The sequence below is a fragment of the Pinus tabuliformis genome, chromosome 5_1, assembly GCF_031772625.1.
Source record: "Pinus tabuliformis cultivar Carrire ecotype Pingquan chromosome 5_1, CPIR1, whole genome shotgun sequence".
In the NCBI taxonomy this organism is placed as follows: domain Eukaryota; kingdom Viridiplantae; phylum Streptophyta; class Pinopsida; order Pinales; family Pinaceae; genus Pinus; species Pinus tabuliformis.
This window is the reverse complement of record NC_142305.1, coordinates 83,840,129-83,912,217: the sequence shown is the minus strand read 5'-3', so window position 1 is coordinate 83,912,217 and position 72,089 is coordinate 83,840,129. Positions and strand designations below refer to the sequence as shown.

The 72,089-nt window shown below is 40.3% G+C and overlaps 2 pseudogenes; one reads left to right on the top strand and one right to left on the bottom strand.

The window, feature by feature from the left end:
- Nucleotides 1-16,115: 16,115 nt before the first annotated feature.
- Nucleotides 16,116-16,775, bottom strand: LOC149163561 (polypyrimidine tract-binding protein homolog 3 pseudogene; annotated as a pseudogene).
- An 11,987-nt stretch (nucleotides 16,776-28,762) lies between these two features.
- LOC149163560 (uncharacterized) lies at nucleotides 28,763-69,823 on the top strand (annotated as a pseudogene).
- The last annotated feature ends 2,266 nt before the right edge of the window (nucleotides 69,824-72,089 follow it).

The window sequence follows — 72,089 nt, the reverse complement described above, 5'->3', positions numbered from 1 at the left end:
GGATGGGGTAGGTGCCTTATAGAGGTAGTGCAGTATCACATGTAAATCCTCCGAACATAATGTTCTAAAATGAAATTTAGCTTGTCTTGTTAGGCCTTAGAGACAATGTTAGTCATAATGATGATTCTTACAATTGGCTTATCAATCTGACTCTTCTTATGATACCTATTTAGTTTGAGAATGATGTTGTACTAGTTGTACAATTATGAATACCTCCCTAGTTAAGAGGGAGTGTTGGAAATGTAACTAGTTTCGGTATTCATAATTATTGTTGTGGTCATTTCAATATGTATCTTATCTAACAAACAAAAGAAGAAAAAGAAAAAGTTATTATTTTAAAGCATGGGTTTCATGCTCGTTATTTATGGTCTTCTAGGTAAAGGCATCTTCTTCGCGCGTCTAGGGTATTTTAGGTCATAGGATTTATTGTCATGAGTCATGAAAGTCAGCATCATGAATATAAGACCCTTCCGCGAAAAATGTATCTTGAAAATTAATTTATTTTGAGTTTAGAAGGTCCTGGAAATCTCAAAAGCACAAGTCAACCCTCGCAAAGACAAATCAATGTAGAAAGGGGTTATTTGACCTCTTAGAAAGGCTATGTAGAGACATATTCGACCTCATTTTACATACATCACGAACAAGTTCGATCTACAATAGAAGGAAAAAGAAAGAAGAGTGAAGTACAAGGATTCAAGAAGGAAACCCTAGTGAAAGAGAGAGGATGAGTTTTTTGGCATTTTCTCTCTCACGTGCCAATTTCTGGAGCAGTTGCATGGGCCAAAAATTTTGCAGTGATTGTAGGTCCAAAATTTTGTTATGGGGGGTGTCGAAATTCTAAGATTAGTGCATTTCTGGAAGGGCTTGTCATTGACTTTGTTTGACTTTGACCTAATTGGAAGGTCTCTTTGGAGGGTTAGCTTGGTTCTTGAAGGAGGAATTGGTCTAGGGTTTGGGGCTTTGTTTTCTCATTTGAAGTAGATTCTATAAAAAGACAAGAAATTTTATGAGTTTTCCCTTGGATGGTTTTTTTTTCTAACTTAAAACTTAATATGTCTCCACTCGTTCACAAACAAGTATTAAGGTTAATGACCATCATAATTAATAGCGGCCACATTGCATTTTCCAACCTTGCGATTACATTTTGACCAGAATATGGTCCATACGAAGGCCTTCCAATTTGAACATTTCCTTACAGCCATGAATATATTTCACATATTCAGAGCTACGCCAATATAATTTTTGTACATGCATAGTTATGCCAAAAATATGGATCAAGTTTAAAGTGTAGATGTTAAAAATAAAATGGGTGCACGACTTAACACAGAAAGATGTTTGAGAGAAATGGAACAACTGTAACAACACCACCAGTGAAAGCAGTGGATGTGCCTTCGCCTGCATCCATAGATCAAGCAGTTGCACCTATGAAAACCAGACTTAATTATGATGGCATACAACCGTCAGTTGGCGGACCAAAACGACCTCCCCTTCTGGAACCACAACTGCTCCCAACAGGAGCAGCTGGTCGTTGATTTGCATATGGACAATTCAATAGAGTAACAGTGAAACCAATTACCATGATTTATTACTGTGAAATTTATTTATGTTCTTCTTGTTGTGCATCAGCGTCAATCTATCAATAACACCATTTTATGTTATACATTTATATATATGCAAGGAATTTTGATATCGAAAGAAAAAAAACCCAACCGTTGTCCCGATTCCAAGAGTACTGTAAGGCACGTAGCTTGAAAATATAATGATAAAGCTAAAATTTAAATGGTTACATGTGTAGAGAATTTGGCGGAGTAATGGACCATGTGGATTAGACGTGTGTGAAAGTTGGTTGCTTGAATCCTCATTAGGTGAGGCTGCTCAGATTATCGGCTTCAAGCCATTCTCTGTCAATAATGATTCTCAGGCTAGAGCTACTTCTGCAAGTAGTTTCTACACTATGCTAATTAATTGTTATAAAGTTATAAGTTGTTTGGTTGTAGATTTATATTACGAATATCATTATTTGCATTTTGAAGTTATCGAGCAATTGAAAATTTGCATTCAGATATAGATTCTCACTGATTACGTTATCTTTTTTCCATAATAATGATTGAAGTTCTGACTTAATGCAACTTTCATGGAAAACCGATACACAATTAAATAGTTACAGTTGCCTTCAACTGTAACCGACGTAATTCAATGGTAAATTGATGCACTTTTATTGTTTCTCACATGTGATGGTTGATGCTTGTCTTAACCTCTATACACGAGGCATAAAACAATTAAGATGACTGTAGCATCCAATTTATTTGCCAACAATGAATCTTGGAAAATGTAAACACATTTTGATATTCATATAAAAGATGGGGTTATATATATCGATATAGATCCGCACATTAAGTTCTCTGGATTTTACATAAGAGTCTGAATGGGGGAACATTGATAAATATTGTTTTGCAAATTGAAAAAGTAGAAAATTCTAGGGAACCCAATTTATCGTAATTTATCACAAGCATGCCAAGCAGTCCAACTGAAAAATTCACCTCTGCACATATAACTATTGTTGTTTTTGGTTGGGACCGCTTTGAACGATCAATGTGTGGAGGCTTTCATTTTGTGGAGGTGTGGAGCACCTAGCTAATTCCAAGTAAAACAGAGGTGACACGTAGAAGTATAATGCACGGACATTTAGAGAAGATGATGTCATGGGATCTGTAAACAAATAAATATGTTGCAAAACCTTTGTGCAATCAAACATATAAGGATCTGGGAGAATTGAAACTGAGGACAACAAGTCTTGAGATCCCTTATGTCACGCCCCCAAGTCTACGGCAATTTTTTTGACCGTGCCCGGTGGGGTGCGGCACCACCGAACGCTCCCTTTTTAACAAGTTAACGTTTATGGACTACGCCTTAACCAATATAATCAGCTTTAAACCGATATAAACATGTCTTCACTTATAATCATAAGCATTAATCTTCATCAATCTTCATAAACCATTCTTAACATTATCATATGCAATTTAACCGAATAACAATTGCAAAACAACCGAGAAGAATGGGAGGGGCAACTCCCGAAAGTCTGCCCGAATATATTATGATCTTTTTCAATAATACAAATGTACAAGTGTGCCGGGAAAAGTCCACTTAGAATCAATACAACAAGGCATAAGAAGCCTTAACCATACACCATTCTGCACCTTTACATGTGAGCATGTACCCACCCGGGTTACCAAGACACTCACGTAAATCTACTCCAAACCGTGTACCAAAACTACCCTCAACCGTGATCACCTTCACATCAACCGAACCAAGATATGCGAAGTCCCCTTATTCCTTATGCGCATGAGAAGTGCGCATTTCCTCCAAGAACCTTCGCACTTTTCCTCTTGTCTTATGCGAAGATGAGAGAGCGAAGTTCAATGGCCTAAATGAAGTCTCATCATGTGTTATTTATATGCCTCCAACGTGGGATTATGAAAGGGTGTCTAGCCTTAAGGCCGACCCCTTTATCTCACCATACATGCCCACGAATGCATCCTTAACACGTCGGCTCCACTTTATCCATTCACCATCGATATACATGTTCTCTCCATATGTTTTATGGCCGTCCACGCCATTTTACATATAAGCCCATACATGTATATTTTATATCATATTTTAATGCATAATGGCTTCCATAATATCATACATACGCCCCATGACATATATAAAGTTATGTCGGCCTCCATTCGTTCCATTTGTTAACACATACGCCCTTCATATGTCGTAAGGGGTGTATTACCCACGGCCAATCCCCATTATGCATATAAGGTCACGTATAAAAGGTTATATTATATTTTATTCCTTTTATTATTCGCTTATTTTTTTACATGTTACTTCATACATGCGTATAAGCCCTCACAACATGCATTTACGTGTTTTAATATGCTCGTTCAACACTTGGCCACATTCGGCCCAAGTGTTATTTCGTCATATCTTTCGTCGCACCACGTTTGCTGTTTTGTCGCACAGTTCGTCGCATGGCAACCGGCGTCCGCCCGCTGTAATGTCGCACTCAGCTCGTCACTTCGTCGCTCGTTGCCCGCCATTGTTCTGTCGTCCGTCGTATGCCGCGCTCGCCTATGCTGTAACGCACCCGCCCATCGAACCGAGCCCGCGTCCACACAACCGTGTTGTTCATCGCTCGGCTCGTCCGTCCACCGGGTGCGGGTCGCCCATGGGTCGCCCACTACGCGGGTCGCCCATGGGTCGCCCGCTACGTGGGTCACCCATGGGTCGCCCATTCGTCGGAGGTTCGCCCATCCGCTCGTCGTTGTGTCAAAACGCACCTGCTGTCGTGCACGAGGGCGCCCGCCCATCGTGCACGCCTGCCCGAGACTCGAGGGCGTCACACTCTCCTCCACCCGAAAACGTTGTCGTCCCGACAACACACCATCTTAGTGACTCTCCACCAAGACTAGTATCGACCATAATGTAGACCTCTCCATATAAGGCAACCATCACTGTCACATATACAAGGCCCGTCTCCATCAAGTCATCTTCATGTGCCAACTACCCAGGTATACCAAGTGTTACACATCCTAGCCATGTGTCAACACTTCATTTCCACGATCCCATGCTCAGGTCCATGGGAACCCCATCTTTCTGCAGCATGTTGTGATCACCATACCTGCTCAACCAAGTTTGAGGGCTCACTGCCATGAGCAGCTTAACAATGAGCCCCATCTTCTATGTCATCTAAGAAGATAGGAGAGCCAGGAAGCTCCCTCCCTGGCTTTCATCCACCCATGTGTCAGATTGATACTGCGTCCTTAAGTACTTGTGTACAGCTTCAACCTCTTCACATGTGCACCCAAGCTCACCTAGCTTGTCCTTTGTCAATTGGAAGTCGTATATGCCCATAGCATATCTGCAAAAATCCACTATTCCGGCGGGATCTCTACCCTCATAATCTTCACCAATCACTGCTTCTGAAGTAGCACTCGGGCTTACTTCATCTGCAACTTCCTCGTGAAGATCTTTAGTAAAATATGTCCCCAACAAGTGTTTCCAAGTTCGTGAGGTCCTCTCACTCCCTTTGTTCTTCTTCCCGGCCTTTGCAACGAAGTTAACAAGGTTCTTCTCCTTCGCTGTTTGGACCACACTCCCAAGTCCTCTTGGTTCCACATCCTCATGCTTCACATTTGGATCTTTGGGATACAAGGTCATAGAAGCCATCCTTGGTCTATACCCCAAGCAACTTCTTCTATTCATCGGCACCATCACGTTCTTTCCTTCAGCTGTGATCAAGAGAAGGTCCCGAGTCATCATCAGTATGGCTTGGGCAAGCCTCATAAAGTCCAACCCCAACACCATAGAATGATCATCCATATCCACGACTCTCAAATCCAACTTCCCGAACCATGATCCAACCCTTACCGGGGTGTCTTTCAACACACCATCAACAGCTCTAATGGAAGAGTTAACGGCCTTAAAGGCACTGCATTCCTCTTCCATCTTCGCTTTCCTTCCAAAAGACCTTGCTGCCTTCCTGCTTACGAAACTGTGAGTAGCTCCCGTATCAATCAAAGCTGCAAGCCTTTTACGGCGCAAGACGAAGCCAACAAAGGAAGATGGCTCCTTGAAGTTAAGTTTTGTGCAGGCAACCGTAAAGGGTAAAAGGCTTGCAGCTTTGATTGATACGGGAGCTACTCACAGTTTCGTAAGCAGGAAGGCAGCAAGGTCTTTTGGAAGGAAAGCGAAGATGGAAGGGGAATGCAGTGCCTTTAAGGCCGTTAACTCTTCCATTAGAGCTATTGATGGTGTGTTGAAAGACACCCCGGTAAAGGTTGGATCATGGTTCGGGAAGTTGGATTTGAGAGTCGTGGATATGGACGATCATTCTATGGTGTTGGGGTTGGACTTTATGAGGCTTGCCCAAGCCATACCAATGATGACTCGGGACCTTCTCTTGATCACAGCTGAAGGAAAGAACGTGATGGTGCCGATGAATAGAAGAAGTTGCTTGGGGTATAGACCAAGGATGGCTTCTATGACCTTGTATCCCAAAGATCCGAATGTGAAGCATGAGGATGTGGAACCAAGAGGACTTGGGAGTGTGGTCCAAACAGCGAAGGAGAGGAACCTTGTTAACTTCGTTGCAAAGGCCGGGAAGAAGAACAAAGGGAATGAGGAGAGGACCTCATGAACTTGGAAACACTTGTTGGGAACATCTTTTACTAAAGATCTTCACGAGGAAGTTGCAGATGAAGTAAGCCCGAGTGCTACTTCAAAAGCAGTGATTGGTGAAGATTATGAGGGTAGAGATCCCATCGGAATAGTGGATTTTTGCAGATATGCTATGGGCATATACGACTTCCAATTGACAAAGAACAAGCTAAGTGAGCTTGGGTGCACATGCGAAGAGGTTGAAGCTGTACACAAGTACTTAAGGACGCAGTATCAATCTGACACATGGGTGGATGAAAGCCAGGGAGGGAGCTTCCTGGCTCCCCTATCTTCTTGGATGACATGGAAGGTGGGGCTCATTGTTAAGCTGCTCATGGTAGTGAGCCCTCAAACTTGGTTGAGCATGTATGGTGATCACAACATGCTACAGAAGGATGGGGTTCCCATAGACCTGAGCATGGGATCGTGGGAATGAAGTGTTGACACATGGCTAGGATGTGTAACACTTGGTATACCTGGGCAGTTGGCACATGAAGATGACTTGATGGAGGCGGGCCTTATATATGTGGCAGTGATGTTTGCCTTATATGGAGAGGTCTACATTATGGTCGATACTAGTCTTGGTGGAGAGTCACTAAGATGGTGTGTTGTCGGGATGACAACGTTTTCGGGTGGAGGAGAGTGTGACGCCCTCGAGTCTCGGGCAGGCGTGCACGATGGGCGGGCGCCCTCGTGCATGACAGCAGGTGCGTTTTGACACAACGACGAGCGGATGGGCAAACCTCCGACGATGGGTGGACCCGACGAATGGGCGACTCGCCCTCGGTGGACGGACGAGCCGAGAGATGAACAACACGGTTGTATGGACGCGGGCTCGGTTCGATGGGCGGGTGCGTTACAGCATAGGCGAGCGCGGAATACGACGGACGGCAGAACAATGGCAGGCAGCGAGCGAAGAAGTGACGAGTTGAGTGCGACATTACAGCGGGCGGACGCCGGTTGCCATGCGACGAACTGTGCGACAAAACAACAAACGTGGTGCGACGAAAGATATGACGAAATAACACTAGGGCCGAATGTGGCCAAGTGTTGAACGAGCATATTAAAACACATAAACGCATGTTGTGAGGGCTTATACGCATGTATGAAGTAACATGTAAAAATAAGCGAATAATAAAAGGAATAAAATATAATATAACCTTTTATACGTGGCCTTATATGCATAATGGGGATTGGCCGTGGGTAATACACCCCTTACGACATATGAAGGGCGTATGTGTTAACAAATGGAACGAATGGAGGCCGACATAACTTTATATATGTCATGGGGCGTATGTATGATATTATGGAAGCCATTACGCATTAAAATATGATATAAAATATACATGTATGGGCTTATATGTAAAATGGCGTGGACGACCATAAAACATATGGAGAGAACATGTATATCGATGGTGAATGGATAAAGTGGAGCCGACGTGTTAAGGATGCATTCGTGGGCATGTATGGTGAGATAAAGGGGTCGGCCTTAAGGCTAGACACCCTTTCATAATCCCACGTTGGAGGCATATAAATAACACATGATGAGACTTCATTTAGGCCATTGAACTTCGCTCTCTCATCTTCGCATAAGACAAGAGGAAAAAGTGCGAAGGTTCTTGGAGGAAATGCGCACTTCTCATGCACATAAGGAATAAGGGGACTTCGCATATCTTGGTTCGGTTAATGTGAAGGTGATCACGGTTGAGGGTAGTTTTGGTACACGGTTTGGAGCAGATTTACGTGAGTGTCTTGGTAACCCGGGTGGGTACCCGCTCACATGTAAAGATGCAGATCGGTGTATGGTTAAGGCTTCTTATGCCTTGTTGTATTGATTCTAAGTGTTGGCCGTGGACTTTGCCCGGCACACTTGTACATTTGTATTATTGAAAAAGATCATAATATATTCGGGCAGACTTTACCGGGAGTTGCCCCTCCCATTCTTCTCGGTTGTTTTGCAATTGTTATTTGGTTAAATTGCATATGATAATGTTAAGAATGGTTTATGAAGATTCTTGAAGATTAAAGCTTATGATTATAAGTGAAGACATGTTTATATCGGTTTAAAGCTGATTATATTGGTTAAGGCGTAGTCCATAAACGTTAACTTGTTAAAAAGGGAGCGTTCGGTGGTGCCGCACCCCGCCGGGCACGGTCAAAAAAATTGCCGTAGACTTGGGGGCGTGACAGGTACCATCACTGCCACATATATAAGGCCCGTCTCCATCAAGTCATCTCCATGTGCAAACTGCCCATGTATAAGTGCTACACATCCTGGTCACGTGTCAACACTCATCTTCATGCTCAGGTCCATGAAAGCTCCATCCATCTCATCTGCAACATGCTGTCCACGAAGTGTTGGTGTCAGTGTGCTAAGTCTGCCACATCTATCCCAACATCATCATTTGTGAAAAGTAGTTGAGTCTCGGCTCAACCCATCATCATCATCGTGACCCCATCACCTCAAAGTGTCTCATCGATCCTCCACACCAAGTCACCCTCCCAAGCCATGCCCATACATGTATCTTGGAAGTATGCATCCCATATTACATCAAAGTCTTCCGACCTCGGCTCCTCAATGCTTCAAACCTCTAAGTCCACCATATATGATGTCCCAAAAGCCACAACGATCTCATGTCATCATGAGCTCCTCCACCAAAGGTCCACCAAGACTATCTCTTGGTCTCGGCCATGAGAAGTTCATCTAAGCATCATCATCACGAGTCCCTTCCATCACAACATCTCTACCAAGGTGTCCATCAAGGCTATCTCTCGGTCTCGGCCATGAGAAGTCCACCCAAAGGTGTGCCCTTCAACCTGTCCATGAGTCATGTCGGGCACCCAGCCATGTGGCTAAAGCATGACCCAAATCATGCACAACGTAAACCGAACACAAGTAAACCGAACACATAACATTGACACATAATTATAATGGGAGGGGCAACTCCCGAACGAGTTCGCCCAAATATATTATGAATCTTCTCTTTTCAATAATACAACAAGTGTGCCGGGCAGCCCACGGCCAACACTTAGAATTTATACAACATAGGCAAGAACGCCTTTACAACCCGATACCAAATTACCCTCGATTAGAGCGAGCTCACCTGAGCCTCTTAGAACTCCACCGAATTAATTTCTGCACCAAATTGCCTTTACCGTGACCTGTTCGACCTCCAAACTAATCCCGGTTGAACTGCGCACTTATTCACCTTTGCGCATGAGGAATGCGCACTCTGCGTCCTTCTTGTTCCTTGATCGAACCCAAGAGAGAATGCGAAGTGCTTGTTTTTCGAAATGAGCTCTCTGCGCCATCTACTTATAGCCATCCTAACTCATCCATCGAGGGGTGTCAACTTTACAAGCCGACCCCAAAACAAATGCGTTGAAGCCCCTTTTTATCTTATGGGCAGGTCGGCCTTTGCCTAAAGGCAAGGTCGACCTACGCCCTTATAAACTTCGCACTTCTTCGCATTATTCCATATGTAATTTGTGAGTGCTCCCCAAGTTCGTCGCAACCAGCTCGTATGACTGTCGCATCCGTCCGCACCGTTTGCTGTTCGTCGCGCCCGCCTTACGCCGCATTGCCAACTCGCTGTCGCACACTGTTGTCGTCGTGTCCTGTCCGCCCGTCGTGTGGATGGACGCCCGCCCGGGTCGTCCTCCTTTCGTTCGCGTCTACACGCCCAACCGCCCACACTTCTGTTCAAACCAGCTCGCGTCCATGTCCAGCTCTGCCAGCTCGCGGTCATGCCTCTGTTCGCCGGTTCGTTCATCGGGTGTGGGTCGCCCTTGGGTCGCCCGCCCGTTTGGTGCGGGTCGCCCTCGGGTCGACTCACGTTTCAGCTCGCCCGAGCTTCCACTATGACTTTGTCTGCCGGTTCGGGTAGCTGTGCCCACGTCCGGGTCCGCTGCAGCTCGTCCGTGCTTCGCCTTCCGTTCGCTGAACCCACAGCTCGCCAAACCTTTAATCTGTTCGCCGTGCACGGGTTGTGCGCCCGGGGCGCCTGCCTGTCGTGCACGGGTTGCCTGCCCGTCGTGCACGGGTCGCCCACGAGTTGCCCACCCGGGTCGCCCGTCGGGTGAAGGTGCGCTCCTGCCCAAAACGCCAGGGCATTACACTCTCCTCCACCTGAAGACGTTGTCGTCCCGACAACATTCCATCTTAGTGAACCCTTCACCAAGACTACTCCATGAGCCAACTGCCCATGTATAACAAGTGTTACACACCCTAGTCATGTGCCAACACTCCTCTTCACGGTTCCATGCCCAGGTCCATGGAAACCCCATCTTTCTGCAGCATGTTGTTTTCGCCATACCTGCTCAACCAAGTTTGAGGGCTCACTGCCATGAGCAGCTTAACAATGAGCCCCATCTTCTATGTCATCTAAGAAGATGTGGAGCGAGAAGAGCCTGGAGGCTCTCCTTCACTAATCAACTCGATCCATCTGTCCGGATCCTCAATCTCCATCCTTTGTAGATATTCTTCCCGATCTTCCTTCTGGATGTTCGGCCTCACATATAACTCATCATCATCATCCTCGTCCTCCACCAACTCTAGCCTTCTCGATAGGTCCGAGATGCTATCTGAAAGTGCTCGGATGACCACAGATTGTTCTGCAATTTTTGCCTCCATCGTAGACAACCGCTTGTCTACCTTTACCTTGTCCTCCATCTGTATTCCTCCTAACTTATGATCGGGTTTTGTAACACCAATGGTTGGAACACCAATGGGCACATCTTCCCTTCCATCACAAATGAAGAGCTTCCTCAAATGTGGCACAACCATAGCTTCAAACTGCTTCATGAACTCCATCCCCAATACTGCCTCATAGTCATCAATTCGCACTATGGTGAAGTCCACCTTTCCGGTCCATGCACCAAGTGTAGTGTCCACCTTTTCGGCCATACCAAGGATTGCCATAGGAGGAGAATTCACCGTCTTCATTTGTGCCTTCACAGGTACAAATTTCAGCCCAAGTCTCCTTGCGGTGTCTTCACTCATGAAATTATGTGAAGCCCCACTATCAACCATAGTGAGTACATCGGCTCCACCAATCTTCATCTGAACATACTCCAACCTGTTCCTTTCTGGATCCCTCCTAGAAGGCACTTCCGTAGTAGCAGCTGCACCAAGTATCTGCATCATCCCCACAGAAGCATTGTCATCCTCCTCAGCAGGTTGTGTAACAACAGTTATCTTTGGTTTAGATGGGCAATTCTTCACCGTGTGTGGCCCTTCACATAACCAACACTTCAAAGGCTTCTTCATCTTTGCACCATCATCTGATTTCGGAGTATCCTCCTTCTTCTTGTCTTTCGGTTTGTCGGGCTTCTTTTCATTATTAGAAGTTTCATCATAGTGGTCCACTAATCTGTCAACCACAGCAAACGCCTCCTCAAGTGTTCTAATCTTTTGTCTCTTCACCTCATTGCGTGCCCAAGGCTTCAACCCAATAATAAAGTTGAACACCTTGTCTCTTTCCGCCATGTCGGGAAGTTCCAAAGCCACACTTGAGAACTCTCGCTGATATGCTTGTAAGCTCCCGGTTTGTTTGATGAATTTGATCTTCGTCCTTGCTTCCCATGTTTCATCCTGAGGACTGAAATGGTTCTGCAAAGATTTCTTCATGTCTTCCCACGAAGTGATGTCATCAGCATTTCCATTGATAATCTGATCCACCCTCCTTCGCCACCACATCTTGGCATCGTTCGTTAGGAATTGAGCGGCCACCTTGACTTGTGTCTCCCCATCAGGCAGACTTAACCGTTCCAAGTACTGGTCCATGTCCCACAAGAAGTTACCAAGAGTTTTTGCACTCCTTGTACCGTCATAAGATTCCGGCTCTTTGACCTTTACATGAGGTACTCCTCCGCCTGAGTTATACCTCATGGCTCTCTTCAATACCGCAATCTCGTCCTTTGCTTCATCAAGGCTTTTATTCACCTTGTCAAGAGTCCCCTTCAAGTTCGTGATCACTGCAAGACCCTGGTCTCTTGATTCTTCAACTTCCTTGACCCTTCCTTCCAACCGAGTACACATAAGATCGTTGTACTCACATTGTGCTTTGAGCTCCTCGTTTTGTGTCCGGAGTTCTTCAAGTTCTTCTCTAACCTTCGAGATGGCTTCTCGTTCTTTAGTAAGCGAGTCCACATCTTGGTGCCAAGAAGACTCCAAAGCCTCCATCCTTTCGATTACCTTTCCCATAAACTCAAGATGGGGATCCTTCACTGGATCCTTCATAGTATGGCTAGACCCGGCTTGAGAGTTAGCGGCCATCTTCTTTTGCGACCTTGTTTCGACCATTCATCGGCTTCCCCAAGTCACCTGCAAGAACCTTGTCAACTGCCAACTTCAAATGTGCGAGCAACCCTGCTCACCAGCTCTAGACCGAGCTCTGATACCACCTGTCACGCCCCTAGGTCTACGACAATTTTTTTGACCGTGCCCGGCGGGGTGCGGCACCACCAAACGCTCCCTTTTTAACAAGTTAACATTTATGGACTACGCCTTAACCAATATAATCAGCTTTAAACCGATATAAACATATCTTCACTTATAATCATAAGCATTAATCTTCAACAATCTTCATAAACCATTCTTAACATTATCATATGCAATTTAACCGAATAACAATTGCAAAACAACCGAGAAGAATGGGAGGGGCAACTCCCGGTAAAGTCTGCCCGAATATATTATGATCTTTTTCAATAATACAAATGTACAAGTGTTCCGGGCAAAGTCCACGGTCAACACTTAGAATCAATACAACAAGGCATAAGAAGCCTTAACCATACACCATTCTGCACCTTTACATGTGAGCGTGTACCCACCCGGGTTACCAAGACACTCACGTAAATCTGCTCCAAACCGTGTACCAAAACTACCCTCAACCGTGATCACCTTCACATCAACCGAACCAAGATATGCGAAGTCCCCTTATTCCTTATGCGCATGAGAAGTGCGCATTTCCTCCAAGAACCTTCGCACTTTTCCTCTTGTCTTATGTGAAGATGAGAGAGCGAAGTTCAATGGCCTAAATGAAGTCTCATCATGTGTTATTTATATGCCTCCAACGTGGGATTATGAAAGGGTGTCTAGCCTTAAGGCCGACCCCTTTATCTCACCATACATGCCCACGAATGCATCCTTAACACGTCGGCTCCACTTTATCCATTCACCATCGATATACATGTTCTCTCCATATGTTTTATGGCCGTCCATGCCATTTTACACATAAGCCCATACATGTATATTTTATATCATATTTTAATGCGTAATGGCTTCCATAATATCATACATACGCCCCATGACATATATAAAGTTATGTCGGCCTCCATTCGTTCCATTTGTTAACACATACGCCCTTCATATGTCGTAAGGGGTGTATTACCCACGGCCAATCCCCATTATGCATATAAGGCCACGTATAAAAGGTTATATTATATTTTATTCCTTTTATTATTCGCTTATTTTTTTACATGTTACTTCATACATGCGTATAAGCCCTCACAACATGCATTTACGTGTTTTAATACGCTCGTTCAACACTTGGCCACATTCGGCCCAAGTGTTATTTCGTCATATCTTTCGTCGCACCACGTTTGCTGTTTTGTCGCACAGTTCGTCGCATGGCAACCGGCGTCCGCCCGCTGTAATGTCGCACTCAGCTCGTCACTTCGTCGCTCGCTGCCCGCCATTGTTCTGTCGTCCGTCGTATGCCGCGCTCGCCTATGCTGTAACGCACCTGCCCATCGAACTGAGCCCGCGTCTATACAACCGTGTTGTTCATCGCTCGGCTCGTCCGTCCACCTGGTGCGGGTCGCCCATGGGTCGCCTGCTACGCGGGTCGCCCATGGGTCGCCCATTCGTCGGGTCCACCCATCATCGGAGGTTCGCCCATCCGCTCATCGTTGTGTCAAAACGCACCCGCTGTCGTGCACGAGGGCGCCCGCCCATCGTGCACGCCTGCCCGAGACTTGAGGGCGTCACACCTTAGGAAGGCACACATGCGAAAACATATTGTTGCGGGGTTGCACTACTACCTATTTCTATGGGGTTGCATTACTGCTCGCAGAAAGCCTTCGTGTAACAAGGTGGCCAATAGTCCACCTTGTAGAAGGCATTGTATAATGTGGTGGGTTGCACAACCATTGCATTCAAAAATTAAATATTTTCCTTGCATACGTTAGAATGCTTGAAAAAATCTTTAATGGAAACATTGCTGCGAACTGAGGGATGGAATGCTCAGTAAAAAGATAGAAGAATATGGTGGAATGGATGTGCACTCGAAGATAAACATAACTTGTGTTGTTTCTTGCAGAAAGTAGCACGGTGAAGTCCTAATAAAATAGTAATTTGTCATCGAAACAAGGATTGTGAAGTTTTAAGTCCTCGACAAAATTAGAATTCAGTATTTGTGTAGGGGCCCAGAGTTACTCCGCACAATGAAAGGCTCTCGACAAACCAATGTGCGGAGGTAATTTTTTCCCTTGGAATGGTTGGAGTGCTTGGTGTGCTTAGTTAAAAGAGATGCTATACCTCCAATTAATTCCTTAATCCATCACATATGAATGACTCATCAATACATGTCGAAACCACGACAACCATTCTTCGTTTGGGGATGACAGAGCATGTGACAGCTACTGGTTGTTGAACTCACATCAGCATCCGGTTGCAAGGTAGGGATACCATCATGGATGAAAATTGTTGGACACCTAATCTTCAATGGGTTAGTGTGGAAGCCGAATAGACAAAAGGAGTCTAAGAGACCTTGGGATGTGGAACCCAACGGTCACAATATGTACTATAAATGTATATCACTTGTTAATAAAAATGTATTCTCATGTTTTATCTTTCTTAATTGTTGTTTACCATGTGTGTTTAACATGGTATCAGAGCAGGCGTATTCCTGCTCTGCATAATTTCTTTGAGCCATTTGTTTTATGGTCTTTATGAGCAGGTCTTATTTTTAGTATTTCTGCCTTTGTAACTCCATTTTCTGCCTGTTTTCTTGTTCTGCCCATATTTCAGAACTGACACCCCTGACCTGGTATTTTCTCTGGGCTGTCTGCCCTGAACGCTGAATGCTATATGGTGCCTCCACCCAGGAATCCACATTGAATGTGTTATTCATTTAAAAGCTGCTCCAGGTTTATTTGAACGCTGCTCCATTATTATGTATGTGATGTCCATATTCATTTAAATAGTTACACTACCTACTACAATTACACTGCCCACTGTTTGCTATCATAACAGTTACACTGCCTACTACAATTACGCTGTTGCCCACTGTCCGCTATCATAACAGTTACATTGTCCACCTCTTGATCTAGTTGCAGAAAATGTCAGCGCATCATTCATGGAGGAGAACGTTTCTGGTATCATTTGTCTCTCTACTTGCCTAATGCCTGGATCTCTGCCCATATACTCTGTTGATTCGCTGCCTCTAAGTCTACTGAGGAGAATCTACCTTACTGTAATCAATCATAATTCATGTTATTTCATCTCAAAAGGACCGCTACAAGCCTTCAATTACTGAATCTCTCTCGTTTGAATGACTGTGCGTTGAATGTCGTCAAGCTGCTGAAGCAATCTTGAATATCCCGCATTTGTCTTCAGTTATTAAACTGCCTGCCCAACAAAGTTCTCTTGTTTTTTGAAGAGGTATTGAGAGTAAAAGGATTCAAAGGGGTTTCGAATCAAGTAAACATAGGAAAGCGTGGAAAAATTCTTGGGAAACTTTGTTATCAATAGTTTTGGCGTTAGTCCATGTTCGCACCTAACTGTTGCAGCTCTGTCGATGAATTCTACAACGAAAATATTCCACATGGGTTGTAGGTGAACATAAGCAGCAGTGTCCACTAGAATTCGACGAAGATTTAGGAATAAGAGAGCGGGACAAGAGCGACTAGGTTTGGAGAACACAATACCGGTAATTCTTTGCCATATTATGGTTAAAACGGTTCAATTTAGAGCCTGAGTAGTCAATAGAGTCTGAAGATGGGTGTATCTGTGGATGTTTTGAAAAGTTAACTTCCAATCGTTTTCCGAATAGCAAAGCTCCCTTCAAAAAAAGGTTGACAGCCAATTCTTCTTGTAAACCATCTGCCATCTGGATCAGGGCATGATCAGGCTTGTTCCGGAGTAACTTAATGCGTAATATATTTCCGTAGATGGAGAACAAATTGAAAAGCTTATCTTCATCTATTTTCTTGGGGTTTAAGTTGGCAACCAGAACAGTGCATCTATCATTATTACCCATTACTCCTCGTGGTAGGACACCTCCAAAGGCTTCCATAATTGCAGATGCATTGGCAACATGCATCTGTATTGAGTTTAGTCCCATTGAATGAGCACCGACCATATGATGCAATGACACTGGTTGGATGCCATACATGCCTCCAGCCTCTCCAAAAGACTGAGCTGGTAATCGATGTTTCTACTCAGAAGGCAATGACGAGTTTGTGAAGTCTCTGGTTCTTTCATTATTATAGTTCACTTGTAACTCTGTAAGGTTAGAGAACTGAATGTCTAGCTGGCAATATCCATCATAGATATTGCGCCCCTACAGAGTGTTTCAATTTGAATTTGTAAACGCACGCCTGACATTTAAATTTTAATTTCGTACAATCTAGCAAGTCAGTTTTGGGATTTTATTTTTTCTGTTTCATTTACGGGAAAGGAGACAGTGGATTTGGAAGGGAAGTTGGTTGAATCTGAGAGCAAGTGATTAGACTGGATCGCTGAATCATGTACTCCAACACCTTGTGAGAAAGGTCACAAAGAAGCAGATATACAAATAGTAAATGTAAGACTGTGGCAAAAGATTTATCTAGCTTTGCATTGTATTCTCTATTCTGAAGCTCTGGGTCTATCTGTAGGCTTTCTGAATTGAACAAAGTCTTCTTAAATGTAGCAAAGGATCTCTCAATTGTGGAGAGTTCATCAAGCCCTTTGAGAGCAATATCATGAACGCTTTCCAAACTAACGTCTGCTGATTGCTATTATCAGTGGGATGAAATTTATCAAGTTCTGGTGTAGATTTAACAGTGGACAATCATTCCCTTGGCATAGCAAGCAATCCTAGGGCTGTAGCAGACTCTCTATAAGTTGAATTTGTTATACAAGTGGCTAGGTCAGGTTCCTTTTCAATTTGTGCACTCTATTTCTTGAATAGATGACTGTGTAAAGCTTGCATCCTTGCTGATATATATTTCTAAGTATTCATCATGTAGAAACAAATATTTTATTTGTTGTAGCATTTGAGTCTCATTGTTTGGGAATGCACAATATACTTTCCTTGTATATGAATGCAACCAACCATCGTTGTGCGGAGAATAATCTTGCTTTTGGTTCATTCCTCAAGGAATAATCTCATTTGATTATTGTAGTTTTCTCAGAGAACAAATTTTGAAAATACCTTGTAGTGACATTGGTTCATAGTTGGTTTAAAGTGTAAGTTTAACATTGGAGAAAATGGCCAGAATCAATGAAGTATTAGAGTTCCTCAAAACTCTCATATTGTCTACTACTCATGATACATTAAAAGTCAGCAAAGTTTGTCTCACAGACATTCAGGTCTGTCTACAAAATGCACAAGAGAAAATTGATTTTTTGCAGCTCGAATCTCAGCTACAGCAAGAAGAACTAAAACATAGGAGTCATTTTGAACATGTTTCTGTTTAGAACATTGAGACTGCAACCCATCAGAAGCAAGTCAATAATGTTACAGTTGGTTCAGATTTAGTACCCAATAAAGTAGCAGTTGTACATGCAGATGCAGAAACTCAGTTTGCACTTCCCAAGCCCATCATCAGACCTTGGGAACAGCTTGTCCACAACAAGCACAGAACTGGTATTGGATATGACAGGGACTCATCCTTTCATATTCTAGACTACTTAAAGCACATTCAGTTTCAAAGTGCTGGATTCATTCATGACAGTTCACCTACTCCTCATGACAGTTCACCTCCAGCTGTTCCAGATTCTGCCCCTCTTCCATAGCAACAACAACAATAACAACAACAGATAGTGAAATGCCAACACTGTGATCGAGTTGGCCATTTGAAAGATCATTGTTTTGATCTTCATCCATGTAAGCACTGTCATAAAACCAATCATTCTTCACATAGATGCTTCATAAACAAACGTCCTACAAGAACAAAGATTCATATTGGATGGATCACTTCTTGGCAATGGCATCAATAGCCAAGAAGATATTCCAATCACATGTCAGAACTTGTTCTAGAGTATTGAACAGTCTTGCAGTTGAGTTTTCTCCATCATTTCACCTTGTATCTGACAGGGGGGCAAATGATGGTCATCTACAAGCTTCAAAGCCACATCAAGTGAGCCTGATCCACAACCTGTCACACCAGATTTAGAGTTGTAACCAAAGACAAAGATGCCCTTGAGCATGCCTTCATTCAGTAATCTGGGACACTTCCTCTAGCAGAAGAATTCCGCTTCTTGCGAGCTTCGGAAGAATTCTAGAAACAAAATTAGGGACACTTAATCTAGCAGAAGACTCCAGCTTCTTGCCAGATTTGGAAGAGTTCCAGGAATTGCATTAAGCATTCCAGAGTTGTTGGTCATCCTTAAACCATCACAGGTTGAGACTTCCCTTTTTAGGTTGAAGTTCTCCCTTTTATGCGAGGTGAGACCTCCCTTTTATGGTTGAAGGTTTCCCTCTTCAAAAAAATAGGAGAACTTCCTCTAGCAGAAGACTTCAGCTTCTTGCCAGTTTTGGAAGAGTTCCGGGAATTGCACTAAGCATTCTAGTGTTGGTGGTCATCCTTAAACCACCGCCCTTTATACCAACATTTTAGAGAGAACATTCAGCCTAGTGCTGCCATGCATTTTTGCACATTTTGTATTACAAGTCTCTTTCTGGACTCATACATAATCCTTCAGATTAAGGAGGGGAATGTTGGACACCTAATCCTCAATGGGTTAGTGTGGAAGCTGAATAGACAAAAGGAGTCCAAGAGACCTTGGGATGTGGAACCTAGTGGTCACAATATGTATTATAAATGTATATCACTTGTTAATAAAAATGTATTCTCATGTTTTATCTTTCCTATTTGTTGTTGCCCATGTGTGTTTAACAAAAATAATGCACCACATGTCATGGCCAACTCTCTACAAAATGCAATATTTTTCAAGGGACAAGCCAAGTGAAAATGCACATCTATCTGTTATGTTAAACTGGGTGTGTCACCAATGAACTACATATATGTGTTGCAGTGTGTATAGAGTTTTTGGGGGTCACAATTCATGTTTGAAAAGATAAAATAACAAGATACAAGATTTTTAATATAAATAAATATAAATATAATTGTAAAAATTAGGTTGAGTCATCATTCCTAATCACTCATGAATAAGATTTTAGTCAATGACATAGTCTAAATAAATTTTATGCAAACATATTTCCTTGTGAAGTACATGATTTTATGTAAATATGTTTCCTTGTAAAATTACCATAACCACCATGCTTCACAAATTCACCTATGCCAATCACGTAAAGGATGAAGCACCTCTGATTGATGCTATGCTTACATGGTGAAGAGTTGAAGACTTGTGTGTGTGAAGTAAGGATCAACCTATGTGTGGTAAAGAGTTGGAGCATGGAGTTGAAGCATGAAAACATCATTAAGATAATTTGCTTTCCCTTGTGGATTTGGACCAACCTTTACTAGGTTTTGTGCACATGTCTCTTTGGGCTATGATTAGAATTGGAATAGTGTGTTCTGACTAGTGGAGTACTAGTTGTTGTCGGTGCCACCAGGATAGAGCAACTTGTTGAGTAAAAGTGCATAGAGGAGGCGTTTTTGTGAGAACAAGTGGTTCATAACGAAGCCATGTGGTGTGAGAATTGCTACAATGAAATTTACATGCAAGGAGCTATTGCTCCATGATATTGTGCCTTGAATAATATCACTAAATAGCAAGAGAAAAAATGACCAATATATAGACAATCAAATCCCAACCCAATGCTCAAATATGCAGTAAGAAAATGCTTCTAGATGTTATAAAGGAAAGAGTATGCACCTGACCTCCTCACATTTCGGTGAAGGGTTTTGAATTCGTAGCAGAATCCTCATGCTCCACTCAAGCGATCTATTTCATTGCGCTTGATATCAACACCTGCACACAACCACAAACATTCAAGGACAAAAAGTGTTCTTCCTCAAAAGATCGTCAACTCAAACATCATAGAATCAATATATGTAACTGCTACAAACATGTAAATACAGGGAAGGATCGTAGATTTCTATTAATCATGAATCAAATGGTACAATTATACCTTCAACAAATGACATTCTGTCCTCAAGCTTGTAGCATGGTCTCCTCTCCCAATACAACAAAGTTCCTGCACTATATCTTGGATACTAGATCTAACCCCTTTTCCTCTTGGTGAGATTATATAGGTTCATTCTATGCTTTGGGAGATTGTATCTAGACACCTAGGGGCTTGAGAAGCTATGAAAATTCTACAATAAAGGACCCCTAGCCAACTCATACACAAGTGGATCAAGTTGATCTCCATGGGAACGAAAAAATCTAGAAACCTTTCTCGCAATTATGAGTTTTTTCTCAACTATCTCAATTATGAAATAATTATTATCTCATAATTATAATATTTTGGCAAAATAACTATGAGAAATTTCTCAATTATGCAATTTTGCCCTTTTATCATGGGACAAATCTCACATAAGTAAAAGAAAATGTGAAAAGGGGATGCATTTTAGCCAAACTACTGAGGTAAGTTGATATTGGACAATAATGGAGTGACAAATAGGGTTATAATAGATGACCCCTAATGAATGAGGTCAGAAGAGAAGCTTATGGATGAAATGCATTACAATAATACTCAAAGCTCAAAATGGGAGGAAGGTGCCAAGACTATGAAGCTAGATCAAAGGAACTCAAGTGTTGAAGTATCAACTCTGCTAATAACATCCCTAAGGTGGGAATAACCATGCTCAGTTAGAAGAAGATACTAAACATGGCCGATATGAAATACATTGTGGATCCATGACATGAAATTCTAGAACATGGCCACGAATACATACAGAGTGGATCCATGTGACTAACAAGATAGAGCATAGCCATCAGAAAATACAATGTGGATTTATGTCACAGTATACATCAAGAGGACTATGGACACATGACAAGTAGAGAAGTGTCTCAAGATAATCCTCAAAGTACGTGAATAATACATAACTCCAATGTAGTCTGGGAAGGAATCCATATAAGAGTGAGATGTCCCTAACTCAGGGTCTTCAACATAACCTCGATGGTACGAATCTACATGATGCAAATAGATTAGATGAAGTCGAGCATGGTAGAAACCCTCTGATTACCAGCCAATGAGGTAAACTAGTAACAGATGCGAGGGAATCCACTAATGAGGAAAATCAATCCCAAGGTAACTCGTACAATCCACCAAGCATGACTAAATGATCTCATGTCGAACACCAATGAACTCGACCAATCAAGAGCCAGTGATGTAAACCCATTGTCAATCGTGAGGTAGCCTACTGTTGGGATAGGGTCCCTAGGGTTAGTTTTGGGGTTAAGTTAACCCAATTTTGTAAAAGTTTTTTAAAAAGAATATAAAGTCTCTACAATATGTGGATGTAGAGTGTGAAGATATATTAGAGTCAAAATGGTCTTAGCCCTTGTTTTTGGTCGGTTTTAAGATTCTCCCATGGTCTGTAAACCATGGTATTGTATTAAGGAAATCTATAAATAGTTGAGTCATAACAAGTCTTAGAGATAAATTTTGATAGAGAATTGGGTATGCTGAAAGGATTTTGTTGTCTTGGACAAGTGCTAAGGTAGGAAGGCTCTACTTCCTATACTTAGGGGAGGAAGGGAAGGCTCCTACAATTGAGTGCGTAAGAGGCCTAGATAGAGTCTACAACTAAGTGCGCGGACCCCTCTAGCTAAGTGCGCAGAGTAGAAGAGTCTGTAATCTGAGAATTGAAGATCAATAAAGACTTTTTTGAAGAATTACTTTGTATTTTTGTGAATCTGTTTATGTTATATTTTGTTGATTAAATAACGTGTTTTATGAAATAACGAATGAACATTGTGCGAATTCACTAAATCTATCTTAATGATGCATGATATGTGTTGTAGCACTCATTGTCCATTGTTATTTAAGTCGTATTTTCAGCTTATTACAAAATGAGAGAAAAATAAAAAAACATGAAAGAAATGGTTGATTATATATTTTCAAGGGATTTGAAAGTAATAAACCAACGAGAAGATCTGATTTGTCTGATGAACAGGCCATAGATCCAACAGCAATCGCATAGTTAACTAAGAAAGGGTTGATTTCGGAGATCGGATGCAATGGTGTATCAAACATAGTTTAAATTTGCTAAAGTCCAAGTTAATCTCAGCCGTCCATCGGAAGAGGTGGGATCCGCTAGATATCGGGTCGCAATATCGGGTTGGAAAGTGATCAATTTTCATCTTTTGATCGGACTCAATAAATCATCAAATTCAGTTTTATTTCCTATCGGGTCCAGAGATCGGGTCGGCAAAGTCATCGGATTCAGTGCTTAATATCGGACCTGATGAATTATTAAATATAATTTATGTCTTATCGAGTTCGTAAGGGAGTCAAAGGCACGTTGAAAAGGTGGGTGCAATAGTTTTTATGAACCGGTGTTAATTATTTTTAAGTTTTGTGGGCTTGCCATTGTTTAAATGTCATACAAGTTCGACAAGCGTGATTAAGTGATAGTTTGATAAGTCCTTTAAAGCGCACTGCGGGGAAGCAATGAGAACGAAGGTTAATTAGAGCATGACCCCTGCAGATGACCATGACGTTAGCACGGTTGACCAAAATGTGCGGCGAGGAATCACCGTGGGGGTTCAACCTCGTTGATGCTCTCACACACTCTCTACCCCCCGTAGTGCTCCCAAAGCTTTCTACCTTTCATCCACTACTCCGTTAAGGCTCAAGTTACAGTTTCGAACAAAGAATGGCTATAATCTTCCAAGTTCCGTTATTTCCTGTTATTTTATGTTCTTTGAGGTGTCTTTTACCCTCTGTGTAATATTTTGTAATAGTTTTTACTTAGACAATTAGGGAAATAGTTAAGTAGTTTGACAGTTTTGGAGACCACCAACTATTTCATAATGTATAAAAAGAGGAAAATTTAGAAAGAAAGGGTTCGAATTTTGGAGAACCTGAATACTAGGCCAGTGAATTCCTGATACAACTGTTGATTAATGAAAGAATCAGAAGTTTTCCATATATTGTTGGGTATGATTTTGTGACTTCTCTGTTATGTGTCATCTTATGTTTTCTTCCTTTAAGTATGGTAATGAAGCTGCAGGTCTTTATTTGCTTATGTAAATGAAGTTAAAATTCCTTAAAAGAGTGCTCCTATACTTGAAGTTCACACCTTTGTAATTCTTCTAAGTTACAAATAGTAGTTTCTATGTAAGACAACATATTATCTTTAACTTCTCCAAGTGTCACAGATAGTAGATCCTGTGTAAAACAACATATTGTCTATGACTTATTCAAGCTTTTCTTCATTCATCATTTATATTCAACAATCAAATGGCATTCTGATATTTCCTTGTCACCTAAGTATTGAGGGTTAAAAACCAAGTCTCCCAGGTCCTTCATTTGAGAACACAACATATAATTAAGTGACAAACAAGTGACAATAACTATAAACATTAATGTCTTAAGCACAATTTCTACACAACCAGGAAATTGGTTTCTTAAGGTACAACATTAATTGGTGCCGCTGCTGGGGAGAGAAGACAAGAACACTTTTCCCTAGGTTTTCAATAGTTTCCTCTGGTTGTTCAGTGAGGAGGAAATTTTTGGTTGTTTTGGATAAAAGCAATAACTCTAGCTCCAAGAAGACCCCATACAAGATCAGACACCTCATAACAGAAAGTTCAAGCCCTTTTAGATCCTGAGAGGATAGTTTTCAAGAGGGTTGGAAGGCCTAAAACTCCACTTACACCAAGTCCTACACTGTTTGCACCAAGAAACGTTTCATCACAATGAAATTGATGAATGTTGGAAGCAGTTTTCTAATTTTATGTAGGCAGATCTACATAAGAAATATGACTTGAGATCAAGGAAAAGATCTAAAAGTCAACAAGATGAAGGTGAGAAGTAAGTTCCAGCTCCCTTAAAAAAGGCGACTCCACAAGAACAAGAACCACATCCTACAAAACAATTGAATAGGAACACTTTTCCCTCGATTTATTAAGTTTGAAGTTGATTCTTGAGGGTGATAAGTTTCAGTTGTTGATTGTAAATTAACACCTCTGACCTTCACTTTGGAGTTTTCTTTTTAGGGATTAATGGCTATCCCTGAATTCTTAGCCAATAAATTTGACCCACTGGATTTTATTGGGATCACCGACTATCCTAATCATATGCCTACATTTCATGAGTGGAATGAGTATCTTCCAAGATTCAGTGGAAATGAATATGAATATCTGGTTCAGCACCTCCAAGAGTTTCATGGATGCATGGAGCAGCAAAGCATCATTCATGAAGATGTGAATATGAAGTTGTTTATGTTTTCTTTGGACCAAGAAGCTAGGGTTTGGTATAGGTCTCTGCCTCTTTCAAGCATTTCATCTTTGAAAGATTTCCATTTAGTGTTCAGTTCTTTTTGTAGAACTTCTTATTCACACAAGTTTCTTTTTGAAGGTTGTTGTGAATATTATGATTCTAAAGAAATTTTAAAAGCTCATGATAATCCTGATGAAGAAACTAATGATCATGTTGATAATATAGCAAGCATTCAGAGAGGTTATCACCAAATTAATTATGAGCAAGTCTTTGAAAGCAAAAAACTATCATTTTCTCAAAATGATGCGGAAAAGTTTTAAAAAAAATTTCTTCAATAATCTCACAAGCAGAGAATTGGTTGACCCTGTTCCAAGCAAATCAAGAGAGCATTCAAATGGAGAAAAGTTCAAACATGCATCAAGAATTTCTGCCCAATAGTCGAGAAGAGGGAGAAATAATTAAGTTGCAAATAAATCCCCAGAGATCTTATTTTGTTAAATTTGATGGTCCTCCTATTTATAACAAAAATGGTTCAAATAAGGAATAGGATGAAGGTCTTCGAGTTCATCAGTTGGGTGTTGGACATAGAGAAGAAAACCAGCAAGTGGGAAATGTTGGACAACAATATGTTGAGTCATTTATCATAGCAAAAGAGGCTATCTTATGTAAAAAGAAAACTGATAAAGAGATTGTATATCATTGCATTGAAGAACACAATGGTACCCATGGATCAGAGGTAAACAATCTATTTGAAGTTGGCCATTTGTCATATAGTGATGTGAAGAATTTTCTTTTATTTCCTAAGGTCATAATTACAAATTATTTTCAATCAAAGCTCAAAGATGAAAAGTGGAGACATAAAAGTGACATAGATCATTTTCTTAAAGATGTTGCTGATTGTTCTATTGAGCATATTATCCCAATAGAAGGTTTATTCAAGCAAGAACCTTCATACATAGAGATTTTTTCTTTTGGAGCTGATCAGGACCATATTTTTTCTTATACTTTTGAAGATCCTGTGGAAAATTACATGGAGAAATTTATTAGCAGCCTACACATACCATTTTGTGGATATATTCCTAATTTTTGTTGTGAGCTGCCCTTATGCATAGTTAATTTTCCGTTCAGGATGAATTGTATTTTCAAAATTTACTGGCAGAATGGTTCTAGATTAGGCACTCAAATGCTAACCTGGTACCATTGGAAGATTGACTTCACCTAATTGAGAGTAGTCATGTACATAGGTAGGAACCTGTACATAAATAAGCTCAGGTGTTGAGCATTTGGTTTCCAGTTGCAGTTCTTTAGTTTAATTTTAGTTGATAAATAAGGGTGACTATCCTAGTTGGAAACTAGTTTGCAGAGATTTTAGATTTCAAGAATGTTAGGTTTTAGTCTTTCAAATTTCAGGGTTTTTAGAATTTTGGACTCCATGCCCGAGGTGAAGGCACTGATCTATGGTTCTTAGTGCTTCTGTGGCAAAAGCACTATCCCCAGGTGGAGCCAAATGTTGTAGCACTCATTGTCCATTGTTATTTAAGTCTTATTTTCAGTTTATTACAAAATGAGAGAAAAATAAAAAAACATGAAAGAAATGGTTGATTTTATATTTTCAAGGGCTTTGAAAGTAATAAACCCGCGAGAAGATCTAGGTCGTCTGATCAACAGGCCACAGATCCAACGGCAATCGCATAGTTAACTAAGAATGGGTTTATTTCGGAGATCGGATGCGACGGTGTATCAAACACAGTTTAAATTTGTTGAAGTCTGGGTTAATCTCAGCCGTCCATCAGAAGAGGCGGGATCCGTCAAATATCAGGTCACAATATCGGGTCGGAAAGTGATCAGTTTTCATCTTTTGATCGAACTCGATAAATCATCAAATTCAGTTTTATTTCCTATCGAGTCCGGAGATTGGGTCAGAAAATTCATCAGGTTCAGTCCTTAATATCAAACCCGATGAATTATTAAATACATTTTATGTCCTATCAGGTCCGTAAGGGAGTCAAAGGCGCGTTGAAAAGGCGGATGTGACAGGTTTTATGAACCAGTGTTAATTCTTTTTAAGTTTCGTGGGCCTGCCATCGTTTAAATGTCATACAAGTTCGACAAGCGCGATCAAGCGATAGTTTGATAAGTCCTTTAAGGTGCGCTGTGGGGAAGCAATGAGCACGAAGGTTAATCAGAGCTCGAACCCCACAGTTGACCGTGACGTTAGCATGGTTGACCAAAATGTGTGGCCAGGAATCACCGCGGGGGTTCAACCTCGTTGATGCTCTCACACACTCTTTACCCCCCGCAGTGCTCCCAAAGCTTTCTACCCTTCATCCACTGCTCCGTTAAGGCTCAAGATACAATTTTGAACAGAGAACGACCATAATCTTCTAAGTTCTGTTATTTCCTATTATTTTATGTTCTTTGAGGTGTCTTTTACCCTCTGTGTAATATTCTGTAATAGTTTTTACTTAGACAGTTAGGGAAACAGTTAAGTAGTTTGATAGTTTTGGAGACCACCAACTGTTTCTTAATGTATAAAAAGAGAAAAATTAGAAAGAAAGGGTTCGAATTTTGAAGAACCTGAATACTAGGCTAGTGAATTCCTGATACAACTGTTGATTAATGAAAGAATCAAAAGTTTTCCATATATTGTTGGGTATGATTTTGTGACTTCTTCTTTATGTGTCATCTTATGCTTTCTTCCTTTAAGTATGGTAATGAAGTTGCAGGTTTTTATTTGCTTATGTAAATGAAGTTTAAATTCCTTAAAAGAGCACTCCTATACTTGAAGTTCACACCTTTGTAATTCTTCTAAGTTACATATAGTAGTTTCTATGTAAGACAACATATTATCTTTAACTTCTCCAAGTGTCACAGATAGTAGATCCTGTGTAAAACAGCATATTGTCTATGACTTATTCAAGCTTTTCTTCATTCAGCATTTATATTCAACAATCAAATGGCATTCTGATATTTCCTTGTCACCTAAGTATTTAGGGTTAAAAACCAAGTCTCCCAAGTCCTTCATTTGAGAACACAACATATAATTAAGTGACAAACAAGTGACAATAACTATAAACATTAATTTCTTAAGCACAAATTCTACATAACTAGGAAATTGGTTTCTTAAGGTACAACAATATGAATAGTTATCTACTTCCGCGAAGTTAAAAGTTATTTATGTTATGTTTTCTGATGAATTAAGTAGATCTACGCGAACTCAGATCTAGGGTAGTTTTCTAATGCGTGAAAGTAGGTAGATCATCTGTTTAAGGTCCGCAAAGGCTGATCGTGGACCTTCGTGAAGCTCTGAAAATTGTTTTAACTTGGTTATGGTAAGGAAGCCCTAGAAGGATATCAATATATGTGAAGGAAAATTTGAAGTTGTGCAGACTTAGAAACTGCTCATCGCATATCCTTGGATGCAGAAACTTGGTTCTTGCATCCCCCAATATTGCTTCGGGTGAGATTGTGGCCTGTACTACGTAGGTTGCTGCGAAAAGGGCCAACAGTGTGGGGTTTTTTTGGTTGGAACAACTAACTTTGAACCTGGGTCAGGACCCCCTAAGCCAACAAATGGTTTCGTTGCCGAGTCCGGGATCTTCTTAAGAGATGTGTGATGTCGCATCATTGGAATCCAACTAAGAAGGAGATTGAAAACTGGTTAGATCGAAATATTCATGAGTTTGCGGCGTAAGAAAACAAGAAACCACGCATGTCGAAGGAGGATTGGTTGAATAGATATTTGTATACAGAGGTACACGAAATTTTCTTTTGCACTTTTCCATGCGAATTATATGAGTGGTTAGCTAAATTGGCAGACAGTCAAGGGAGGTGGAAGCTCGATAGTCCTATAATGTTGAATCCAGAATTGGTGCGATGACTAGAGGCATCTAAAAACAAGATTATGTGGGCTATCGATCATTGGCTTGATCGAATGCTAGGAGGATTTGTTACTAAATTTACTTTTGACACCTCAGTTAGCTATAATGAAACAGAGAGAAGATTCTTCAAAGGACCGCGAGGTAAGTACTTAAGGTCATTGAATACTTGGATTAAAATTCTATTATGTGAAAAGCAGGTAATGTCGTTGTTTGGAGCTACGCAAAGTGGAAGATTCTTTAGAAGTAGTAACAGATCAGGTCCAGAGTATAGTCCATTGATTGAACCTCCTTCAAGTGACAATGAAGGGGCGATGATGACTATGCCACGAAGCTCGATTTAGTTAATAACTCAGAGTATTCCGATGATATCTCACCCATCCACCCCACCTCCGCCTCCACCTCCACCTCATACACCTATGCCTTCACCTCCTCCATCTCCACTCCCACCATTCAACATGGCGAACGCGATGAAGATGTCGATCTTTAATGGAATGGGCAATGAAGATCAAGAATAATTTTGGTTTGTTGCAGGAGCTGTGTGGACAGCGCAACAGGTTACTGATGACAATATTAAGAAAGCACAATTGGTTACAGTTTTGCAGGACTGCACATTAACTTGGTATATAAAGTATTGCACTGATACCCCCAACACATCGTTGGCATATACCCAACTGGCTTTAAAAAAGGAGTTCAGTAGGCCTAACTCAGAGGCGCAATCAATAATTGAATTTAAGGAGATTTGAATGAGAGTTGATGACACGCTATGGGACTTTGATTAGAGGTTGACGTGCAAGATTAGGCAGGCTAATATGCAAATCTCAGATACTCAACATCTTCACTGGTTTATAGCATCACTTTTTCCGTACTTAAGAATACCTATGTCACAGCAGAAGATAGTAATGCAAGCAGAAGCCTTGGAGATCGCGATGAGGCTACACGCATCACCTATTCCAGATGCAAAATTTGGGGTAAAACAGATTCATTCGCAGCTGGAGAGCCTACACTTGGAGTTGCAAAGCCTGAAGAACAGACGAGAAGCTCAGCCAGAGGTACGTGTTGAGATTTGGTGTCTAAAATGTAAAATCCATGGACATCATAAGGATCATTGCCCGGTCTTTAAGAATAATATTATAGGGGGAGGATGTTAGGGTCCCACCCTAACCCCCTTATTTATGTAATAGGATCAAGTCATAGTTATAGTTAAGTAAAGAGTCAATAAAGCTCATATTAATAATTGTAAGTGGTTAACCCGCATTTAATGACGGGACCACAGTTAGTTGCAAATGGGCCATGGTATTAGATAGTTGGTATTAATAAGAACCATGGTATTGCCCCATGGTATTGCATGTATAAATCCTATATAAAGGATAGAGACTCCCTACGAGGAGCATCGTGTCTTATTTTGTAATCGAGCTCTGCTCTATTGGAGGTTGCCCCCTCGAAGACACAAGTGAACATTGCTTTCTGAATAATAAAATACTTGTTATTTCTGACTGTTCTATGTTTTGGGTATATTGCGATAAAGTATGTGGATCCGCCGTGACAGTGTAATATGACTTAATGCATTATCGCATTCGTCGCAGATCAAAAGTTGTAAAGCCTTGCCACATGAAAGCATTGATTGCGATAAGGCTGCGGACCCAACAGGCATATTAACTATGGTTTAATACCATATCACATCCACCCATCGCAATGCTACACAGAGGGTTGTCTGACTACAAGCACCGATTGCGATAAAGCATGTGGACCCGATTAAACATTATAACATGGCTTAATATAATATCGTGTCCAGTGGAGGATCGGCCATCGGCCATCGACGATGCCATGGTCTTGATGTATAAAGGACCTTTGGAAGTCTAAAGCGCCGATTGTGATATGGACTGGACCCGATACAGAAATAGGTGTGATTGTAATATTTCCTCAAGTCCGCTTTTTAGTCTGTTTGACTATTTTTCTCATAGTCTCTGTGTAATGGAATTTTTGGCTTGCACGAGGTGTTTTAAGCCGAAAGGCATACAATGGCTGTTCCGATGGTTCAAAAGGATGAATGTCAGTTGAAAGGGGTGAATCATGGTGATTATGATTGCAATTGGGACGTGGCTGTCCATTAAGCAATGTTGTCCCTGTGTATGCCTACTATCATGAGAAAACAAGAACGTTGTTACAATTTTTTTGTATATGTGTTCTCTGCGTATGACTTGGTCCTCGCCATTGAATCAACGTGTCCTATGAGCACGAATAGACAAAGGAAGCTGAAAGCCAGGAATCTGAAGAAGAAGGTGATCACAAAGAGACAAAGGAAACCACAAAGACTGAGGAGGAAGCTAAAGGGCTAGTGAAGAGAGGAAACCGAAAAACAGAGGCATGGGGAAAAAATAAAAGCACAAAAAAAATAGAGAACAGGTTGTTGTTGAAGGCTGTTGAATGTTGTGGAAAATAAGTTGGAGGAGATAGAGGCAGCGAGAGGATCTAGCGGAACAAAAAGAGGGCCGAAGGGCCAATAGGACAACAGACATTCGAAGGGGAGAAGTAGCCAGCAAAGAACATAATCTTGAACAGAAAGTTGTTCCTTATGAAGAGCTTAGTGCAGCTAACAGTAGACTGACTAAATCTGTGTGAAGACATTATCAGAAGTCATGAAGGGTACTGGACACTCTGTGTGGGAAGTATGAAGAATTGGAAAGACTACTTCATAAGAAGACTGATTGTCATTGATGTTGTAGCTTGGAGACTGCAATGAAGCAATAATCAGACAGAACTCAGTAGAGAAGAGTTTTGAGAGTAGAACATCACTATCAAATGAACCCTGACAAGATTGGGTCAGAACACTTGAGGCTGGTGCCACAAAAGTAAGTAGGATTGGAGTCCTTGGGGTTGGTGCCTCAGAAGCAAGAAGGATTGAAGTCCTTGGGGTTGATGCCTCAGAAGTAAGAAGGATTGGAGTCCTTGGGGTTGATGCCTCAGAAGTAGGAAGGATAGGTGTCCTTGGGACTGGTGTCTCAGGAAATGGAAGGATTGAAGTCCTTGGGAGTTGGTGCTCCTAAGTCCAAGATTGGTGTCTTGGTGAAATAGAGTTGGTGCTCTGGAGGTTGGAGCCTCACCAAAGTTCGAGTTGGAGCTTAACAACTGATTGCAACCACTTTGTATCTATTTTACTGCAAAGATTATATTAATAAAAGCATTTATTATTGTTGTTCATCTTGTGTTCTGAATATAAATTTTTTAACTGGTAAAACAATAGTCGGGAAAAGAAATTCTGATTCACCCCCCCTCAATATTTCCAACAAAACAATATGCTACTGATAACTGCCATATATTGCAGAAGTTTGTACAGACCCTTTAGCAGTTATTTTGCAATTTTTGTAAGTCCATAGGGCATGATAAGCATCATTCTAGAAGTTGAGTTGATTATGGATAGAACCCCTACCTACATAATTCAGGCAGAAATTCAGCCTCAGGATCAAGGCATAGGAGCAGCGTGCGAAGGATTCCAAGGCCGAGGACAAGGAATAGACGTTGGACCAGGGTGAGGGTGTAGGAAAATAATTTTCTATAACTATGGTGAAGTAGGGCACTTCGCGCGCGATTTCCCAAAATACCATGCATTCCTCATGTCAGTACTATCGAATGTTTGATCATGTCATAGAGGAACGTATGGTCCTTATGGCAAAGATGCAAGAAAAGAATGCGCATCCCCAACAACCTATGCAAAACATTTAGATGATGAGGGTTGAGCCCTGTGAAGAGGATCATAACATAAAAATTGTGTTAAGAAGTGGTATAAGAACTGGTGTTGATAAAGGAAAGCAATTCGAGGAAGAGGGATGGGTATGAAAGGCTACTGAAAAATAATTTGATTTTGATCTGAACCACGCTAAAGAGATGTTCTTGGAAGCAAAGAAGAATTTCACTGAGGCCTCCACCTCAGGAAGCTAGGAGAAAACATTGGGGACTAATGCGTCGCAGGAAGTAGATCCTTCCATATTAGTTACTTTCCTGAAAAATTGTATGAAGTTTCTACGGGATGAGAAAGTTGTCGAAGGATTATTGTAATACTTAATAGACAAGTGTGCCAATAAGGAAAAGATTCCCACTGAACAATGCATAGTTAGAAAGATTGGTAAGCATAAGGCATGAACAGGGTACGAGATGAGGTTAACCGCGTAGATAGGTGACTATGAGATGGACCAGGTAATTCTAGATCTAGGGTATGATGCAAATGTTCTGCCGAAATAGACATGGGAAAGGATGGGGAGACCTGCAATGTAGTGGTCCCTGATTCAGCTCCGAATGACGAATCAATAAAAAATCATTCCCATGGGACGATTGTATGGAGTGATGGTTGATATTGAAGGTGTGAGTGCATTAGCGTACTTTGAAGTTATAGAAATTTTCGATGACAGTAATCCTTCCCCGCGCTCCTGGGAATCAACTGGGCTATTGATATGAATGGGGTCATTAATTTGAAGAAGAGGAAAATGACCTTTGAAAAGAAGTCGCTTAGGGTCGTATTGCAACTGGATCTTGCGGAAGAAGCGTGCTATACCGAACCGTCTGCGATTATGTAGAAAGTGACGATGATCTGGATCAAATATACAAGATAACAACGCGAGATCAGGATTGGATCAATCCAACGGCAGATGGACGAATCACATGGGATCGGGGGAGTTCATGCACTTTTGACTCAAATGAGTAATTAGAGCATTGGCAAAACCATTTACATGAAGTGTCTACACTGCGGTGCAATATGCTGACAAAGTCACTGTGCTGCGTTTCATCGGAGGTAGGAAAGCTACCTTATTATGATGGTATGACTGACGTAAATATATTTGTAGATGAATTTGAGTGTGAAGTCCCTGAAGACCACTGTTTTCAAGCATTGGAGTTGGTGTTGCGCGTTATTCCTACACGATGGTGGAGTACGCATAAGGAAATTTTTGTTGGATGGAGGGATTACAGGTGAATGATGAAGTTACAATTTGGGCATGCTAATACAAGAATGACTGAGAAGTATAGTGGGAAGGATTATCTGTGTGATCACTTGGCGAACTTGACTAAGGTGTGGAGGACGAAACCACAGCCAGAATGGGTACATATATTTTTCCATACCTTGGATATAATCCCCATGAACTGGTATCTCAAAACAGAGCTCCGCCATGACATTGCGGAATGGGATGTATTGAGAGAATGTTTCTTATTGAATTTTAGCTTTGAGGATGGGTTTGAAAGCATCGACGAAGTGCTTTAAGAGATTAAAGTAGTTATATTCAGAATGTCGAAGGAACCAATGGAATGGACTCAGCCAGATTGGAGCACCCAGCTATGCCATGCGTTGTAATGCTATAATATGACTGCTAAAGAAGAGGATGACCCCTAGAATATCACCATCCCTGAGACCAAAGGACAATGCAACGTCGAAGGATCGAAGGTAGAAAACCCAGCTATATGAGAGCCTCTTAAAACTCAACAGGTAAACATTGGGACTAAAGAAGAACCCAAGTTCGCAAAGATTGGAAATTATTGGGATGAAGATATGGTTGATAAAGTATCTAAGCTGCTGCGCGAGTACCGAGACCTATTTCCCATGAAGTTTTCATATTTGAAGGGGATTGTTGGAGATATAGGCGTTATAAAGATTACATTGAAACTAGATGTGAAGCCTACTAAGCAATGCCCTTATCGACTAAATCCAAAATATAAGGAAAAGGTGCACCTTGAACTGGATAAGATGTTGGACGTTGGCATTATTGAGCCTATAGAAGAATATAATTAGGTACGCCCAATGGTGGTCCAATAAAAGAAGCAGAAGGGAGAAATCCGCATATGTGTAGATCTGCGGAAGTTGAATGATGTCTATGTTCATGACCCATTTCTGACACTGTTTACCGATGAAGTATTAGAGAATGTTGGTGGACATGAAGCGTATTAATTTACTGATGGATTTTCATGTTATCATCAAATCAAGATTGAGTCAAAGGATAGAAGCAAGAAAACATTCACGACAAAGTGGGGTTGCTTCCAATATACAGTTATTCCATTCAGATTGAAGAACGTGCCTGCAATATTTTGTAGAGTAATGATTGCGACGTTCAAGGAATTTATTCATAAGTTCCTGGAAATATATTTCGATGATTGGACTATGTTTGGGTTGGTCAAGTAGCATGTTGCGAGTCTACGCCTCATGTCGAACACGTATCAAAGATTTCAAATCATGCTGAACTTGAAGAAGTGTATCTTTTGTATGCCTTTGGGGATTTTTCTCGGCCACATTGTATGTAAGCAGGGATTGATGGTGGACCCTACGAGGATCATCGTTATTGTAAATTTGGAACCTCCTAGAAATGTGAAACAACTGCGCTTGACATTGGGACACATTGGGTACTAGAAGAATTTTATCAAGGCGTATGCCCAAATGACTGCGTCGATGGAAATGGTGACCGCGCCCATTTTGGTGTTTCCTGACTACAAAAAGGAGTTTCATGTGCATGTTGACGCTTCCTAAATTGTGCTAGGAGCAGTATTCACCCAGGCAGGAGAGGGTGAGATTGATCATCCAATAACTTTTGCAAGAAGAAATCTATCCAAATTTGAGAAGAATTACTCCACTACAGAGCGCGAAGGGTTGGCGATGGTCTACGCGCTACAAAAATTTAGACATTATTTGTTGGGCAGACACTTTAAGATGTATACAGATCACTCTGTGTTGAAGTACTTGGTCAATAAGCCTGTGTTGGGGGGGAATATATGCCAATGGTTTCTACTGTTCCAGGAATACGACTTTGAGGTAATTATGAAGTCTAGAAGGCTGAATCTAGGCCTAGACCATCTATCAAGGATTGAAACAGGTGAAGCACCTAGTAGTTTGGAGGAAAGACTACCATACACATAGCTCTTCGCGATGCATGTCACCAATGATCAATTTGCTGATGTTATTCATTTTTTAACGATGGGAACAGCTCCAAAAGGCTATACCACTCAACAAAAGGAGCTAGTAGTTAGCGCTATAGTTTTTTCGGTAATTACGGGTCATTTTTATAAGATGGGGTCGGATGAGATATTGTGTAGGTACGTTATGGAGTTTTAACATGCCAGTATCTTAGCTAAAGCTCATGGAGGAGTGGGAGGAGGCCACTATTCAGGGAAAATGACCGTGCAAAAGACTTTAGGCATTGGGTTACGGTGGCCAATGTTACACAAGGATTTTAAGGCATATTTCAAGGTGTGCGATGCTTGCCAAAGGACAGGGAAACCTTCGTAAAGGGATGAATTGCCTTTAAAACCCCAAGTTTCCTTGCATGTCTTTGAGAAATGGACCATTGATTTTATAGGTTTGATACAACCACCAGGAAAGAAGGCGAGCACGCAATATATTATTACTGCGACAAATTATTTAACCACTGCCACTGCTGCGAAGTTTCTCTTCTAATATGTCTTAACACGGTTTGGATGTCCTAAGATTCTAGTGAGTGATCAGGGTATGCATTTCCTGAATGAAATGATCAACGCGATGTTGGAATAATTTCAGGTATATCATTAGAAGAGTACGCCCTATCACCCACATGCAAATGGAATAGTGGAAGCTTTTAATAAGTTCTTGGAGCATGCACTGATGAACGTATGAAACTTGCAGAGGAATGACTCAGGAATGCATGTACCTACTATGTTATGGGCTTATAGGACGACCTGCAAGAAGTTAACAGGAAAAACACCATTCCAGTTGGTCTATGGTATTGAAGCAGTCATGTCGATGGAGTATATTGTGCCCAGTTTAAGGATTGTAGCCTTGATTGAGATGGAGGACCGTGAGACCTTAGAGGAATGGCTCATGGAGATCATGGAATTAGAAGAAGACCATTTCCTTGCGGGATTTCATCAACAAGTTCAAAAGGAACGTGAAAAAGAATGGCATGATAGGCACATTAAGTTGTGCACATTCAAGGTAGTTGATTTGGTGTTGTTATATGATATCAAGTTCAAGAATTTCCCAACGAAATTTCAAATTCACTAGCTGGGGCTATATGTCATTAAGGAGATCACGGATGGTGGCGCAGTTCAACTAGAAAAGCTAAATGGAGAACCTTTCCCTGGAAAAGTGAATGGAAGTAGAGTGAAGCTCTACATAGGGGATCCTTCCCCTGCACGATGATTATATGGCAACAGGCCAGTCTCATTATTCCAAGCAGTTGTTGGGGATTGCAGGACTATAAACTACACTGCTCAACTCAGGGGAAAGCTTGGTAGGGAGGATGCACGATGGATGACAAGGGTACAACACATGAAGTTGAGCTGCATGAGCTAAGCCATGGAGGATGGTTTCGCGAAGGTGGGTGTAGAGGTAACTGTTGAGGTTATTATTCATGATTTGATGGCTAAAAGTCAGTTAAGAGGAGTAGGTAGACACCATTTATTGCGAAAATCTTTGAAGATTTCCTGCCAAATGGGAATTTATTATCAGATTTTAGGTGGAATGGTTAGATTTGAATTCAAAACCCCCTATAAATTGCGCGTGTTGATCCAACGAAGAACACTTTTCATTCTGAGAGTTTCTTGCACATTTCATTGTTTGAAGCATATGTATTATGCATTATGGGAAGAGTTTGTAACACACCCATCATTTGCAAACTATACTGTAGTAACCTGAGAGCGATTCATTGAGAAAATGAACATTAAAAACCCCGTCGAAGCCATGAGTTTAGAAGATGCTGTGTCTGACATGCCAAGCCCTGAAGTAACAAGTATGGAAGCTACACGCACTGTGCCTATGACGCCAAGGTCGCCTAGGCCGAAGCAAGCTGCCATAGAAGAGAAACAGTCGGCCGCAAGGGAGAAGCACTCAACCACGAAGGAAAAGTAGAAGAAGTCGGTGCATGTGAGAATGTCGCAAAGGAAGAATCCAGGGGTGCAACAGAAGCAGAAAAAAGACAAATAGCCAGAAAAAGTGGTGGATTTGGACAAGGAGGAGTACGAAGGTGTTGAAGAAGTTGATGCTGAAGAAATCGAGCCTATCACAAGGCTTCCTAAGTATATCCCTGCGTGAAAGGGAAGAACCAAAGTGACCAAGGACACAGATTCTGGAAAATTTGTGGTATCGACTCCCCTAATGCCTGAGTAGGTCGAATTTGAAGGTTTTGGGTTAGCGCGAATTCTGGTATTGAAAATGGAGGACTAGGACCTGGCGGATCATGAAACATTCTCGCACTTAGTGACCCATAAGTATATGACCAAGATATACTATGCTGAAACCACGATTATGTAGTTGGAGCCCATGAAGTGGGTCCACGGTGTTGAGCAGTTGGGGCTGCAGAACCTAATTTTAGTGTTGCACTATCATCACTCACCTATCAATACGGTATGTGTGCATCAGCTCCTCGTGTTGGTGCACGATGGGATTTTGTGGCTTGGGAGGCCCATTCTAATAAATTACATGTAGATCCACGAGATAACGAAATTTCCTCACAAAGGAGCGAATCCTACCAAGGAGTTTGGAGGGAAAACTTGGGAAAAGGAACTAGCTAATAAAATGAAGAAAGAGTATGGTCTTGTGAGAAAGTCACGTGGATACTCTCTCCTGCCAATTCAAGACTAGACAATCTAGTTCGCTTCCAAGATCCTTGGAAGCACATCATGAGGAAGTGTCACGCAGACAAAGTTTCGGGGCCGGTAGTGTCACTTGCTGCACAGTGCACGAAGGGTGTGCAATATAATTGGTCCAAATATCTCTTCCAGGAGTTCCTCGCGAACTACTGAGAAACCCAAGAGGAAAGAAATCCATTTCATTATGCTTGGATTTTGTTGTCTATCATCTTAGTTGCTTGGAGGTTGCCGGAGGACAACCAATTTCCTCCACACAAGGAATATTTACCTGACGCAACGCGGTTCACCTCGCTATGGTCTACAAAGGATGTGGCACGAATTAAGGAAACAAAGACTTCTGGGTCCTAATGGAGATGGATATTCAGCTAGTGGTTAATCAAAGGGCAAGGTTGTCCCCAACCTTGTTCGAACAATTGACAGCCTACATAGAGTTCAAGGCTAACTTTCACAATGTATCAATCTGTGCGTGGAAGGATCCAGAGCATACATGTCATCTCTTACCTTATTAGGTGTCTGAAACAGATGTGCGAGAAGTTGTAGGGTATTGGCCAGTAGAGTGGCGCCAACCTACAACATTGGATGTTGGAATGAGCAAAGGTTCCAAGAGCTCTACTACGCAGAAGCGGAAGGATGCTGCTTAGAAGGTCACGCATGCCTTGGCCAAATGGAAGAAGAAGGTAGCTTATAAGGCATTTATAGAGAAGGACCGGATGGAGAAAGAGCATGCTACTAAAGAGAAGGAAGAGAAGGAATGGCAAGATATAATGGAGGGTGAAAAGTTTGCTTCACATCATACTGATGAGAAAGAGCTGTCAAAGCAAGGTGGAAGCGGTGGTGAGGAGCAGAGAACTCCTTTCATCCTAAAGTGACGTGGGCAGGAGAAGACAGGAAGACAATGGAAAAAGCATAAGTTTGATAAGAAGACACATATTGATCCCATGGCACTGATAGAAGGCAATCTCAATGAGATCGAAGACAAGATACGATACATGACAACGGAGGTGTTGCAACAATTTTAGAAGCAATATATGTAGATGTTGGGGAGCATCCAAAAGGATCTACGTAAGCTACAGATCGAGGTGAACAGGATCCCGACAAGTGTTGGACAAACAAGTGGAGCACAAGAGAGCCTGATGCAGGGAAGTAGAACAGTGGTGGAGCTAGGACGGAATCTAGACCTCAAAGTCATTCCATTTCCAGAGGGGTCAGTCCATGAAGAATCAGAAGAGGATCACTTTGTGATTAATACAGTGAAGGGAATGGGGCTGAATTTGGTCATGCTACTGCTCCAGACCCTACACGTGTTGCATCAGGGGGTGTCAGAAGAATTGAGGATCATGGAATAGTGCAAACACACCGTCAACACTTGGAGACAACAATCGAGCAGGCTTGCAAGTTAGTGCCTGAGTTGAATATACTAGAGGATGGAGAGGCCTCGGCCAAAGTGTGGAAATTGGCTGCTACAGTATGCGCTTCAAAGGAGGAAGTCGGTAGAGTGACCTTTGATTTCCAAATGAAAATAGCAAATATGCGATTAATTTTAGCCAACGACTCCACCAGAGGTCTGGGAGAAGTGCAGAGCAACAATAAAGGAGGGAATGGCTACATTGGATACCACAGTTAATGAATTATGTTCGATGTTTTATGTCGCAATGGAGTTATGGACAAATCTACAAGAGGACCCTAACCTGCAGAAGCTAAACACAGATGTTTGAGAAAAACAATGACAATATGATGAGGTCTGAGTGACAGAGCACACTTTGACACTAGTGCAATGCCTCGTGAAGGTACAGGATGGCAAGCAACTTCTCACATAGGTGGAGGACTTGTAGAGGAAGGAGGCCTTTCTAAATGCCAGATTTCAGTCATGGCTAGAGGAAGCGTGTCAGATTACTCTGTCACTTCATGTGAAGCTCAAAGGATTAAAGCAGATGCAGAGGACCATGCACCTCGCAGTGGAAGGGCTAACAACTGAGAAATTGGTTGAAGAGGTACAACAGGTAGTGGCACAGAGCACTGCAGAAATTGCAGTGATGCAAGTTGAGTTGGGTGGTCTTCGCAGCAAGATCATGGTGCCAGCTAGATGACTCAAGGGTGAGTCACGATCTTTGTGTTGGGGACCTATTGGGATAGGGTACCTAGGGTTAGTTTTGGGGTTAAGTTAACCCAATTTTGTAAAATTTTTGTAAAAAGAATGTAAAGTATCCGCAATATGTGGATGCAGATCATGCAGATAGATAGGATTCAAAAGCGTCTTAGCCCTTGTTTTTGGTCAATTTTAAGATTCTCCCATGGTCTGCAGACCATGCTATTGTATGAAGGAAATCAATAAATAGTTGAGTCATAGCAAGCCTTAGAGATAACTTTTGAAAGAGAATTGGGTACACTGAAAGGATTTTGTTGCCTTGGGAAAGAGCTAAGGTAGGAAGGCTCTACTTCCTGTACTTAGGGGAGGAAGGGGAGGTTCCTGCGGGTGAGTGCGCAGGAGGCTTGGATAGAGTCTTCAGTTGAGTGCATGGATCCCTGCAACTCAGTGCGCAGGGTAGAAGAGTCTATAATCTGATAATTGAAGATCAATAAATATTGTTTTGAATAATTACTGTGTATTTCTGTGAATCTGTTTATGTTATATTTTGTCGATTAAATGATGTGTTTTATGAAATAATGAATGAATGTTGTGCAAATTCATTGAATCTATCTTAATGACGCATGATATGAATGGTTATCTACTTCCGTGAAGTTAATAGCTATTTCTGTTATGTTTTCTGATGAATTAAGTATATCTACACAAACTTAGATCTAGGGTAGTTTGCTAATGCGCAAAACTAGGTAGATTGTCTGTTTAAGGTCTGCAAAGGTTGATCAAGGACCTTCGCGAAGGTCTGAAATCTGTTTTAACTTGGTTACAGTAAGGAAGCCCTTGAAGGATATCGATATGCGCAAAGGAAGATCTGAACTTTTGCAGACTATATCCCTGGATGCAGAAACTTGGTTCTTGCATCCCCCAAAACTGCTTCGGGTGAGACTGTGACCTGCGCTACGCAGGTTGCTGCTAAAAGGGCCAACAGTGTAGGGTTTTTTTGGTTGGTGCAACTAACTTTGAACCTGGGTCAAGAACCCTTAAGACAACACCTACCCCTGAGTTCTACAAGATCCAAGATACTATTGGTTCCTAGATCAAGCTGCTAGATAATGAGTTGAAGTTGGTAGGAAAAGATATATCAAAGGATGGCCTTGATGTATCCCCCATCAATCGACACATAACATACCCAGATGATTTGATGTATGAATGAAGTCACGAAGTGATGAATTACAACTAACATTGGGATGGATGACTTAGAAAGGTCAACATGCTACTACAGATGGTTGACACAAGCTAAAACTTACCTTAAACACATAGTGGCAAGGCACAAGAGTGACTTGGAAGCATGAATAATGAGAACCATGTGATATCATGCAACAACATAGGAGGTATCGAGGCATGCTCCAAATCAATGGAAGTAACCAGCTGGAGGAGTAGATAGACTCATACGTATGGTACGACTCCTAGGCAAGCTAAAACCCAACTGTGAGACAATGAAATAGACAAGTGTCATGTTCAAGGGTAACGTAATAGATACTTCCATTTGATGACTAATGGAAATAAATGTTCTCTCCTTCTCTTTTGATAAGTTCATTTTTCATAAAGTTGTCCCCTAATCTTGAAAAAGAGATAAAAGTATAAAAGGGAGAACCTCCTACTCATAGAGAACTAGGGTATTACTTTTTCATAACTAGTCTATCCTAGTCCAGAAAATGGTTAAACTTATACTGGGTAGACGACCCTTCAATTAATTTTACAAGCATGAAGGATTCAAGTTCAATCAGCAATCTTTTCTAAATTAGGGAGTCTGAAAAGAGCTTAAAGGAAACTCCTCCTGGAAGAACGAGTGGCATAAAGGATAACAACTGGTTCTAGTAATTATGGAACTTCTCATGACATAATTAAGACAAGAGGTTGGCTAATAGGACCATTTATCGCAGTGGTTCCTCCAAGAAAAGGAAAACCACCAAGTGAAATTGAATGATAGGTCAAGCATATAATGATGATGGAAGACAGAAACCAAGGCTCAAATTGCAAAAATAGGCTGATAAAAATGGAAATCACAAGGGACAAAAGTGTAGAATCCTCTTGGGGTATGTCTAGAAATGAGACGAAGAAGAGATTATGAAAAGTGGATAAGAATGATTACATGGGCACAAATATGACAAAGAGGTCCTAAACTAGGGTATCAATGATCAGGTAATCTCTACAGCAAGATGCATAAAGGAGAATGTCTAATTTCATAACTTAACAGGATAAGATCTAAGGCATTAAAAATGGCACTGATGGTCAATAATGAAGTGGTGATGGTGATATATGACTTATCCCTATATGATAGTTCAAGGTAAATGCACCTAAGGTCCAATGGATGTCACAATAGAAATGCCACCCTGTCCTGTAAAAACCATCTAGAAAGACCAAACCCATGGTTAAATCACATAATGAAAGAAATAAACATGGATGATGTAAAAACAGGATCATATATTTTTTAGTTTTTTTAACATTATATATATATATATATATATATATATATATATATATATATATATGTGTATATATATATATATGTATATATATATATATATGTATATATATATATATATATATGTATATATATATATATATATGTATATATATATATATATATATATATATATATATATATTATGGATGATGTAAAAACAGGATCATATATTTTATATATATATATATATATATATATATATTATGGATGATGTAAAAACATGATCATATATTATATATATATATATATATATATATATATATATATATATATATATGTATATATATAGATAGATAGATATATTTAGTTTTGGCATAAATAAGGCATGGAAAATATTTGCATCACACACCAAACCAAAAGAAAACGCATCACACTCCTATGTACAATATGGACAAGCATGACACAATTCAGTAGGTCAAGCTAAAGTGTTCATATAGCCAGGCATAGGCCAAGGGTGTCTACTCGTGGAGGAGTGGAGGTACCATATGGATCACCAATGTGGGGCCATGCCAAAGGAAGTCAAACTACCCAATCTAGAAAGGTTGACCATGCCAGGGACATTCTAACATGGTTTCACTCACGAAATTAACCTAAGTACATAAGGGAGGATCAAGACATAAAGGGGGTATAGGACACTCGTCAACAAGTGGAGATGAATTGTTAGACAATTCATTGGCAAGTTCATCATTGGAAACCCAAGACTCAACTCGGGCTAAGGGTGGAACTTCCAAGGAGGGCCAAGGAGATGCCCCCTAGTTCAATTCAATATTTTTGTTGCCAAGCTCTACTTGTTCCGAATCAAGGAGACTACATTTAGAAAGAAGCATAATCTCCATAGGAATGTCAACTAGTAGATCCATGACTTGCAAGCTAACTAACTGGGGATGTTTCTCATCAAGGGAGTCAAGTGGAACAGGTGGAGGGATAGCCTACGTGGGAAAAGTGACCTGGTCATATTCCATATCACGATGAACTTTCTTACTAGCATCAAGAAGGAGTGACGAGACTGTTGGAGGGGAAATCTCTTCCACAACATGTGGCAAAGGATGCTCATTATCTTGATCAACTTCCATAAAATCAGGAGACACCTCCCAAATATCAAAAGTTATATGGGGTCCATAGGTGTTGGTAGAGATCATATGCATAGGAGATTTAGAAGAGGATGAAGGAATGTCGAACAGTGGTAATTGAAGAAATACTCCAATAAGAGATGAGATTTAAACAAGCCTGCACCAACACTCTCATAATGACCATGGCTACCTCCAACAAGTGGCATTGATGTCCCAGTAGTGATAAGTTGGGTCCATGACATGCAATAATCAAGTTGATCGATGGTGACAATTTTTCCATCATGAGGAAAGAACAGGACATGGAATACAGATGAGACAATCACATTCATGACATAAAACCAACTACGACCAAGGAGTAGGTTGTAATCTAAAGTGGCGTCAACTACTCCAACATCGACATAGAAAGTTTCCCCCCTAACTCGATGGTGAACTTGGGAAGAATCTTCTTAGGTACAAATTTATGTCCTTGAAAGGCTTGAATAGTAGTATTGGACATGGCAAGTGCTGGAGAGCTAAGATCCTTCCAGCATGATGTTAACATGACACAGGTGGAAGAGCCTTCATCCACTAAAGTGTGATGAATATTCTTATGGAAAATACACACAATAATCTGAAAAGTGATTTGGTGGGAAATTCGAAAGGAATACTTGTAAACATTGAACGTGATGAGTTTCGAGTCAGAAGGATCTACTCCACCAATCGTAGACAACAAGGCCTTGCACTGTTGGGGACAACTCTGCAAAACCTCTAGGGAAGACATGGCACAAGGGCCCTACAAAAGATCTTCAACAATACTGTAGTGTTGAGCATCCTGGGCAAAAGGATTTTTAAGTTGTCTTACGGATGACACCCTTGGAGGGGTGATAGACAGGTTCCATAGGCTTATCTAATGTGATAGGTACAATGGAAGTAGGTGGAGCTGGTGAGTCCTTAGGAAAAGAGCTTGACTTAGGAACATAATGCACTTTAGCTTGAGTTGTTACATTAATATCCTATTCGCACATAAAGACGGATGAACTATTGGTGGGGTTGAAAAATGTCCCCTCCTTGCCCCTTTGCGGAGGTGGGAGGAGTTGTGCAACCATTTGTTGTTGAGGTTGTACATGAAATGGATGAGTTAAAATAATAGATTGTTAGGTAGATAGTCGTGGTGAAAGGAGCTTATGAACTTCATCCATTCAAGGGAATTAATGAGTAAGATGTTCACCTTGGCAAATTTTACAATGGAATTTAATCTTTCGACGACACTCACTGGTTCCCCCTCCCTAATTCTGAGGATTTGCTTGAGATTCCTAAGCAGTTTGAGTTTTCTGTTTTTTCCTCTTATTAATTTATTTAGCACCAGTTTGTTATTTGTTCTTAGGTGTTGTGGAAGTCAACATAAGAATGTTGGTGAATTTCTCAGAAGACAATGCTTTGGAAGAGCCATATGCATTTTTTGGGGCTTGCAATGTAACAATTAATTGCCCAAGTTGAGCAACAAGTTGGATCATGGAATCAAAAACAAACCCAATCACACCATTGGTGTGTGGGCTAGGAAACATTTTCAGTGGGTCAATGGAAGGCTTAGGAGCATTAGGAACAACATCATATAGTGTGCCTAATTGTGAATAAATCATATCCAGTTATTGGGAAGACAAGATAGCTTTCTCCTTAGTAACTAATCAGAACATAGACACATCTGTGGAAATCTGAAGTCTTTGAGATTGAATGAACTATTTGTGTAAAATATCATCACGAAGCTCAGTCCTAACCAACCTCTTGTGATGATTCCACTCATGAATATGATCAGAGATCAGGGTGGCATCATCTTGTTTAAAGTTTGACAAGAGGTCAGAATTGATATCATACCTTGTGGGCATCTGGAAGTGTGTCAAGAATGTCTAAGCTAGAGATTCAAAATCACTGTAGGATGTAGTATCCAATTCAATGTACCATTTTGCAGCATCCCCAATTAATGTATGTTGGAACAATCGAAGCTTAATCAAATCATCCATTAAAGAATTAGATGAACACCATAGGTGATACATGGTGATATGAGTGGACGAATTCACTCCAGGATTTCCTTCAAATTTGGGTATGTCAGAAGGCAATTTTGTAGGCATAGGTGGCCACTAGGGGTCATGGTGAATGGGGTCGTTGGTCAACTTAGCCAAATCTGGTAAATCAAGATAAGACATAAATGGATTATTAATTTGACTAAATGGATCATATGTGGGAGAAGTCCCTGACAAACCTCGCAGTCCCCCCATATAAGGATTATGATGCATGGTTTGTTGGTTAAAGTATGTGTTCACCTTGGCATATGACTATTGTGGTCCAGGATGACTAATGAAAGGATTCTTCCCCCTAGGAAATGTAGCCCCAGAGAGAAAAGGATCCCCAAGAGCATGACTTATCATAGGGTTATACCCATGAGGATAAGACAAACCGACCTGTGCAGTAGCATCGACATATGGAAAATATCTTGTATTAGTGACAACACTATCAACAAGGTTGCCCCTAGGTAAACTATCCCCTCTAAGAAAAGTACTGGTAGGTGGTGTCCCTCCAAACAACGAATTATACTAGGATTGTGACATGATAGAAGCAACACTACCCCTAGGTTGACTAGGAGGAATTGATGACCCCCTCACATATTTCCAATAGTAAACATTCCTAACTTAGGAACATGAATCGTCAATTTAGCGAAGCTAGTTGAAAAGATTCCTAACCCTACCGGATGACTAGGATTAATGACCATGGTCGGTGTAGATAACGGAGTAGGAATGGAAATAGATGAGAAATTTATGGGAGTTATAGATGAAAATAGTGTGATGCCCCAAGAAGAAGTGAGAGGTGTGGACAAAGGAGTAGGTATGGCCCCACGAAGAGGCAGCAATGATGACATGGCAATTGACACTATCAATGTAGAAGGCAAATATGTCTCAGACTCCACCATAGGATAGACAATGGACAAAGGAATGTGAGTATAGGTAGGTGTAGAACCGTCAGGGTTCAGTTGCAACAACTCAGGTCCTAAAGGATCGATCAAAGGTGGATTGGCAGGACCAACATAATCATATGCCAAAGTCTCAATAAAAATAAGATCACTACTAGGAGGATTGAGTATATATTCCTCAATTATTGGTTGATTAGGGTCTTGATCATCGATGGGCACTCTCCGTGTAGGAGTAGAAAATACTCCTCATTGAGGAGGAAAATCATGAATACAATGAGACTAACAGAGAATAAATTCAGCGAGGGTGAATAATTGTAAATTAACAAAATTTATATGAGTACAAACACCCTAAGGCCAAGACTAGTGACTCAAACCAAACAACACACACTAGAAACATCCTAGGAGGTAGTCACATACAAACAAAATATAGAGAAGATGGCAATGGGACAATTATATTGGTGACCTGATTCCAAACCCTTTTAGCTGCGAACTCAGTCCAAGTTCCCTTATTAGTCGTGGGGCACTCCCTGAGAGGACTGAGAGAGTATGACTAATATCCATCCCAGGTGTAGAGAAGATGAGCATAACCCCGCACTTGTGTATGAGACCTAAAAATATTGGCCACTAAGGTTACCACCAATAATAATACATCTCAGGGGGACATCCGTAAGCCAAATTCACATGGAAGGGCATGAAACTTAGCCTAGAGAGATAATACTAAAACCCCCTTGAGAGTTTCCTCCCAAGTGACCCCCAAGTGCTACAACAAAATGTTAGTAACACTTTTTGTAATACGTGCAATTTTTGCAATTCACTCGACCTGAAACTAAGCGAAATGGGGTATGTCACCTCGCCCAGCCCAAGTGTGGCCTCATGATTGACCCTTGTGTTAGAAAGGCTTCCTAGAATGAACTATTGCAAGTGGATTTATCTCACTACCACAAGATGCTAAGTTGTTTTCATAGTCTTAGAGCAATTAAATCACACACCTATCTCCAAGACCCTAGCCTAAGCTAGTGTTTGTGTACTACCTGTTAGTGTCAGTCTTTCTAGCCTTCCTCCAGTGATAAAATGTGCTCTTACAAAGTGATTTTGAAGTGTCAAGGTCAAATTTTGTCATTTCAGTGAGTCTTCAAGCAAAATTTGGTCACTAGGCATTAGGTTTAGGGTTTGCTTTTACTCCTTCTAAAGTTGTCCAAATGGCGGTCCATGTCATCATTCAACTGAGTCTATCATCATTCATAGGGTTGTCATTATCATGTCAGTGTCCAATGAGTCATTTTACATCTTATTCATGCTTCAGTTGTGCCTAGGCAAGTTCATTTCCCTCTCCTAGGGTTTTGAAGGCAATTTCTGTTGGGCGGCCAAATCATCGGCAAAACTCATATCTTGATGTTCATACACCTTCCCCTATCCTTAAAGTACCTTATCAAACACTTTCCAACACTCAGATCCGCCAAATTCCTTATTTTTGCACAAACCCTAGTTTCTAGCTACAACTTGACAATTTTCTAGGTTGGGCCTGTGTTTTTCCCTTTTGGACCCCTTCCCCTCACTCAATCTCTGAGATTCCACTTTCCCCTACTTCCTAACATCCCTCCCTACTCCCAAAAATTTCCCCAAGAATTTAGAAGCCCTCCATCCCCTTCATTTCGCTCCATTTCGACAAAATTCCTTGTTCCACACATCGGGATAAGTTTCACTCAAACAATGTTTCAGAGCAATCAGAGATGAATTTTGCAAAACTGAGAGAGGTTTTTTCTCACAACATTCCAAGGAAGAAAAACCTCCGTCACGTTTTACACAGGTGTCATGGTTTGAGAGAAATGTCAAGAATATCGTTGCCTCAGAAGAATCAAAGACACCTCTGAAGTGACCTTGGGAAAATCAAGTTTTCTCCTAGCTTTGTTGGCCAAATGATTTTCTTAATGAATAAAATGATAACTAGACACAAAGAGCTTTCCAATGAGCTATAATGAGCTCAATTTGGGGTTGAGAAAGGCATTCAAAAGTTGACTGCAACAGCACTCTTCCTTCAGGCAGCCTCATTTGGCACTTTTTGACCAGTCTTGGGAGATTTGCTTTTTGATAGGTCAAATCAACTCCAAATTGAAAAATTCCAGTTGGGTTGGAAAGTAGACTCAAAGAAATTTCCAACGAGATATCCGTCACCTGATTCTAACACTGGGAAGGCCTCCAAAAGCCTCCTGAAATGTGCGCGACCCGTCAGAGGTGCGCGACCCGTCAGGCACCCTCTGCCAGTGCAAAAATTACACTGGCGCGACCCGTCAGAGGTGCGCGACCCGTTGGGGATTTCTTCACAGAACTTTGCCAGTGAGCTACCAAGGAACCACAAGTTGTTAAATTTGTTTAAAGTAGGCTCTCTACACATCATTTTGGTGGTTGGTGATGAATGTAAGCCCTCATGCTTGTATTTTAAACTTAAATCATGCAAGTGAAAAGACATTATATGGCTGCAATGTTAATGAGCAAACTGTGCTAGGGTTTGTGTTGTTTCAAGCTATTTTTTCCTTTGGTTTGTTTCCCTCCTTTCCCTTTCACTCGCACCTATGTGTTCATCTCTTTTCCTATATTATGTTACAAATGAAATGCAAATCTTTCCCCATCCCTAATCACTAAAAATGAAAACCCTACCCCTCTCCCAAAGCATCAAAAAACAAATTCAAATCCTAATTTCCCTCCACCATATGCATGTGTAAATAACAAAAAGTGTTGGTAAATATGTCAACATGTTTTGTGCATGGTTTCCCTATTTCCCCTATTAATACATGTATGCACATTCCCATGTTCACTTTCATACATGTTTTTTCCCATATGTAATGATCTTTGCAAATGATTTCCCAATTATAAATATGTATTCCTATATGCATAATGATTTGCAACATTTCCCTTAAAAAATTCCCTGTTGTATTTATATATTCCCATTCCTTGTTAAAAGATCCCTCCCCTAACATTTCCCTCATGTCGTTTCCCCCTTGAAACAGCATAGAGTTCAACACTTTTTGCAGGCAAAGACAGCAGTTCAGCTTGTCCACTTTGCTCCTAAACCATGTCAGAAACCAAAACTTATGAGCAAAGTGATGACCATTCATCATATACAGAGGTTGAGGTACAAAGGAGGCCTCGTAAAGGGGGTAAGGGAGGACCATCTCAGCAGCCTGATATTCCGGTCACTCGACATGTTAGTTCTTCACCTCAGCTCACTTATCAGAGAGGCCAGAGGGCCTTATTTGCAGCAGCCAGGCGAGTACTATCTCCACAGCAGATGGAAGGGGTCTCGCCTTCATCTTCAGCTCAGCGAGTGTTATCTCCACATCAGGTGGAAGGGGCCTCGTTTTCTTCACCAGCACAGGTACTACAGAGGGGCAAAGAGCCCATGATTCATGAGGGTCCGGTGATTGATCTTGAGGCCAGTTCTCCTAGCCAAGAGGCGAAGGAGATCATTCAACATCTTAGGGCTGAAAATGATGTTTTGCAGAGGAGACTTGATGGTGCCCAATGGACTATCACTTACCTGGAGCAGCGGAACAAACAACTGGAGGAGGAGAAAGCACTTGATGAGCTATGGAGGATTCGTAGTGACCGAGTCTTGAACCGAAGAAGACCCGGTGATCCATTGCCTGCAGACCGAGAGTCTATGCTCATTCAGGTGAATGCACACTTAGAGAGGCTGTTGGCTAAGGCCAACCAAGAGAAAAAGCTGCTGAGAAACATGAAGAATCACTATTGGGCAAGGATGCATGTATGCAAGGCCAAAATGAAAATGTTCCAAAGGAGGTTGTCCGAGGCTCTTAGGCGGAGGAAGAAGACCAATCCACTCCGTATCTTGGCTGAGGATTCACTCAAGGATCATGGCACTCATTAGCCTAGCCACAGCTCAAATCCCAAAAATGTTTGAGAATTTTGGGTAATTTTGGCATTTTTTGGTAATTTACAGGTTTTGGCTCCTCAACGGGTCTCACCCCGGTGAGACCCTTTGTCATGGCAGCTCCTTTTTGCAAAAACTCAGCATTTCTAGATTTTTCATGCAAAGTTACATATGCCTATGGATGGACTTGAGTTTTTATGGAGTTTTGGGCCTCCAGAAGGTCAAAATACATGCAAAATTTGACTTTCTGCCCCTTTTTTGAGTTGCAGAAAGCAGTCTTGGGAGAATTGAGTTTTGACTGGGAAAATGAACTCCAAATTCAAAAATTCCAGTTGGGTTGGAAAGTGGACTCGCAGACCTTTCCAACGAGCTATCCTACACCCAATTCTGACACCTGGAAGTGCCCCAAACAGAGCTCCAAAGTGCGCGACCCGTTGAGAAAAGGGGCGCAACCCGTTGAGCAGATTTTGCCAGATTTGACCAGTTCAGCCCAGAAAATGCAGATTTGACTCTTTTCGACTTTCTGAGGTTAATGATGGTCCTCTTGGATGTAATTGTGACACTTTTTAGATACTTTTAATCTTGTTTAACACTTCTAGAAGATTCATTTATGTAAAGGGTAAGAATTGAATGTATGAACTGGTTTCCAAGTTTATAGAGGCAAGTTGTTTTGACTGCCTATTTTCTAGTGTCTAGTTTAGAAGTTGTTAAAACAGCTCCTAGGATAGTGAGCTCGACCCATGGAGGCAGGGAAAGAGGTTAGATCATCTATATTATGTACTTTCTTGCTCATTTTCATGGTTGGACTCTTGAGGGAGAAGCTATCATTGTATATTTTCACTGTATCTCTGCAATTTTTGGCTAAGGAAGACCAGGGTTTTGCAGTCATCTTTGGGATTCTTGTGGACTCATGTGTTGATGGTGTGTTTTCTCAATGTTCTTGTAAGATTTTTTATGTGATTCATTTCCTTTCTTTACTGCTGCACATTAAACAAATGAAGTGTTAAAGTATGAATTCATGCTAGCCATGCTCTGCTTTTAAATTTGTTTAATTTCTATGTTTTCTACTGTTTAAGGAGAATTCAAAGTATTATTTGCTCTCCTTAGCTCCTCACCGGTCTTTTCCATCCACTCACCTCAGTCATAGGCATCAATACGGTCTCCTACCTCGCCCCAAAGAACCCCCTGCAGAAACTGTGTCAAATCCCCGCACCCAAAATTGCAATTCCTCAATTTGCCACCAAAACCCAAAAAACCCCAAATCAACCTTTTTAATCAGTTTACTAGCCTAATATCAGTGTTACCTTGTTGGTCATCTCATCCCATTGAAGATCTGCCGAGATTGACCGGAGAGAGCCTTCTCCTGCCCCGTAGGGCTAGCTACGAGGCTAAATGGTTTGATGTAGCCTTGAGGTTTACCTTTCTCAGCCTGAGGTGAAATTTCAAGCGCTAACACTACCCATAAAAAGAAAAGGACAAGCCTAGTTGATTTTATTATCACATTAATTTTAAGTGGTTGTTGTTTATACAGTTGGGATGCAGCATGAAACTTAGATGGTGTGAATGAATCTTGTTAGTAATCCTGATGCAACTATATGCCAATTTATTCTTTATATTTCAATGAATGCTAGCTACAAGAGGGTAAGAGATTTGCACAACACATAATGCCTATAAAGATTCATTTATCAGTAAATGAAAAATTCCCAAATTTATAAAACGGTTTGACCTAACAAATAAACTGAAAGAAAGAAAAAAAATCTGAAAAGAGGCCAAAGAAATCCCCAAGCTAGAACGAAAAGCACTTCAAAAGCATCAAATCTAGGAAAAAAAGCCAAATAAACAAAAACACTCAAGAAATCCACAAGAAATCTAGAAGTGAAAGACAAAGGCAATGTCAACAAGCTAGGGTTGTATCACAATGACTCAACAAAGGACAATGTTCTACAAAGGTCAAAACCATACCTTAGAGGCAGGAAGGCCTAAACAAGATCAAATGAGAGTGATAAAAAGAAATGGAAACACACTCACATGAACTTGACAAATGCACAACCAATCACAACACCACCAATTGTGATACAAACAAGTAAACAAGAGAAATCACTCAAACAAAAGTGATAAAATACAAAAAAAGGAAAAATTTTAATTAAAAAAAAAGTAGATCTTATCTGTTACTTGATCAACTAAATATATATGCAAATTTGGATCCAAAAGATTATGACAATAACCCTAACCAAAGCACACCAAACCTCTAAGGAAAACCTTAAAGTAGTAACAAAGGAAGGATCCAACATAAACCAACAAGAGTACACCCAGATCTGATATATTTCACAGTTGAAAGAAATAATAGAAAATAGATCCAAATAATAACAACAAGTTCTGAAGAAAAACACGTGAAAATCCAATAAAAAAACTTAAAGAAAAACCCCAAAATTGGAAAACAAATGACAGAAAGTAGGTTGATTTTTCAAGCAGCCATATCCTCCTCGTACAAACTCCATTTCCGATGTTTTTTTTTGGGGGGGGGCGTGTTGAGGGGGGGGGGGGTACAATTTCAAGAGGATTACATATCAATTATCAATTTTACTAAGTTTTGTACATAAAAGAATAGAAACAAATAGAAAAAACAGTCACGGATGAAGTTTGTTTTCAACGAAGTTTTTTTTTGGTAGATTTTTTAGAGGAATCCAAATATATATGATTAGTTTATCAAATTATATAAACAAAAGAATATAAATTGATAATACAATCGTGGCCCATTATTCTCTCATAAAAAAAACATAAACAAAGTCTCATGATTTAAGATCGGCTCAGATCTAAACCAATGGAGATAAAAATGAATCCAAAAAACCATAGATAACTCAATGGGAGAAAAAAAAAACAGATCTAAAGTAAAATAGAAGTGATCTAAAGACAAGCAAGGTAAATTCTCATTGAAAGTGCTAATTCTATTGCATGAAATTTTCATGCAAGGAGTTATTGCTCTGTGATCTTGTGCCTTGAATAAGATCACTAGACAACAAGATAACAATGGACCAATAAATAGACAATCAAAACCCAACCCAATTCTCAAACATGCAACAAGATAATGTTTCTATATGCTATAAAGGAAAGAGAGTTCACCTGGCCTCTTGGCAAGTTGTTTAAGGGTTTTGAATTCGTAGCAGAATCCTTGCACTCCAATCAAGCAATTTGCTTCATCTGCACTCAATATCAACACCTACACACAACCAAAAACAATTAAGGATGACAAGTGGTTGTTGGGATGGGGTCCCCTAGGTCAGTTTTGGGGTTAAATTAACCCAAGTTTTGATGTATTTTTTGTAAGTAATGTAAATTATCCTTGATTTTGGATGTGGAGTGCGTAGATGATTAGGAGTAAAAGGGGTTTTAGCTCCTTGTTTATGTAAAGTTTGATTCGATTTTGAGACCCACCCATGGTCCGCGAACCATGGGATTGTATGTAAAAGACTATAAATAGGCGTGTCTTAGAGAGTCTAAGGCAGATCATGTTAGTAATGGGTCAATAGAAGAGAAGTGATAGCATAGAGAAGTGGGTCATATAGGAGAAGAAAGGCTCTGCCACTGAGTGCGAAGAGGCCTAGGTAGAGTTCGCAGTTGAGTGCGCGGACCCCTGTAGCTGAGTGGGCAAGTTAGTTTTGAGTATGTAACGCTGAATTGAAGATAAATAAAGAAAGTCACCGAAGAAATCCTGTGTATATCTGTTTATCTTTGTTTACTTATGTTTACGATTTATGTTGTGGATGAATAATGTGTTTATGAATTATTGATGTAATGATGCGTGACTCTCTTGAATAAGTCTTAATAAATGTATGCAATACATGTTAAGTACTTCCGCGAAGACTGTGATGAATTCTATTATGTTTACTAAATAACTTAAGTAGATTTGCATGAACACTAATTTAGGAATGTTCTCTAATGTGTGTAAGTGGATAAATCAATTGTTAAGGGTCTGAAAAGGTTGATCATAGACCTTCACGAAGGTCTGAAGGCTATTTCAGTACAGTTCCAGTACCGAGCCCTAAGGGATTATCAATCTACACAAAGGGAGATATGAGGCGCTAAAATACATCACACTCATCTCTGGATGCAGAAACTTGGTTCTTGCATTCCCCCATACTGCTTCGGGTGAGACTGCAGCCTGCGCTACGCGAGTTGTTGCTGAAAGGGCCAGTATTGTAGGGATTTGTTGGTTGGCGTAACTAACTCTAAACCTAGGTCAAGGGCCCCTAAGCCAACAAATGGTTCCATTTCCAGGACTGGGATCTTCTTAAAAGAGATGTTTTATGTCGCATCACTGCAATTCAACCAAGAAAGAAATTGAAAGGTGGTTGGATTGAAAGATTCACGAGTTCGCAGCACAAGAAAACAAGAATCCATGCCTGTCAAAGGAGCAATGGTTGGATAGATATTTCTATACGAAGATACAAAAAAAAATTCTTCTGCACCTTCCTGATTGGATTATACGAGTGGTTAGCTAAGTTGGCAGATGGTCAAGGAAGGTATAAGCTTGATAGTCCAATAGTGTGGACTCCAGAACTAGTATGACAATTAGAAGCCTCTGAATACAATATTGCATGGGCTGTCGATCACTGGATCGATTGAATTATAGGAGGACTTGTTGTAGAATTTGCAGTTTATACCTCAGTTAGCTACAACAAAGCGGAGCGGCGATTTTTCAAGGGACCGCGGGGTAAGTATTTAATATCTTTGAATACCTAGATTAAAATTTTGTTATGTGAAAAATGGGTTATTACATTGCCTTGGTGTTCGGAGCTATGTGAAGAGGAAAACTCTTTAGAGATTGAGAGAGATCAGGTTGAGAATATAGCCTGTTGATCAGACCTCCTATGAGTGACAATGAGGGAGTGTTGCAGGCCTCACCACAGTGTTGTCCAGCTAATAACACAGTGTTTTCTGCTAACCCATCATCCATCCACTCCACATACACCTTTGCCCACACCTCTAGCATTACATGTCGAACACAGTGAAGCTGTTGATTTTCAAGGGCATAGGGAGTGAAGATACAAAGCAGTTTTGGTTTGTTGCAGATGTTGTGTGGATAGCACAGCATATTACTAATGACAATATAAATAAGGCACAATTTGTTACCGTTCTGTAGGATCGCATGCTGACTTGGTATATTAAGTTTTGTTCTGACCAACCTCTTGCATTGCTAGCAGATACTAAGGTGGATTTGAACAAGGAGTTTAGAAAGCCTAAGTCTAACTCACATTCAGTAGTTGTATTTAAGGAAATCATGATGAGGGTTGATGAGACTATGGTGTAGGTAAATTCTCGATGCGAAAAAAGCCAATTCCTCTAGCCTGAGAGAGCGGGTCTAGCCACAAACAAACAATCTAGTGAAAACTTCCTTAGGCTAGAATCAAATAAGAGGGCCTACCTCTTAGAACGCTACTCCGCTTGGTGATGATCATGCTTCCTTACTCCAACTACTTTTCATTTCCTTCCTTTGAATACCTAAAACAAGAAAACAAACAACAACAACAAATGTGATAGCATACAAATTGCATTCAACCGACTTAAAAGGTTAAGGAATCTTAAGCCATCAAATGTAAGATAACACTTAATGTAGGAAATCAATCAATAGTTGTATTCATATAAGTTTAGAAATAGATTACAACCAAAGCTTTGACGTTGCAGGTTTCCTCTGACGTATCTGGGTTCCCACACATCTGCTAGCATCTCATGGATAGCCCCGACAATGGAAGTTTTAAGGCTTCTTTCCTTTAGTTTCAAACCAAACCAAAACACGCTATTCTCCCTCCACAAACATAAACTAGAAAGCTACAAGCTATAGATATTGTTGATTATTCAAGCTCCAAAATAACTAGTTCAGCTTGGAAAAGGAGGAGTTTATATAGCTTTGATGGAGGGGAGATGGTTCCTCTTATGATGGGAGAGGGATTATCTCTTTGGTTTGTTCCATCTTAATAGGGAAAGGAGCCCAAACTGACTTCCTTAGCTCCATCCAGCCCAACCATTTACCAGACTCCTGTTACGAAGCTTCTAGACCTGGAAGCTTCAACTCCATATTTAAAAAAATTGCCAAAATAGGATTGGTGCGATTGAGAAAAGGATCATTTGCATCATACGGTGCTAAGCTGACTTTTAAACTCTACAAATTGGCACGAGGAGGAAATGGGTCATTATCATTGGTGTTGTAAACTAGGGTAAAAGAATGGGATGTTCTTCATGATGGGAAAACATGTAGGGTTCACTGTAGAGGTCCTCTAGGATCGAGGAACGGGGAGTACAGGGACAGTGAAAAAATGCCATGTAATAGAGACAGCTTGGGAATTAGATCAAAGGTTGAAATGTGTGATTCAAGAAGCTAACATGAAACTCACAGATGGACAACATCAAGAGTGGTTTATAGCTTCACTCCTGCCCCATCTGAGGATTTATTTGTCACAACAGAAGATAGGAACTTAGGAATAAGGCCTGGAAATCACAGTGAGGTTGCATGCAATGCACATTCAGGATGTGGCCTTGGGGGTACAATAGATTCACTCCCAGTTATAGAACCTTTGCTTGGAATTGTAAAGCTTGAAGAAAGACAAGGAAACTAAACCAGAGGTACGCGTGGAAGTGTGGTGTCTGAAGTGCAAGGGCCAGGGGCATGATAAATACCATTGTCCCGTACTTGTGAATTATATTATAGGAGGGGGAACAATTCCCCTGAGGCTAGAAGCTCTACCAGGACCGAGCGTAGGGGTTGCACTATGATGCGCTATTTTCCAAGTTGTTGGACAACATGTGACGAATAATTTCCTTTTGCTTCAAAAGTTCGTCCAGACACCATAGTGGTTGTTCTGTAACTTATGCAAATTTGTGGCCCACGATGAGTGCCACTGTCGCAGCTATGAGCTCATGATGGAAGGAACACCTACATACCGGTTGCAAGAAAAAACTCGGACTCCAGAGAAGGGTGCCAAAGGAGTGCATGGAGGATATCAAGGACAAGGATGAGGCCGAGGAGGAGGAGGACCTGGTAGAGGCAAAAGACAGGTTATCTGTTACAACTGCGGAACACCAGGGTACTACGCGCGGGAGTGTCAGAATCAAACACGCCCATCATGTCAATACTGCAGTCAATTTGACCATACTATAGAAGAATGCCCGGTGCTGATAGCTAAGATGTAGGAGAAGGAGGCGTAGCCTCAACAACCTATGCAAAACTTACAAATGATGAGAGATGAGCCCCGCGAGGAGGATTAGAGCGTGAATATAGTGCTTAGAAGTGGAATAACAACTAGCAATGATAAGGGAAAATAGCCTTAAGAGGACAGATGGGTCCACAAGGCCCCAAAGAAGGAAGTGGGTTTTGATATGAATCGCGCAAAGGAAAAATGTATGGAGGCCAAGAAGAGCTTCGCTAAGGCCCCCACCTTAGGAAGCCAAAACAAAGTGAAAGAAACTGATGCACCTACAGAGGTTGATCCCTCTATCCTTACCACGTTCTTGGAGACCTGCATGAAACTACTACACAATAGAAAAGTTGTGAAAGGCCTACAAGAGTTAATAAACAAATGTGCCAGCAAAAAGAACACCCTTGATGGACACCACGTAGTTAGAAAAATTGGCAAACATAAGGCAAGAACAAGGCACGAAATGAGGCTCACCGCGCAGATAGGAGATTATGAGATGGACCAAGTCATCTTGGATTTGGGGTCTGATGCGAACATTTTTCCAAAACAAACATGGGAAAGAATGGGGAGACCTACACTGCAGTGGTCTCCAATCTAGCTCAGAATGGAAAACCAACAGAAAATCATCCCTATGGAACGATTATATGGGGTAATAGTTGACATAGAAAGTGCGAATGCGATGGTTGACTTTGAGGTGATAGAAATCGTTGATGATAGTAATCCATACCCCCCACTCCTGGGAATTGACTGGGCCATTAACATGAATGGAGTCATCAACTTGAAAAAGAGGAGAATGTCCTTTAAAAGGAAATTGCTTCGGGTTGTAGTGCCATTGGACCCTGTAAAAGGGGCATGATACACTGAACTAGTCCATGATTATGAAGAAAGTGAAGATGAACTAGATCATATCTACAAAATAACAGTGCGAGATCAAGATTGGATCAATTCAATGAAAAATAGGAGGATCACATGGGATCGGTAGAGTTCCTGCACCTCTGATTCAGATGAAGAGTTGGAACATTGGAAGAATCAGCTACATGAACTATCCACACTATGGTGCAGTCTTTGTGTTGTGTCTCGTCAGAGGTAAGAAACTTACTTGACTATGATGGTTTAACTCATGTGGATAAGTTTTTGGATGCATTTGAGTGTGAAGTTCCAGAGGATCACCACTTCCAAGCATTAGATTTGGCACTGCACACTATGCTTGCACGATGGTGGGGTACACACAAGGATAGCTTTGATGGATGGTGGGATTATAGAAGAATGATGAGGTTATGGTTCAGGCATCATAACGCTAGATTCACTGAGAAATATACCGAGAAGGATGATCCGTGCAATCACCTAGAGAAATGGACTAAAGCGTGAGGGACAGAACCACAACCGAAATGGGTACAAACCTTTTGTTATACTTTGGATACCATTCCCATGAACTGGTATATGGAAACAGAGCTTGTCCATAGCACCACAGAGTGGGGCATATTGAGGGAAGGGTTCTCAGTGACCTTCAGTTTTGAAGATGGCTTTATGAGAATCGATGAAGCACTACAGGAGATTAAGGCAGTGATCTTCATAATGTTGCAAGAACCCATGGAATGGATCCAACTATATTAGAGCACCCAGTTGTACCATGCATTGGATTGTTATAATGTGACAGCTGAAAAGGAGGATGAAGATCTGACAAATATTAACATTTCATATGTAGAAGGGCATCGCGAAGTCAAGGGTCCACAAACAAACAACCCGGACATCACCAAGTTGTTGAAGACAAAGCAAGTAAACATTGAGACTGAAGCAGAGCCGAAGTTTGCAAAGATTGGAGATTATTGGGATGACGCTATTGTGGATAAAGTTTCCAAGTTACTCCACGAATATCAGGATCTATTCTCTACCAAGTTTTTGGATTTGAAGGGCATAATAGGAGATTTAGGTGTTATGAAAATCACTCTGAAGTGGATGCAAATCCTGTTAAATAGAGGTTGTATCATTTTAATCCTAGTACAAGGGAAAGGTTCACATAGCGCTAGATAAGATGTTGGAAGTAGGCATCATAGAACCAATTGAAGAATCTGATTGTGTGAGCCCGATGGTGGTTCAAGAGAAGAGGCAGAAGGGCGAGATAAGGATTTGCGTATATTTGTGGAAGCTTAATGATGTGTGTGTCCATTATCCCTTCCTGACACTGTTTATCGACGAAGTATTAGACAATGTTGGAGGGCAGGAGGCCTACTCATTCACTGACGTGTTATCGAGGTACCATCAAATTAAGATTGCATCTAAGGATAGGAGAAAAATGACCTTCACGAAAAAATGGGGTTGTTTTAATGCCATTTGGACTCAAGAATGTGCCTGCTATATTTTCTCGCATAATCATCACAGCATTCAAGGAGTTCATTCATATGTTCTTGGAAGTATACTTTGATGACTGAACAGTGTTCGGATTAGTAAAACACCATGTAGCAAGTCTGCGCTTGATGTTACATCCATGTCACAGATACTAGAACGCGCTGAACCTGAAGAAATGCATCTTCTGTGTTCCATTTGGAATCTTGTTGGGTCACGTAGTGTGTAAGCAAGGGCTGATGGTGGACCCTACCAAGATTGTAGTGATAGTGAATCTAGAGGCCCCGAGAAATGTTAAGCAGTTGTGCACGATGCTGGGACATATGGGATATTACAGAAAATTTATCAAAGAATACGCTCAAATTACTGTGCCTATGGAGACACTATTGAAATAGGACGCAACGTTCTGTTGGGACGAATAATGTTAGAACAACTTGGATGTATTGAAAGAAAAGATGGTCACCACGCCAATCTTGGTATTCCCTGATTGGAAGAAGGAATTTCATGTACATGTGGATGCCTCTTGTGTTGCGCTGGGTGCAATATTAACGCAAGATAGTGAAGGAGAAATGAACCACCCTATAGCCTTCACGAGTAGGAAACTATCGAAGGTCGAGAAGAATTACTCAAATACTAAACGCGAAGGATTGGCCATGGTGTACACACTGCAGAAATTCAGGAACTATATGTTAGGAGGGCATTTCAAGATGTACACTGATCATTTTGCCTTGAAATACTTGGTCAATAAGCCTGTGTTAGGGGGGAAGCTTTGCAGATGGTTGCTATTATTCTAGGAGTATTACTTTGAGGTAATTGTGAAGCCAGGGAGGTTAAATGCAGGACCTGACCATCTATTGCAGATTGAAACAGGAGAGGAGCTCAATAATATTGAGGAAGGGTTGTTAGATGCGCAGATCTTTGCGGTGCGCATAGCACATAACCATTTTGCAGATATCATTCATTTCTTGACTATGGGGATGGCACCTGAAAGGTATACAAGTCAACAGAAGAAGGAACTCGTAGTGCGCGTTGCAGACTTTTCAGTTATTGCGGGACATCTGTATAAGATGGGTGCAGATGAAATATTACGAAGATATGTGCCTGATTTTGAGAGAGATAGCATTCTCGCTGAATATCATGGAAGGGCTGCGGGAGATCTTTATGCAGGAAAGGCGACTGCTAGAATATTTTGCGCACAGGTCTATGGTGGCCAACGCTACACAAGGATTCCAAAGCATATTGTAAGGCATGCTATGCAAGTCAGAGAATAGGAAGACCATCTGTTATAGCTCCAAATCTCACCTTTGATATTTGTGATGCTGCATTTATGGCCTAGATCAACCCTTCCCAGACTTGGTCCAAATACTTAAAAAACAATGTTTTATTCCCTGTACGTGACATTGCTCTTAGCTAAATGCGTGTGTACATGGGTCAGTGTATACCCAATCCGCGTATATGTCTTAAAACACTTAAAAAAATTAAATCTCCTTAATTTTGGGTGGAGATCATGGGTTTTACCTATTGATTACCTATTAGTGCCCGTGGCCCCAACTATTCCCAATGAATTCCCATCTAAAAAACTACTTTGGGAGAAGTATAAAAAGGCTTCAATGGGAAGGCCTTGGAGAGGAGAGAAGAGAGAGAGTTACTCTGCTGAGATTATCCCTGATCAAGTCTGAAGATCCCTATGCTTCCAGCACTTCCCCCACTATAAGAAACCCTTATTTTCTTGAGTTTTGATGTCATTTAACTAGTTGAGATATCTTTGTGTGAGTCATGGAAGGAGCCTTTTAAATACTTGGGATTGGACAAACCCGAAGGACGGTTCCGCTTGGAGCCAGCAAGAGGAAGATTCAGGTGATATCATTCCTTGCTTTGTTTTAGTTATTTGCAACAAAGAAACATTTGTCTTGTTCCCGAAATCAATCTTCTTTATGCATATGATGTTATTTTTATGGTTTACATACGAATAATTGTTTCAATGTACAATTAACCATATTTCAATATGTTGTGAAGTTGATTTCTGTATGATACTTTGTCAAAATTTTGCTATGCTTCTTTGAATTGGTTGTTTTGCATGTTCAAGGATCGAGAGGAACTCAAAGAGGGTTTGGACCCTAGCTGGATCTACTCGAACGAAGGACCCCCAGGTACACATCTCTTTGCATAGTTTACTTATTTAAGTATCATGTCTATGTGGAATGCTAGCCTTTTACTATAACTAAAACAAAGCAAGGAATGATATCACCTAAATCTTCCTCTTGCTAGCTCCAAGCGGAACCATCCTCCGAGTCTGTCCAATCCCAAGTCTTCAAAAGGCTCCTTCCATGATTCACACAAGGATATATCAACTAGTGAAATGACATCAAAACTCAAGGAAACAAGGGTTTCTTATAGTGGGGGAAGTGTTGGAAGCACAGGGATCTTCAGACTTGATTAGGGATAATCTCAGCAGAGTAATTCTCTCTCTTCTCTCCTCTCCAAGGCCTTCCCATTGAAGCCTTTTTATACTTCTCCCAAAGTAGTTTTTTAGTTGGGAATTCATTGCGAACAGTTGGGGCCACGGGCACTAATAGGTAATCAACAGGTAAAACCCGTAATCTCTGCCCGAAATTAAGGAGATTTATTTTTTTAAGTGTTTTAAGACATATATGCGGGTTGGGTATGCACTGACCCATGTACACACGCGTTTAGCTCAAGGAAATTTCGCGTACATGGAATAAAACATTGTTTTTAAGTATTTGGACCAAGTTTGGAAGGAGGGGTTTCCCTAGGCCATTAATGCAGCATCACAAATATCAAAGGAGAGATTTGGAGCTATAACACCATCGTGAAGAGATGAATTTCCATTGAAACCTCAAGTATCACTGTAACCACTTGAGAAATGGGTGATTTATTTCGTTGGGCCAATTTAGGCCCCAGGGAAGAAAATGGGTGCACGCTATATCATCACAGCGACATACTATCTAACCAAATGGGCGGAAACACAACAGGTTAAGGATTGTATAGGGGATACAACAACAATTTTTTTGTTTGAGTATGTCTTAACCCGATTTAGCTACCCAAAATTGTTGATGAGCGACATAGGTATGTACTTTCTGAAAGAAATGATCAGCGCGTTGACAGGAGAATTCTAGGTCTATCATTAGAAGAGTACACCATATCACCCACAGGAAAATGGAACTATTGAAGCCTTCAACAAGATTTTGGAGAATGCACTAACAAGGATCTACAACACGTAGCAAAATGACTGGGATGTGCTCGTACCTACAATGCTATGGGCTTATAGGATCACTTGCAAGAAGCTGTTAGAACAAACTTCATTCAGATTGGTCTATGTTGTAGAAGCTGTAATGTCAATGGAGTATATTATGCATAGTTTGTGCATAACAGCTCTCACAGGTGTGGTGGTTTGTGAGGCCTTGGAAGGAAGGTTTCTACAGCTGATGGATCTCGGAGAGTATCGATTCTTGGCGGGATTCCATCAGCAAGTAGAGAAGGAACGTAAAAAAGCATGGAACGATCGCCACATCAAACTTTGCATGTTGTGTTATACGATAGTAAATTCACTAAGTTTCCAGGGAAATTTCAAACGCATTGGCTAGGGCCATTTATTATCAAAGAAATTATAGATGGAGGCACATTTCAGCTCACAAAGCTGAATGGAGAACCTTTTCCAGGAAGAGTAAATGGGAGTCAATTGAAGTTGTATATACGGAATCCTACGTAATGAATATATGGCGGCAAGACATTCTTAGTGCCCCAAGAAGTTGCAAGGGAGCGCGGGACTCTAAACTACACTTCCAAGGTCGGAGGACTATGCAACAGGCAGGCTACGCAGAAAATGGTGAAGTTACAACATATAAAGCTGCACGTTGGGAGTTGTGTCATGGAGGGAGGTGTCACGCAGCGCAACAGAAAAGTAACCATTGGAGTCACTGTTCATGACTTGATAGCCAGAAGATGGTTAAGAGGAGCGGGCTGGTGGCATTTAAGGAAAAAATATTTGAATATTTGTCACTAAAACAACATTAATTGTCAAAATTTGGGGGGAATGATTGGATTTGAATTCAAAACTCCCTATAAATTCCGCATGCTAGCCCAACAAAGACAACTTTTCACCCTTAGAGAACACTCAGAGCACTGCCGAAGTTGTAATAATTCAAGTGGAACTAGGGAATCTTCACAACAAGATTGCAGTGCCAGCCGAATGACTCAAGAGTGAGTCACGATATTTGTGTTGGGGGTCTGTTGGGATGGGGTCCCCCGGGTCAGTTTTGGGATTAAAATAACCCAAGTTTTGATGTATTTTTTGTAAGTAATGTAAAGTCTTCGCGATTTTTGGATGCGAAGCACGTAGATGATTAGGATTCAAAGTGGTTTTAGCCCCTTGTTTAAGTAAAGTTTGAGTTGGTTTTGAGATCCACCCATGTTCGCGGACCATGGGATTGTATGTAAAAGGCTATAAATAGGTGTGTCTTAGAGAGTCTAAGGAAGATCATGTTAGTAATGGGTCAATAGAAGATAAGTGATAGCACAAAGAAGTGGGTCAAATAGGAGAAGAAAGGCTCTGCAACTGAGTGCATAGAGGCCTAGGTAGAGTCCATAGCTAAGTGCATTGACCCCTGTAGCTATGTGCGCAGGGTAGTTTTGAGTCTATAAAGATGAATTGAAGATAAATAAAGAAAGTTACCGAAGAAATCCTGTGTATATATGTTTATATTTGTTTACTTATATCTACGCTATATGCTTTGGATGAATAATGTGTTTATGAATTATTAATCTAACGATGCACGACTCTCTTGAATAAGTCTTAATAAATGTACACAATACATCTTAAGTACTTTCGCGAAGACTATGATGAATTCTGTTATTTTTACTAAATAACTCAAGTAGATCTATGCAAACACTAATTTAGGAATGTTCTCTAATGCGCGTAAGTGGATAAATCAACTTTTAAGTGTCTAAAAAGGCTGATTGTAGACCTTAGCGAAGGTCTGAAGGCTATTTTAGTAGATTTCATGTACCGAGCCCTAAGGGCTTATCGATCTGTGTGAAGGCATATCTGAGGTGCTGAAAGACATCACACTTGTCTCTGGATGCAAAAACTTGGTTCTTGCATCTCCCCATCCTGCTTCAGGTGAGATTGTAGCTTGTTCTACGCGGGTTGTTGCTGAAAGGGCTAGTATTGTAGGGATTTGTTGGTTGGTGCAACTAACTCTGAACCTGGGTCAGGACCCCCTAAGCCAACAATGATCTTCCTTGGAAGATCGTTAGCTAAAAACATCACAGAATCAATATATGTAATTACTGCAAACATGTAAATATAGGAAAGGATAATAGATTTCTATTAATCATTAATCAAATGATACAACTATACGTTCAAAAAATGATATCCTCTCCTCAAGCTTGTAGCATGGCCTCCTCTCCTAATATAGCAGAGCTCTCATGCTATATATTGGATACTAGATCTAACCCCCTTTCCTCTTGGTGAGATGATATAGGTTCATTCCAAGGAAACTTTTAGGGGCTAATATTTGTAGGTGGGTTAACATTCCATGTTTTTTCCAGAAAAGGATTCGCCAATTTCCATTTTTGTAAGAATGAATTCACCCAAATTTTATGGTATAAAATTATTTTACCATAAAATCACCAATAATATATATTTCCTAATATAAAATAATTTGAAATCTAAACATCTTTACAAAATTATCATTGGACATTTTAAAATTTGGATATTAAAGACTAGTAAGATTCGCCAAGGTTGCTAAATTTGAGCTAAAATTCCATCCTTAAAATTTTCCCTGATTCATTCTACCATTTGGGAGAATGTAACTAGACACCTAGGGGCTTGATAAGTTAGGAAGCTTCTATAATAATGGACCCCTAGCCAGCTAATACACAAGTGGGTCAAGTTTATCTCCTTGGAAATGGAAAACTCTAGAAACCCTTCTCACAATTATGAGTTTTTTCTCAATTATCTCAATTATGAAATAATTATTATCTAATAATTACAATATTTTAGAAAAATAACTATAAGAAATTACTAAATTGTGTAATTTCACCCTGTTATCAGGGGATAAATCTCACATAAGTAAAAGAAAGGTGAAAAGGGGATGCATTTTAGCCAAACATCTGAGGTAAGTTGATATTTTCTCACACTATCATGGAGTGGCAAATAGGGTTATAAAAATAAGTGTGAAGTCATCTATTAGAGTATTAATCATGCATAAATTAGAGTTTTCTTGGTACCAAAAAATATTAGTTGTTGTTGGAGTACCTCATTGGGGTGAAAGTTGAATGTAATGTGCAAGATGCATGAGTGAGACTTATTCTTCACTTCCCCTTCTCATTTCTACATAAATTTATAATTGACCACATACTGATTAGTAAAGTGAGCTAGATGACATGTCAATGGTGGTCGAAGAAATATTTTCTTTTGAATGCTCTCAAAATTGAACCAAACCTAAACCTAAATATGAAATCACAACAAATATTATATTAAATAATTTGGATATGCCTCCTACAAACACTGGTGTAGTTGAAATTTGTGCATTCATATTTAAATGGCCAAAAAACATAAATTAGTGTGTCAGTGAGATAGAGGGCTACGCCCTTTTCTTTGCATTGTGAGAGTGAAACGCGGGACTATGCATTTCAGTGGGGATATTTCCTTTGTGTATTTCCCATAAGTGATTATCTATCGGTATTTGTAGCTCACAAAAACATAAGATATCTTATAAATTCCCTATTAATAGTTGTTAGCTATTAATATGCCAATTAATATTACTAACAAACATTTGAATTTGCAGAGTCCCCTATAGCCATGGTCATCGTTGCTTCTTATTGTACTGAGGAGAAATTCCAAAGAATTTAGCAGCAAAGCAAGAAGACCCTTTCTGGTCTCAATTATTATGCATCTCACTAACATTAAGTAGTGATTTACTAGTGTTGAATTTGTTGAGCTTTTGGTTGGGCCTTAGAAACAAAGGGGTGAATCTCAGTGTTGTGCATATCTTTTCTTATGCAAAGGAAGTTTCCTCCGCATAGTGAATTGGAGATTCGTTGAGTGCCCCCCCCCCATCCTCTCCTTTATGTAAAGGACCTACAACTGCATTAGTTCTAGAATCATTGAGCAGTGTAGTAGCATAAAAGTGTCAGTGCAAGAGCATTCAACGATAGAATGGCCACTCACAAAATTAGCATTTTTTTCCAATTTTAAAATTATTGGTTGGGCACTAACAAATACCAAAAAGAAACCACCCTCCACTAGGGGTTTTATGTCCCATAAGATTTTGCCCATCCATTCAAAAATTAGAAATAATATTACAATTTTTTTAAAAAAAATTGAATTTATGGGAAAACAAGAATATTAAGCATTTTCTCCAAACTTTGGTTAAAATTGCAATAAAATCAGAAATATATTTAAATTCAATGCACTTTGATGTGAGGCAACTGCTATAGTCCCTTGTAAGGAAGAGACTAATAATAAATCCATTCAATTTATTTTGTTTTATTATATTTTTATTAATAAAATTACAATCAACTTTTTTATTAAAAAAACATAAAATACATATTACATAAAATAAATTTAAATAATCATGATTTATGTTTTAGGACATATAATTAATAAAAATATAAAAAATTAATAAATATTTAATTAGTGAAACCATATAAATTAAATGGCTGCTAAATGTCTATAGGCATCAATCCATACTAAGTACCAAAACACTTCATCATACATTTCAAGTTGCTAAAACTAGCAATCGTCCCTAAGGTGCAAAGGTACACCAAAGGAATAGAAGATTTGGGAAATTCATCTTGAAAAACTAAAATGAAATCGACTCTTCCACTATTGCAACCCCTATCCATCACTAGAAGAAGCTTGGATGAGTGGCCAAAGGCAGGGTCAGATGACATTGGAGAATGGTTGACTCCAGCAACCCCTCGGGAGAAGAAGGATGGCAGTAATTTGAGAAATGGGGCAGATATGAGGCTCGATTTGTGTTTTGTTCAATGAAATCCAAAACTCATAGAATTTCAGGTCAAGTGGGAAAAATTCACCTTCTTTGATATATGTAGAACTCACAGAATTCCATGTCAAGAGGGGGAAATTCACCTTCTTTGATAAGGATTGCTTAAGAGTGGCAGATCATATTTACTTGGGTAATGATGCAGTCGCTAGAAACTGAGAAATCCTTGAAGAGAATGACATCGCCCATGTTTTAAGTTGTGTTGGATTTGTATGCCCAGAATATTTCAAAAATGATTTGATATATAAGACATTATGGTTGCAAGATTCTCCATGTGAAGATATAACGAGTATATTGTATGATGTATTTGATTATTTTGAGGAGGTAAGTGAGCAAGGTGGGAGAGTGTTTGTCCATTGTTACCAGGGTGTATCCCACTCAACTTCATTGGTTATTGCTTATCTCATGTGGCGGAAAGGTCAGAGCTTCGAAGATGCTTTTCAGTATGTAAAAGCTGCACGGGGTATCACAAATCCAAATATGGGTTTCGCATGTCAGTTATTATAGTGTCAAAAGAGGGTGCATGCAGCACCATTGAGTCCAAACTTTGTGCTAAGATTATATAAAATGGATCCACATTCACCCTACGATCCATTACATTTAGTTCCAAATATTTTAAATAATCCTTCACGAGTTGCATTGGATTCCAGAGGTGCATTTATTGTTCATGTGCCTTCTGCAATTTATGTGTGGATTGGACAAAGTTTTGAGCACACGATAGCTTTAGCAACAAATGCTTCTGCATTCCAAGTTGTAAGATATGAGCGAGCTCAGGGGCCGATTATTACTGTCTTAGAAGGAGAGGAAAACCCTGAATTTTGGGATGCTCTCTTCAAGGCCCCTCGTCATTTAGAGAAACTTGGAATGGGTACACAAGAAGATGAGGATCTTTTAAAAGGTCATGCAAAATAATTTAGGCTTTCTGTTGGGAATAAGAGGGTAGAATCATATGATGTAGATTTTGAGTTGTTCCAAAGAGCAACTGTGGGAGGGGTTGTGCCCCCTGTTCCCTCTTCAGGAGTTGTATCTGAAACTCGTCTTCCAACAAGAGAAAATGGTTGGGGAATTCTGCGTCATAAATTTGTGGCAGGAAACATGAAAGGATTGGCTGCTACAGCTTCAAATACAGTTTCCTAGGCAGACATGCAAAATGACATTGAGTCTGCCAAGCAGGACATAAAACTCTCGTCTATGGATATTTCAACATCTTCATCTTCTCCTCAGTCTTCACCAAGTTCCATTTCCTCAGATTCTAAATTTAGTTCAAAATCTCCTTCACCCTCTCTCTTCCTTTTACTCCCTCTTCTAGTTCCTCTGTTTCTTGGTCCCCATCCTCTTCATCTCATTCACAATCTCCAGTGCCAGATTCAATGGAAACTTTTGAGAGATCTATGAATTCTTTGTATATGAGTGCAAAGACTTTTCCATCAAAAGTCTCTCCAGATTCCTTGTCACAAAGACGAGGGAGTGTTTCCCCTTCTTTCAACTTCCATTGTTAGGAAAAATTTATTTTCTTGGTTCCAAAGTTTTGTCAAAAGTGTTTCAAGTTCAACCTTGTGTGTATGAAAGGAAGATAGTTCCAAAAAAAGGAAGTCAAAATTTTAGAGCTCAATATGATCGACATCATATACCCTGCAATAGATCATGCCATGAGAGAGAAGTTCATGTTTTAGATTCCTGTAATTCAAAGTTCCCAATATTTATCCTGAATATAGATACTTCCTGGGAAGGAAATTCAATTATTCCTAGCGAAGTTATGATTGATGCTTGCATAGAAGAGAAAAAATCACCTTGCATATTAAGTTGGAGCATAAGAGTAGTTGTAAATGGAAATGACCAATGTAAGCATAGACATATGACTCTTGCAGCTTTTTTTGTCCTTTTCGACAATTGGGGCTTTATCAGGCACAGAAAACACACTCTAAAGTGGGAGCTGGGATTTGAGTTGGTGTAGAATATGGGGACTTCAAATAATACAGAAGGCACGATGAATCTCAAAGCATTAAGGATAGGAATAATATTGAGTTAGGATCTAACCACATCTTGACAACCTATGATGGGTGGGTTTCCTCAGCTAGGGTCAAGTTGCTCACTTGCATAACATCCTTGTAATCTATTTGCCTGCTCTTAAAATTGCGAGGACCATTGGTTTGAGGTATTCTTAGATATTTTCTTGTTCATCTTCTACTCTATTTCATAAATATGTCATCACATGAACTTTGTCTTCTATTCGATTTTAGAAATATGTCGGCATGCAAACTTTTTGGCCATGACGTTCCACATGTTTAATATCCTACACAATGTGGAAATTTATTATATGGAGGAGGATGAAAATCAAAATATCTCATTGGCTAGATCTGCCCAACCAAAGCCATCATAGGAACACCTTCAATGTAATTAAAAAAACATAAAAATTAGCTAAACTATAACTTTATTTAAAAGAATAATTGATGATGATGATGATTATTATTAATGATAAAAATAATTAATATATAATTTAAACATATATACATTTTTAAAAAAAAGTAAAAGGATTCTTAACCATGGAGATTCACTCCCACTTTATCATGGAGATTCTTAATTTTTTAATACGCTTTGTTGCAATACGATGGCTTATCAATACCACATGCCCAAAAAACTATAACTCATTTCACATGACACTTGTTTATATGAAATTTTTTATAATTAATGAATTTAATTAAAAAGGAAAAGACACAACTACTTTGGAAATAAATCTCAGCATACAAAAAATATTTTAGAATATTCTATGGAGTTTAAATCTCTACCATCCACCTAATAGTTATTGATAATTAAATTAAAATTATGGAAGTCCTATTGCATAATAGACATGCCTATCAACATAATTATAAATAATAATATTCTTATATATAGAGATGTGAAATATATATAAATGATGATGATGATGATTAATTTCCACTAAGACCTATATGGTCTACTAGACCTTAAGAAGGTAAGAGATTAATCATATTTCTTTAACATTTTATTTCTATGCTCAAAGAGAAGTGAGAGAAGCATTTCCATGTCACTATAGTTTTGTTGAGTTAAAATGAAAAGAAGACTGGTAATACAACAAATAGTTTGAAAATTAGATTTAATGTGAGTATAAGAGGACAATCTAAGAGATAGTGATTTTCATATTCAACCTTCTTAGGTTTGCAAAGGTGACAAAATCTTTCATCCCATGGCATTTTGGGAATTGACTAATGCCCAGTTTCACTATGAAGCTCATGAGAATTAGTTCTAATATTTGCAATGTTCATTTTCTTCTTAACACTAGTCAAGACAAAGAGATAATTTTGGTTTTCAAGATTGGGGTTGATCACCACTTTCTAATATCATAATTTCCTTTTCCCTTTTATATCTTTATTTCCCCGCAATTTCTCCTTAAGTTTGAAATTAATGATATTTTTAATATTAAATGGATTTTGCAATGTGATATCCTCCTTTATTCCCCAATGGTCTAGCCAACACTGGCCATCCTTATGCCACCCTCACTTGAGCCGAAGGTGGGGGATTTGGCTAAGGTTAAAAGAAATTTTAGGAAACCTCTTGATGTCCATGTTGTATAACTTCTTCTTATACATTAGATATCTAGTCATAGTCATGCTTTCAATTGGGGAAAGGCTTGCTTCAACCAAAAGGATACGGTAGGGATTATTTCCTTTAATCTTGAGTTTCTAGGTTACAAATTTATTTTGTACTTATTCAATATTTTTCCATGGATCTCTAGATATGATACAACTC